The 72,089-nt window shown below is 33.7% G+C and overlaps 6 protein-coding genes across 6 annotated transcripts; 3 read left to right on the top strand and 3 right to left on the bottom strand.

Annotated features, from left to right (window-relative positions):
• The first annotated feature begins 14,225 nt into the window (after window positions 1–14,225).
• LOC108347224 (senescence associated gene 20) lies at window positions 14,226–15,214 on the top strand. The gene has a single exon (XM_017586387.2). It carries the CDS (start codon window positions 14,260–14,262, stop codon window positions 14,758–14,760), a length of 501 nt encoding a protein of 166 aa, XP_017441876.1. The 5' UTR covers window positions 14,226–14,259; the 3' UTR covers window positions 14,761–15,214.
• A 702-nt stretch (window positions 15,215–15,916) lies between these two features.
• LOC108347214 (uncharacterized) lies at window positions 15,917–18,830 on the bottom strand. Its single transcript, XM_017586377.2, has 3 exons — window positions 18,581–18,830; window positions 17,530–17,653; window positions 15,917–17,368 (listed from the first exon to the last, which is right to left on the bottom strand). The coding sequence occupies exons 2-3, from the start codon at window positions 17,596–17,598 to the stop codon at window positions 16,082–16,084; spliced, it is 1,356 nt and encodes a 451-aa protein (XP_017441866.1). The 5' UTR covers window positions 17,599–17,653; window positions 18,581–18,830; the 3' UTR covers window positions 15,917–16,081.
• Window positions 18,831–42,383: 23,553 nt separating this feature from the next.
• LOC128193899 (uncharacterized) lies at window positions 42,384–45,234 on the top strand. Its single transcript, XM_052868090.1, has 11 exons — window positions 42,384–42,416; window positions 42,502–42,857; window positions 42,945–43,128; window positions 43,216–43,341; window positions 43,441–43,928; window positions 44,022–44,103; window positions 44,189–44,278; window positions 44,363–44,485; window positions 44,574–44,702; window positions 44,768–44,836; window positions 45,133–45,234. Exons 1-11 carry the CDS (start codon window positions 42,384–42,386, stop codon window positions 45,232–45,234), a joined length of 1,782 nt encoding a protein of 593 aa, XP_052724050.1.
• Window positions 45,235–47,133: 1,899 nt separating this feature from the next.
• LOC108346584 (uncharacterized) lies at window positions 47,134–48,128 on the bottom strand. Its single transcript, XM_017585654.2, has 5 exons — window positions 47,870–48,128; window positions 47,648–47,784; window positions 47,450–47,551; window positions 47,287–47,352; window positions 47,134–47,196 (listed from the first exon to the last, which is right to left on the bottom strand). The coding sequence occupies exons 1-5, from the start codon at window positions 48,126–48,128 to the stop codon at window positions 47,134–47,136; spliced, it is 627 nt and encodes a 208-aa protein (XP_017441143.2).
• An 842-nt stretch (window positions 48,129–48,970) lies between these two features.
• On the top strand, window positions 48,971–51,384 carry LOC128193898 (protein FAR-RED IMPAIRED RESPONSE 1-like). The gene is made up of 2 exons (XM_052868089.1): window positions 48,971–51,124; window positions 51,217–51,384. The coding sequence occupies exons 1-2, from the start codon at window positions 48,971–48,973 to the stop codon at window positions 51,382–51,384; spliced, it is 2,322 nt and encodes a 773-aa protein (XP_052724049.1).
• Window positions 51,385–53,948: 2,564 nt separating this feature from the next.
• Window positions 53,949–55,138, bottom strand: LOC128193897 (uncharacterized). The gene is made up of 3 exons (XM_052868088.1): window positions 54,689–55,138; window positions 54,459–54,593; window positions 53,949–54,374 (listed from the first exon to the last, which is right to left on the bottom strand). Exons 1-3 carry the CDS (start codon window positions 55,136–55,138, stop codon window positions 53,949–53,951), a joined length of 1,011 nt encoding a protein of 336 aa, XP_052724048.1.
• Window positions 55,139–72,089: the final 16,951 nt, after the last annotated feature.

Here is a 72,089-nt window from a genome sequence, read left to right as displayed (position 1 = left end):
TATGAAGGAATGTCGTCTAATTCAGTGCCAATGAAGAAAGAGATAGAAGAATAAATTAGAAGCATTCGAGATATATTTATGAGTTTGTAGTTGAAATCTGAGTTTAAAACATATATATATATATATATATATATATATATATATATATATATATATATATATATATATATATATATATATATATATCAACTATGAATTATCAAGTGTGAGATTATGGGATGTTACCTTAAATGTAATGCTACAATATATCAATTATGAATTATCAAGTGTTAGATTATGGGATGTTACAAGTCATGTGTATAATGTGTTGAAAATAGATTTGTTTGTTATGAAAATGTTGTAAAAACAAGTTAGAAAACAATTTGGATTACTAGATGGGTGACTTTTAGATGGTTGAAACTGTGTTAGAGTTCGACTTTACAACTTTTCTCTTTCTTGCATCAAAACTACCCTCAAATATGGAGCTACAAATGATCAAGTCCTAGGAGTTCGCTTAGGTGTAACTCTAGGCTCATTCTTGACACTAGGATTGTCACCGTTCAGTATGATTTTCAGGTCACTACTTGAACGGATCACCTGCACTAAGATCAAGACTCTATCTCCGTCTACACACCCTATATCTATTCTACCTACTCTAATACTCATCTCAATCCTCATCCGTTCTTGTTTAATTATTAAAATATTCATAGTTTATTATATATATATATATATATATATATATATATATATATATTTCTTAGCATTTATTCTTACATTTTTTTCTATTGTTACACTCTTTCTTTTCTTTTCTAATTGTTTGGTTTACATTAAATCAATTCAAATCTTCAAGCTGTTTTATCTTTATCACGACTTTTGTGTACTTATGTTCAAATGTGGTATGTAAATAAAATATTTTTATATCTCAAATTTAATTATTTCTACTTTTTTAATATTTTTATTTATTATTTATTTATTTTTGCATTAGAATATTTAACTCTTAATTTAACTGTTAAATAACTTAAATAATTCATTACTAGATAATATAAAAATTTATGTTCTTTATCTCTTATACTTAATTTTTGTTTCATTTGAAACTCTTTTTAGTTTGTTAAAATAATTTTTATTATCTTTTAACAATTTGACTAATTTAGTATTTGAAAAGTTTTCTCAATTATCTAAAGTTTTTTTCATCTCATAATACATTTAATTATACATTAGTTTTCTTTTGTACGATTTAATTCAATGGTGTATCATGTGAGATCCGAGAGGTTTAGAAGAGTTTGGAAGAGATAGGTGTAAGCAAAGGATGAGACCGAGCGGTTTATATTAAAATAAGATTGATATATAAATGAAAAGTTTCAAAAAGTCTCGTTCCATTCTCTGCATAGAGCTTTACCTATCCAACTTCTTCTACTATCTTCTTTTCTCCTCCTTCTCTCTAAAATTCTTCAATCTCACTTCATCTATTTAATGATCAGACCGTGCCTAAGTAATTTGGGAGAAGAGAGCCTTTTGTTTCACCGATCAATGCAGTGGTTAGAGCTGGTAAGTTTCATTCCTTTAATTCTAGTGAATTTCTGACACGTGCAAGTAAGCCTTGCTGTTTGCATGTGTTCATCATCCTTCTCTTCTATTTTCTAACTTCATTTTTGGTACTTTGGATGATCTCTTCTCACCAATTAGTGAGCTATAGGAGTTCTTAGGATTTTCTGGAAGTGTGAGCAAATTCTGGAAGGGTAGAAGATTTTCCCATTCGGTTAAGAGGTAAGGGAAGCTAGTTAATTTAATTGTTTGGTTGGTGATGTATGAAAAAGTTGTTTGATGGTTTTGCATGTGGGTGAAATTGAATGTTTGGGTGATCGACATTGTTTGTTTGACATGTTAAATGTTGTGATTGTTGAGTTGTAGATTATATAGACCTTGGAGTGAATTCTAGGTTGGGAAAAATATTCAGTTTTGGTAAATTTTAGTGTGTATTTCATTCTGCAGAATTATGTAGAAATTCGGGCGCTCGTTGATGAATGCTCGGTCAGGTCAGGTAATCGGTCTTAGTGGTATTCAGTTTCGTAGTAGTATTCTGTCTTAGTGTTACTCGATTTAGTACTGACGTTCGATTTTAACACTATTCGTTTTCGACCTTGACAGTATTCGGTTTGGTATTAGCGTTCGTTCTTAGTCGTACTACGTGTTAGCGTTCATTCTTAGTCGTACTAGGTATTAGCGTTCGTTATTAGTCGTACTATGTATTAGCATTCGGTTTAGTAGTGCTAGGTTTCATATAAGTGTTAGGCTTTGTATTCACGATCAATCTTATCAGTGTTCGGTCTGAGTAGTGCTTGGTGTGTATTAACGTTCAGTTTCAGTAGTATTCGATCTTGTCATAACGTTCGTTTTCGTACTAGTATTCGGTTTATCTATAGGGTTCGGTCTTGTACTGACGTTCGGTCTTAACTGTGTTCGACCTTTTAGGGGACTTACCATTTAATAACCGTTCGGTAATGCTTTAGTGGTTGGGCTTTTATTAGTATTCGGTTTACGTTCTTAGTGTCCTACCTAAGTTAAAAGTGTTTGGTTGTTCTAGCGTTCGGCCTTCAACTACTTTAGGTTCTGGTTCGAGCATTGCTCGTTAAAGGACTGTTCGGTCACGTTCATGTGTTGTATGTGTTTTTTCGTTCGGTCTCATTAACTGGTTATGTTGAAATTTCTCGTTCGGTTGTACTCAGAGGTTGTGTTGTTATCTGTTCGGTTTCTTCTACAAAATGTTATTCGGTCTATTAAACGTTGATTTCATGGTTTGGTTCGGATTGATTATTAGAATTGTATTGATCTATCTGTATGAGAAATTGTATTGAAATTCAAATAAAGTATGAAGTTCCAATTGGTATGAAAGAGAATTCTTAGGAGGAATGTCTCAGTGATCGATATATGAAGGTGTTGGTATAGTATGAATATGGATAGTGAAATCTACGGTGTTCATCCTAACATTCTAATGATTACCAAGTCTCAAGTAGAGATGGGGAAGTCATGTCGTGAGAATAGCAGAAGGCCCTAGCCGAGGGGGAGTCCTACGGTGAGTGATAACGGGTTAACCTCGTGTGGCAACTGATGGTTTTCCAGTTACTACACCCACGAGTGCACGAACGGTCAAAGCTACATATTCATACTAGTCCGGACGGTCGGTTAAAGTGGTCGGTCAATATGTGTTATATGTTTTTCTTCGTGTTTAATTATTTTATCTGTTCGGTATGTTTGGATTGTATGTTTACATGACTATTAAATTATAGTAGCTTACCCTTCTTTCTGCCTTGTCATGTTGCCCATTCGGCATTTCTCCTTTGCAATGATCATCTGGTGGATGTGAGCAGAGGATGTTGAGTGTTCGCTGGAGCAGACACTAGATGGAGAGGACCCGACTGCTTAGTTTAGTACCGATTGGTCATGTGAAGTTTTGTAGCAACCGATCGGTTGTGTCTATAGTTTTGTTCTCTAGGCAGAATTCTGTAAAGTTTTAATTTTATGATTCTTTTTGGATAACTGTACTGTTAATACTTTATTAATTAGTAGATGACTATTCTATTTTATCATGTTATGTGATGACTCTATAATATAGTTATACTATATTTTTGGGATGTTACATATGAAACTATTTATAAGAGACACATTTGATTATTTTTATTTTATTTTAATATTTTTTTTGTTGCTTATTTTCATCATATAGAATACTACTTAGATATTTTTTATATAATTATTTTTTATTTTCTAACTTATTATCATTGTAATTTTATCACATTGTATAAAAAAAATTATTTACTATGAAAATTGTTTACTGTCATCCAACATGTAATGAAGTTCAAAAGATGATATGGTAAAATTCAATTATTGTTAGTTTAATTTTTTTATTTGTATGATTTCATTCAAGTAATCTATTATACTTTTTATTCGTGTGTGTGAAAAGAGGAATTATATTAGAATTTAAAGAATGGGAGTAAAGAGACAATTAATATCAATTGTATTTCATTAACACTTACAAATTTAATAAATGTTTTGGTTCTCATGAAAAAATTTATTTGGTATTTTAATTTGAAATGTATACCATTATAGATTTTTTTTTATGAATACTTGATATTGAAGAAATAAGGATACATCCTTTTAATATTGAATATTTGATAATATTATATATATATATATATATATTTTTTTTTTAAAATTATTTATATTATAATAATTAATTAATTGATATTGAAACCGTAAGAAAGTATGTATAAGTACAAACACGGATCAGACAAAAATTTCATACACATTTAGATTACGTACGAGAATTGAAATAAATTTTTTCTTTGAAAATAAGTATAAAATAGCAAAACTCGTCGTCATCCTATCCATTGTTATTCCTAATTTCAATCATTATAAAAAAAGAAAAGTGACAAAAACTCATCTCCATCTCATTAATTGTCATTCCTAATTTCGATCATTATAAAAATATGGTTTAATGTCTCAATAGGTCCCTATTTTCGTCCAGAATTTGAAATAGGTCCCTGTTATTTTTGAAGTCTTAATTAGATCATTATTTTTGTTAATTTGATGCAAATAAATCCTTTCCGTCAATTTCATAAAACGGCGTTAATAAGTGTGTGACGTGGCCTGTGTGAATGCAATTTTTTAATACTCAGAAATAAAGAATGAAGTAAATATAGTATAATCCATGCTGAAATTAATTAAAGAGAGGGAAAATATGGAAACTGGTAATGTTGTTTTTGCTGAAACATGCATCATCTCTGCAAGTGGGAAATCAAAATCAAATTGGGGGATTTTTCTATTCTAGGGCTCGTGTCGTCTTAGAGTAGGGAAAGAGTGGATGTTGTTCGAGTGGGATAGGAATCAGAAAGACGTTGTTGTTCGAGTGGATGCGCGAGTGTTGGTGGGTGAATTACCGGTGCATGTGCGTGTGGAAAAGGTTGAAGCACGAGGTGAGCTGTGGGACCTTGTGTCCTTGGAAGCGCGACGCTGAAGCAGGTGTTGAGTGGAGTGGAGGTTAATCTGAACGAAGGTAAGTTTTTGTGGTTTATTGTCTTGCTTTTTATAGTTGGGAAAGTATAATATTCGATTGTGGTCCCCTATGGTTTGGTCCGCGTTCTTGATTGCGTTTTGGTGGTCCCCCGTGTATGTTTAAAGTTATATGAGTCTTTGTGAGTGCGTTTTGTTATTGTTTTAATATATTATTTTTTGTCGTCATACTGTGTTGTGCGTGTAGATATATTGATATTGTGTTGTGCGTATAATGGGCGACGTTTTTGACTATGTTTTCCACCATGGGGGGAAGTTCATTACTGATGGTACCTTGAAGTATGAAGGAGAGACAACAACTTTGTCCTTTGACCCTGATGTCTGGAGTTATTTTGTGGTTGTTAGTATAGTGAAAAGTTTTGGATATGATAACTTTAAAGAATTATGGTACTGTGTAGGAGGGGGTTCAGTGTTGGAAAATAGGTTGGAAGAATTGAGGGATGACACTGGTGCCATGCATATGGCTAACTTAGGTAGGCTTAATGGTGAGGTTCATTTATACGTTATACATGTTGTTTCGGAGCCTGAAGTGATAAATATGGTTGAATATGTTACTAATGATCAAGGACAATTTCATGATGATGGTGAAGTACAAGAAGACGATGAAGAAGATGGTGACAATGTTCATGTAGATGGTGAAGTTGATGGTGACTTAGAAGAGGTGCAACAGGGTGAAGAACATGGTGATGCTGTTGAAGTAGAGGTTGAAGGTCATGGTGACGTAGAAGATTTCCATGAGGTTGAAGAAGATGTTAATTGTGTTGAAGGAGTTGTGGAGGACCAAGTTCATGTTTGTAGTTGGAGTACATCTACTGATGAACGTGATGAACATGAAAATAATGAGTGCTTAGAGGGACTTGTGGATGTGAGTGTTCAATGTGATGTAGATGGTGATATAGATGGTAATGTGGAAGTGGAAGTAGAAGTAGAAAGTCTTAAAGACAGTGATGATGTGAGTGTTGAAAGTGATGATCATGATGAGAGAGGTTTGTCAGATGAGGAGTGGAAATCTGAGGAATTACTTACTGCAACAGATAGTGATGATGAGGTTAATGACATTGAAGGTTATGGGAGGTTTAGTACTTTTTGTATGCCAAAAAGTATGGTGGACTTTACATGGGAAGTAGGGACTTTTTTTACAAAAAAAGCAAGATATTATAGATGCTTTAAAAGGGTATACGTTGAAAAATGGTAGGAATATAAAGTTTGTCAAAAATGACAAAAATAGATTGAGGATGAAGTGCTTTGGTGCAAAAAGAGAATGCCCATGGACCATATATTGTGCTTATATGGAGGTTGAGAAATCATGGCAACTGAGAACTAAAAATGACATTCACACATGTAGCAGGGAGTTCAATCTCAAGTTACTTAATGCCAAGTGGTTGAGCTTAAAGTTGGAGAAAACAATAAGGAAAAATCCCAAAATGAAGGGTGGAGATATTCGTGAAAAAGTTCAAAGGAAGTGGAACATAGGTATATCTAAGGGTATGGCTTATAGAGCCAAAGCTATTGCTTTTGAGCACATTGATGGGTCCTTTAAAGAACAATATAAGAGGATATATGATTATGCACATGAGTTGTTGGGAAGAAATCCCGGATCTACAGTTAAAGTGGTTGTTGAGAATAATGATGATAAGTTAATTTTCAAGAGATTTTATTGTTGTCTGAAGGCATGCAAAGACAGTTTTCTTTGTTGTAGGCCAATAATTGGACTAGATGGGGCCTTTTTGAAAGGGAAGTATGGTGGTGAGTTGTTAACGGTTGTTGGGAGAGATGGAAATGATCAAATGTTGCCCATTGTATATGCGGTGGTAGAAGGGGAAAACAAAGATTCATGGTCGTGGTTTTTGAATCTTTTGATTGATGATCTTGGTGGTCAAGAAGTATGTTCATCAATAACTTTTGTTTCAGACCAACAAAAGGTAACAGTGATATTTAATTTGGTTCTTTCTTACATTAATTCATTACTTATATATCATATTTAATCATATTTAATGTTGCCCACAGGGTCTACTACCAGCAATACAAGAGCTACTCCCCGGTGTTGATTAGAGGTTCTGTGTCAGACACTTATATTCAAACTTTAGGAAGAAATTTCCTGGTAAAAATCTAAAAAAACTGATGTGGAGGGCAGCTACTGCCACTCATCCACAAAATTGGGAGAGGGAAATGAGAAACATTAAAGATGTCAATGAAGACACATTCAAGCATTTGATGGCCATCCCTCCAAGGTTTATTTTTGAACTTTTTTATTACAACTATAACTCACTACTGCATATATAGGCACTATAAAAGTCTATATTTTATGGTGTAGATACTGGTCAAGGTCCAGATTCAGTCCAAGACCAAAATGTGACACATTGGTGAACAATATAAGTGAGGCATTTAACAGTGTATTGGTTCATACCTGGACTAAACCAATCGTAACAATGCTGGAAGAAATCAGGGTGTACATCATGCAAAGATGGGCAACAAACAAGACTAAGATACAGTCCTTTAGAGGAGCATTTTGTCCAAAAATCCAGAACAAATTTGAAAAGGAATCCCAATCAACCAAGAACTGGATTCCTAGGTAAACTTTCTTCTCTATTTCTGAATTGTATTCTACTTTTTTAAGTTGTATGTAAACTTTGTTCATCTTTCTTAAAATTTGTTCACAGCTGGTCAGGAAATAAATTGTTTAAAGTGAGACACGTCTCCCACATTGGAGACAAATATGTTGTAAACATAGACGACTTGTCATGCTCCTACAGGAGATGGAGCATCACGGGAATCCCATGTTGCCACTCCTTAGCCGCAATGAAGTTTCTGAATATTGATGGACAACAATTCATTCCAAGTTACTTTATGAAGTCCACCTATGAAGAAACATATGCATCAATCGTATTCCCCATCAACGACAACAACATGTGGGATCTACAACCATATCCGGATGTTATGCCTCCTTACAAAAAAGTTATGCCTGGAAGACCTAAAAGGAAAAGAAGAATGGAACAGTGGGAGATCAAAAAAGATGATTCTCGAATGAGCAAGGCTGGTTTGCGCAAGAGATGCAGCCTATGTAGGGAGCTTGGGCATAACAGGAGTCATTGCCCCAAAGCTACCCAACAACCTACTCCTTCATCACAACCTCTAATGCCATCATCCCAATTATCTGAAGTCTGTAATGACCAAGTAGCTGCACCGTAGAAGCTTTTGGATGTACTGTTTTAATGTAGTCTTTTAATATAATACTACACTTATGCAATACTACACTAAAATATACTGTTTTAATGTACTGTGTTGGATGGACTAAATCTTGTTTTGGGTGTCCATTTCAATTTTAAGTTCACCTAGTTCATGTTTTCCAGCTTGGTTCAGTATTATTACATATTCTGAATTCTGCATAATGGGCTGTTTGGAGGTGATATTCTGAGTTTTGCTATTACTGTTAACTTTCTCCACACAAACAACTATATTTTCATCATACAAACTTGTTTAAGTTTGCTGCTGTCAGAGTTTTGTATTGGATTCATGTGCTAAATTTTGAATAACAGTTTTATAAGTTTGCTCAGAGACTGATACAATACAAATGTTGTTCTAAGTGTTTTCTCATCAAATATGATGTTTTTTTTTCATGAATAATTTACACATTAAAGAGTTCTTTATACATTGAGGTCAAATACTAAGATGATAGAATATACTGATATATACTGAGTTCTTTATACCAATAATTTTAAAATATACTGATATACACTTATTACAAAAACAACAGAATATGCATCCAATCTTTGTATACAATTTTAAAATATACTGATATACACTTATTACACTGAAATTTTAAAACATGTTAAAATACTTTTAATATACCAAAGTTCAGCAGAAAAACAACACCAGAAAAACAGCACCAGAAAAAAAACAGAACCAGAAAAACTGCACCACAAAAACAGCAAAATTTGCAGGATATGCACTAGAAATATTTTAGGATTGAGGAAGTTCCAGAGTGGTAATAAGAGTTTTTTATTTTTGTTTCAGAGTTGATCATGCAACAAAAATTAAGAGCAGCCTAGAAGCACAGAAGTACTATGCTGCTACTGTTTCTATTCTGAATGATGTTCTTGCCAAGCTTGGTTAATGTGATTAGTTTCTTGCGTTTTCTTGTAATTTAAATATTTTCATTGTTTCCAGCCTGCAAAATATGATTTTCTTCATTTTGAATCAATAAGGTTTCCTCACTGCAACAATTAATTTCCCCCTGTCTTTGAGTTTCCAATAACAGATGAAGTGTAAAATTACAATAAGAAGAAAAAGGAAAATACAACATCATTTCATTCATTTTTGCTAGTACAATACATAGTTAATCCCGTTTTCATCACAAACTAAGTTTAACATCACCTACTGCATCCTATCACAAAGAAAATGCACAATACATTATGGATTTGTCATCCATATTGAAATTACAATAATATTAACCACACAAATACAACAAACAGCCCCTATCAACAACTTCATCCATTTTTCCACAACCTTAACAGAATTTTTCAAATCAATCACCATATTCGCTACCCCACCCATTTCTTCTGTCTTTGACAAACACTCATTCTTTCCTTCCCACTTCAGATTCGTATACCATCTTTCATTACCATCATCACAGCACCATTTGAAGAAATTGCAACCACCGTTTTCATGCCCGTTCTGTAAAAAAAAATTAAAACCCAATGAATACGACTTTGAAGTAAAACAAACAACAACTCATCCACGTTTCGGTTACCTTATACTTAAAGCACCCCCAAAATTGTCTCCCTCTGTTCTTAGTCGTTCCAGCTGTTTTGACCATTGTTTTCTCTCCACACAGACAAAGGGGTAACGCACCACGAAAAACGACCTTGGGCTCTCCATTCCGCCAGCCATTGGAAGTCGAAGAACAAGTTGAATGTGAATTCTACATTTGATTCTCCATTGCGCATCCACTCGAACAACATCCACTCTTTCCCAACTCTAAGACGACACGAGCCCTAGAATAGAAAAATCCCCCAATTTGATTTTGATTTCCCACTTGCAGAGATGATGCATGTTTCAGCAAAAACAACATTACCAGTTTCCATATTTGCCCTCTCTTTAATTAATTTCAGCATGGATTATACTATATTTACTTCATTCTTTATTTCTGAGTATTAAAAAATTGCATTCACACAGGCCACGTCACACACTCATTAACGTCGTTTTATGAAATTGACGGAAAGGTATTTATTTGCATCAAATTAACAAAAATAAGGATCTAATTAAGACTTCAAAAATAACAGGGACCTATTTCAAATTCTGGACGAAAATAGGGACCTATTGAGACATTAAACCTAAAAATATTAGAAGTGGACTTTAAGCATAACTCAACCCCACAAAACCGGCTTATAGGGTGAGTTGGTTTTATCTCTAGTCGATGTGGGACTTCCAACAACAAAAAAGTGACAAACATGACGAAATAAAAAATATATAATAATAATAATAATAATAATAATAATAATAATAAAACTTGGATCAAATTTATATAAAAAGTTAAACAATCAACATTTTTAAATGTGTTACATATTACTTTAACATTCTCATTTTTACTCACATTTAGAATTTGTTTTGACGCTCAACCCATTTGAAAGTTATACTATATTAAAAAAAAATTATATTTGTTCATTACAATTTAAAAGTAAAACTATATTAAAATTTAGAAATAAAATAAATTTAAATTTCACGTTAAAACGTAGAGACTAAAAACATATATTACCATTTAATCAAACACTTTTCATTTAGAAAAAATTGTATATAATCAAACATTGAAAGCACTACATCGATGTTCATCTACCATTGCTCCTTTCTCAGCTCATCCTCCCTCACGAACACGACAAAATTCAGAAATGTGAATTGGGACCAGCTGAAAAATCTGGAATTTGGCCAACATTTATAGTAATTAAGAACAACCAATATTATAATTATAATGACAATGACCTTCGTTTGTTTTCAAGTCAAAGAACCACGCACCTTATGCTCAAGCTGTCTTCTTAGGTTAGACTTTACAACCTACTAGGCAAACTTATTTACTCTTTATTCACTTTCATAAAATGTAATATGTAACATCTGAGGGACAAAATCAATGACTAAATAAATTAATAATGAAAAAAAATAACAATTGAACTTTTCATTAATTTATATATATATTTTTTTGAGTTTTTTTATACTATTCTTTTGTTGAGTCGTCAAAATACATTAATAAGTACTAATTTTGATATTTTAAAAATATATTAAAAACATTTTTAATATACCAATATCAGTATATTTTGAAAGTTGAAACATAAAAGCAATACTAAAAATTAATAAAAAATTTAAATTCTATTTGATAAATCTAACAAAATATCAGGATTTATATCTACATAAAGCATAAACAAAATATCTATATGAAAAGTTGTATATTTTTTTCTCTAATCTCTTAACTAAGAGATTAAAGAATAATGAAACTTTGGAAAATCTATTAAGTATACTTTTTCTCTTTAATCTATCAAGTAAGAGATTAAAGAATAATGGATAATCGCTCATTTAATAGAATTCCAATACAACTAAGGAATCATACATTATAGAGAGAATTAGTTAGATTTATTCATTTTATCAAATCTATAAAATGAGAGAGTAATCTATTATAAAAAAATACATATACTCCTTAATATACATTATAGTAATGTAACTTTAAGATTCTATTTTAATTTTCTATATATACCATTATAAAAAAACCATTGAATTCAAGCAAAATACATCCTTATCACAAGTTTCCTTACATAAAAGTGAAGCCAAATTGTTATAGTTTTTTTCTTTTGTCATATTTTATTTATCTAAGCTCGATTCCAACCCCAAAAGTTAAAATTTAATATCTCGAATATTCAGTCCAAAATGGCAAAAGGTTGAAGTATGAGTTTCAAGAATTGAAAAGTTAAGATGGATACAAATTGGGGTCGAGAAAATACGTGGTTTTTGAAGTTAAAATAGACAAAAAGGAAATTAATTAAATTTCTACCAATCATCATTAACACGTTTCTTTTCATTTGGATCCTGGAATAGTAGAATATACTGTCCTTGATTCGTGGAATACTAGCGACTTTCTGTTATTTTATATCTTGGTTTTTTGTCTTTAACTTTTAAATTGAATGACTGATTGAGTATTGTAAAAACTTTAGATATAATTCATTTTTCGGATGCAATTTAAATTGAAATTTTACTCAATAAAAGTTTACACTAAAATAACACAATTATGATATTAAAACTATTAAACTAAAAATGTTCCTCGTTAGTAAACTCAGACGTTGATTAATATCTACTTTAAGAATTAATAATCAATTTATGAAATTGTCCGTTTTAACAGCGAGTAATTTTTATTTTGATTTTGTGTTAAAAGGGTTTTATTGAATTAAAAAAATATTTACAAACTGTTAGTAAACTTTTCTTAACGTAACACTGTTAACTTATTAATTGATAAATTTGACATATATATGAAGAAAAACTTATTAACTCATTTATTTTAAAACAAATTATCCTATTTGTTGATACAAAAGTAATTAACCTCATTTAAGACAAGATTCTTATGGATTAGTTTTGTCCTTCTTTTGCCTCAGAATTTAGGGTTTAAAATGAATAATTTGGTTACTATAAATTGGTTCTCTATATTGAGTTAAAAATAAGTTAATTTAATATTATTTATATTTTATTATGACCAACAATGTTATAATCCAACTCAACTTCCTATGAGTTATTGGTTAGATGTTGATTGAGTCATTTAAGTATATTTTACTTTCTCAATTTATTCTATGTATGTATCGTAGCGTAATTAAATATATTGATTTGAACCATTTACTTGTAGTAGTAAAATTAATGTGTTGACATCTTTTACTAATATTAACCATAATTAGTAAGTAATATTATAAACACAGTAGATGAAAACCACAACATTAACTTATATAATTGAACAAATAAATAAATTGAAGATTCAAATTATTTAAATACTATTTAACAACATTATTCTAATATTAAGGAAAACAAAAAATTAAACTTATATACTAAAAGTAATAAACAATTAAAAAAAAGAATATTATTATCTACGGGTCAATTCATTTTGAAGTCATTTAAATGATGGATTAATCAAATTGATTAAACTTTACCTATATTTAAAAGGAAATTCTTCTTACTCATGATTTTGAATATTTTTAATTAAACTACTCCATAAAAGAGAAATCCAAGTTTATTTGTCGTTTGATTAAACTTGGGATACTTTCCTAAGAAAATTGGCAGTGCTGACAAAACGATAGAAAAACCTGCAAAAAAATTCCAACAGCATCAATCTAACATAGTACTTTTAGATTAATCCTAAAATATTCAAAGGTTTTCCCGAAGAAAATAACGAGGGTAAATTAGTCATTCTAGAAATACACCCTATAATTGCTTTGGCTCCATCGTACACCTACGTCTTTAAGTTCACATCGATATCTCCACATAATAACGTCATAGCCTAATGCCTTACAATAATTGTTGTATGTAAACTTTCATCTGACAAAATTTGACACTTCACACGTGCAGCATTAAATGCAATTCCACGACAAAATCCTCACCACCCAGTTCAACATTCCATAAAATAATCAATCTCCACCGTCGCATTTTGATTTCTATTTTTCATATATTAAATATATTAAATATAAAAAGATGCATAAATAAAATTAAAATATATTTTAATCAAGTAAAAAAATTTTTTACTAAGAATTCAATTGTAAATTTAGGATGACAAAAATAGACAGCCGGTATACTAAATCATATTTTAAATATGTAATAATATTGTATTTTAAATCGTCAAAATTTATAAATTAATCTAATTATCAGTTATATTACACTGATTTAATATATAAATTTAATAATTATTTTAATTTATTTAATTAATAATATTAATTAATTAATTAAAAGCATAAAATTATTTATATAATTAAAAATTTTAAAAATAATTAACGGATCAATTTCGACTCCCATTGCCACCCTTACGTAAATTAGGGTAGATAAAATTTTAATTAAGGAAGAAATCAATATTCTGTCCTTAAACTATAAGGTGATAATAATTAGACATTCATGTCCCTGTGTAAGGCTATAAATATGTGACTATCCATGAGCCACATTCCCATGCACAAAAGAAAAGCAAGCGAGTCTCGAATTAACCAGAAAATGAAGCACATAGCAAGCTCCATTGAAATCTCAGAGATGGAAGCTGAGAGGAACGAAAAGGAGGAAATGCAGAACAAGGAAACAGTGGAAAGACTCTACAAGGTCCTGTTAGGACAAGGGAAAATGGACACAGTGGCAAACATGCTAGCAAGTGACCTTGAGTGGTGGTTCCATGGCCCCCCACAGTGCCAACACATGATGAGGATCCTCACGGGGGAAACCGCCCTCAACAATGGCTTCCGCTTCGAGCCCAGAAGCCTCACCGCCATCGGCGACTGCGTCATCGCCGAAGGCTGGGAAGGAAAGGCCTACTGGGTTCACGTTTGGACCCTCAAGAACGGCCTCATCACACAGTTCAGAGAGTACTTTAACACATGGCTTGTCGTCAGAGACTTGAGGTCTCAAACATGGCAGAATAAGCTTCAAAACATCACATTGTGGCAAAGCCAACCCCGTGATCTCTATCGCCGATCCTTGCCGGGACTTGTCTTAGCCATTTAGCTATAACAGAAACAAAAGCTACCAACATATACTTCTATAGCAGAGAAAATTTACTGTATAAACTTAATCTTCACGTGTGCATAATTCAGATCAATCTCTACGTGACTTTGTTGATATTGATCAGAACTATGGAGATGTGATGGTGACAGACTATACAATGAATTTTCCGTAAGGTGAAATTTATGTGAGGTTTGTTAGTTTTATTTAATTAGTTTACTGAAACCTTCATGAATTTGATCAATAATGGAAAGTGTGTTGAAAAGGGTATGTTGCTGGTACTGTGGTATAGCTCTAAGTGTTGGTCAAAAGTTCAGGAATGTGAAGTTGTGAGCTAGCTTGGGGTTATAATCTTTGTAGGGTTGTGAACTTGTGGTCAACTCGACCACATTGAGTTTTCGTACATATTTGTACTGATTAATTGTTCAATAAAATGACAGTGAAGTTGAAACTGTAAGTATATGAGCTAGACATATGGCTATGTATATAGCTTCCTATTAGTGGAATTACTTTGGAGCTTGAAAGACCCCTAGATCAGAAATCTACAATAAGATAAGCAGTGCATTGATGTAGTATGTTACTTCAATTGGAATTGCTTTGAAACTTGGAAGACAAACTCAAAGTGGAAATGAACAAAAAGTGAAACAGAAGCTTTAATTGTAATGCAGTTAGCATACTGAAATTGGAAAGGTTTTTTTGGGGGATCAAAGTTCAAGTGGGAAAGCATTTTATGAGGAATTTGGTAATTATATGATCATGAAAATGGTAGTTCTAGAAAGTATAGAGAACTCTGAAAATAATGCTAAATACTTTTGTACCTAAACCACTAGTGAACTCCAAGTTGCATGTACTTCTTATCGTAATACGCGGTATGCTTCAACTTTCCCAGTTTGGATAATGATTGATTCATTTGTTAACCAAGCTGTAATATCAACCAGTTTGGACTTTGCATTTAGTATAGGAAATGTTAACAAGAGAACAGAGCTTTTGACAAGAAAAGCGATACTTTACTTTGAAAGTGGAACTATTGGAATCATTCAACAAGTCGCCTAATAAGGACCATCCTTAACAAGTTGCATCAGTGTTCACCCCACACTTAAAAGTTATCAGTTGTTGCTGTTCAAGTAATTTGCATTCACGTACATGAGACATTATGTACAGTTGCACAACTTGTTTTGAACAACAACGCTTGAAAATTATCAAACACAAGGTAACACCCTACCAATTGATTCGAAAAAGATGTTCAAATATTGCAAATGTACAAGTCTATTTTGAAATTAATGTGACTGCTAAAAGACTTTTATATAATTGAGGTTTTTCTTCTTTATGTTCTTTTGATGTCATTATCATCAACTTGAATTGTTAGAGGAATAGGCGCTTCCATAACATTTTTCTTTCTTTCTCTTGAAAACTCAATTTCTGAGAGACTTGAATAATCTTCTGACTTTTCAGTCTGCTTTTGGCAGAAAAAGTTGTCATCAACTATGTCATAGAATTCTTCAGTTCTTACTTCCTGTGCAAGGGAACACCAGCAACACAATAGCCACTGTATGCAATCTGTCACTGCTGGATTCCCACAACAAATTTTATTTGGTGGCAAGTTAAATCTTTCCCTCATCTGAATCCTCCAATAGCCACCATAGAGTAAACCAAACACACAAAGAAATATACCAATCAACCGCAGAACTATTCTCACAGGCTCATCATCAATATTGATGGTAGCCATGTTGAATATCCAAAAGGGAGCTACACAGAAGAGTAGAAAAGTTGCAACGTGAACAAACATGTTACCAAAATGAAGTCTCTGCATATTCCTTCCAAAGGCACAAAAACTACAAAAGAGAGTGAGACATGCCACAGAAAGATTGTCCCAAAGATCAAATAGTCCCCCTCTCCATTGAGGTGTGTACTCAGCAATACTATGCTCATTTCTTGATGTAAATGTATTACTAATAGGAATATTGTTCTGCGCATCTTCATCAGTTTCATACTCTTTTCCTAGAGGGCTGACAATGCAGTAAACTCCTGCAAGTGATGGAGCAGCAATTGCTATGGAGATGCATATACCAACCCCAACAACAGGCCTTTCGGATCTATTGAAACCCCAGTTAAGGCCCGAAAGGGCATATTGAGCAAAGCAATTAACATGAAGTAACAGAACTATCACCATCATATGCCTCCATTCATGAGGCTTGCAAGTGCCATTCTTGCAGTATGTTTTTCTTAGGATTATGATGTCATTTGGCTTCCACCTACAAAGAAGTACAAGATGGTGGAGCCTCTTTGGATGTTGGTAGAGACACATGAGAGTAAATAGTGCATTGAGAAATTGGTTGTTGACCTCAAACCATGAGTTTCTTTGTGACTGCTTAGTAAGGATTTTGTTCAGCATTCCTGTCATGACGAGAAACAGAATTGCTCCTGAAACAGCAACACAAACTGTCCATAAAAGAAGGGCCATGTTCAAAGGATTCTTAATCCATTTTTTGCAGCTTCTCCCGAGAGATGGCCAACAAATCTTCTTGGAAAAACAATAATTGAAAGGTTTCCTCAGCTTTTCATTGATGGATGAAGGCAAAAAATGAGAGCATTCATATCTTCCCTCAGTCTTCTGCATAGATGGAGAAGCTAAATTAGCACAGGGTGTGAGTCTATGCAGTTTAAAGATATTGGTAATAGACATTAACATTCTATGTTCATTATATGATGGTTTTCATCCTTCATATGTCTCCTTTGGGATGATGAAACTTGAAGAGCACTGTTTACATTTACCTCGAAATCATTGGTAATTCCAACTGATGCTGCATCTTGCAAGCTTCCTCGAATAGTAGCTTGACTCATTGAAGCCTAGATTATGAAATATTTTTATTTGAAGTTCCAACTACGATTTGATTATCTGCGCACATAAGAAGTTCATGTGGATGAACATTTATAAATACTACTTTCTAATGATTAATGAGAATGGAATCTTAAATCTTGACAAATAATAGAAAGTTAACATGTTAAACTATTCAGATTCTTACACTGAACAAGTTTTGAAGAAAGAAAGAAAGAAGTACCATCACATGACAGGTGTGAATGATATTTTGGTGTCCTGAACATTCAATTTTAATTTTGCTAAACTGGGGTTCGGTATCTCTTACTAACTCAAGAACCTAAAACATTTCTTAATCAAAAGGAAACAGATTTTTTAATACTGCGAAGTTGATTGTTGATCTCACAACCTAACTATAAATGTTTTAACAAGCATATACTTTTCACTGTTGGAACTTGGTAATGTTCAGGTAACACAACTTATGTGAGGAAATTAAAGGTGTATGTTAGAAGAAAGAAAATAGACAGTTAGTTAGTTGGTTGGTTGGGAGATTATAGTCTTTGTATTAGGGAGACTATAAATAAAGGGGAGTTCGTGGTTTGGGGATAGGAGAGTTTTTGTTGAGTTGTGTCAAAACAGAAATAATACGAGGTGTTTGCAGAGTTTTCTTGGTGTGTTGAGAGTGTGAATCGTGCGTGATCAGGTTTCTCTCATCAAGAAACCTAACAACTTACAACAAGAAAGACCATGACATGAATTAAAGTCATGAAATATTTGAAGATTCCCACTTTTGTCGATATTGTTAAGGTTCTAAAATTTTCTCCAAGTTAGAATTATCAACAAACTTGAATGGAAGTTTTGACACTTGCATAGAAATAACTGGGCTTTGTTTATATGAATGTAAGAATAAAAAGCTTCATACAGAAAATGAAAACTATAGTGAAAAAATGGGAAAAAGAATAAATTTTAAAGTGGCTATATTAAATATGAGGTAGGTGAAGGGGTTACCTGGAGGTGATGGTGTGGAAATCTTACCAGTCCAATGCAGAAAGGAAGCAGAAAGAAAGCAAAACACAGTGGGTAATGCGATGAACGTTGTAAAAATTTTGACTTTATTGCATAAGCGGGAATGTGGTTTAAACACTTTCAAAACACTACAGTTTCAATTCGACTTTAGTGCACAGGATTGTCAAAAAAGGAATACGCCGGACGTATCAGCCCGCCAGAATTCGACTTTAGTGCATAGGGATGTAAAAAAGGAATAAGTTTGACGGATCAGCTACTCAACTAAAAAGGATAGGTATCAAGAGTATTTTCAACTTAGGAGTACCAACCACTCCTAGTAATTCGACAGGGCAGTTCCATGAGTTAATCCAGCTAGTTTTACAATTTGGCTTCATTAAAAAGAAGGTTTAATTATTTGGAGACAATGATTTTTTTCAAATAACTTTCTTATTTATCTCTAATTTAAGTAATTAGGTTCTTTTGGTTAATTCAGTTTAAGGAGATGTCATTAGTTATGTACTAACACGGTAAATAGGGTGTCACCGTCAATTTTTGTTTTAATTGAATTTTTACATATTCCTTTAATTATTTTTATTTTTACTTTTTATGTTTTTTAAATTATTTAAAAAAATATTTTCAATTTAGTCTAATATTTTTAAAAATTAAATCATTTCGTCCCTCTCCAAATTTAAACAAAATATAATTTATATATAAATCTTTACAAATAAATTTAACAAAATTAAGTTTATTTATATTTATATGATTCAATATCTATTTTGGTCCTTCAGTTTGAAACGTCTGTTCAAAGTTGTCATCCTTTTCTTCAAACGTTCACTAATGTCCTATATTTTGCAAAAACGGTTCACGTTAAAAACTCTAACGGCAAACTTGTCCCCGTGGCGAAAACTGAATGACTTATACAATTCTTGATGACATGGCACAATGAGGTCATTTGAAGTGTTAATTTTGAGAATAAAAGTAAATAACATGGAAATGTTATATCAGAGGGTTAAAATCAATTGAGGGATTAAAGACGTGAAATTATATTTAGAGTAAAATCAATTGGCGATTTGGGGTTCAACAATCTGCTTCTTCCCCAATTTGTGAATTGGGCCAATTTGCGATTTAGGGTAACATCAACAATTTGGGGGTAAATGACGTGAACTAGGGTTTTCTTCTTCACCCAGGAACTAAGGAGCATCGCCAACACTAGCCACCGCGATGCAATTGAAGACGTCGTCGATACTGTTTTTGGCGTCATTGTTAGTGACACTTCCATCTCCTTCTTCTCCTTTGTGTCGTGTTCTCTCATTTCTTATTGTTCATCTTTGAAAATGGAGCTGCTGATATTGGTAAAATGGCATAAAGAATCCGGAAAATTAATATACATGAGATCATTAAGTCAAGTCCCATGTAAACTGTTGTATAAAAGCTGACATAATCACAAACAATATTTTCTGAGGCGTGTAGATTCACTGTCCTTAAGGACTTATCCGCGGTGTATTGCGCAAGTCCCCCAGGATACAACAGGAACTTCTCAGAATATCTCTAAGGATCTCAGAACTAGCAAGGATCTCTAAAAAGAGTATTAAATAAACCCAGAATAATTTTAGAAGTGGAAAAGAAGAAAGGAGAAGGAGAGAAGACTGCTTTTAGTGTTTTTGGAATGGGGGAAAAGCTCTCTATTTATAGAGTTAGGAAAGAATAAAATCAATAAAAGACAATAAAAGCCATTAAATATTTTACCGTTGGGGCACTTAATAAAATGAATTTAAATGTTATTGACAATTAAAGTTTTGAACGTTGCAATCCAATGTTTTTCTTTTGCAATAATCTAACATTATTACAACAATCCCCCACTTATTGCAAAAGAAAAAGATAAGAAACTTTTATTCTGGGTCTCATAGGATGTAATGCATCAGACCTGGTATAGCAAGCTATATGAACCAGTCTTAGATTGAAATACTTAACACACAGTGTAGTTGGTATAGCAAGCTATATGAACTAAAGACACTTGACGTGTGTTATAGGTTTATCAATCACAATACACCCCCATAATCCTTGTTGTTATCGCTGTGTTGCGCTTAATAGGCCATGCGCGTGCCCGATATTCATGAGTGCTCTAGAGATCATGCCAAGATCTCATGCAAGCGGCCCCACTCGACACTCATATAGGTGATTTCATCAAGTGTATGCTGCAAATCATACACCACCCGTAAGGGATATGAAAAATCATTAAAAGCTTTGTTTAAGCTAAAATTCTTTCACCACATAGAATTTTAACGACAAAGTTTAACCTCTCAATATTGCAGTCTCTAGCACTTTCACACACACCATAGGAAGGGACATAATTGATTAAAATCAATTTAGTGCTATCAGAACTAACAAGTGACTTGTTTTTACCCATATGAACCTTATTCATGGGATCTCCAATCACAAAGGTTGGGTTACCATCACTTATTTGTTTGCAAGTGGCTTAAGTCTCATTCCCCTCGATGTTTCTAATATCATTTGTCTTCCAAGAGGCTTTGTCAGAGGATCCGCTAGATTCCGTTCTGACTTCACATAATCAATGGAAATAGTTCCACTCTTTAGCAGCTGCTTCACCAAATTGTGTCTCAATTGGATATGTCTATTCTTTCCATTGTAATTCTTGTTTTTAGCTATAGCTATTGCCGATTGGCAATCACAATGTATAGATGCCGATTGGGTTGGTTTCATTCCTAGTGGAATGTTCGCTAAGAAGTTTTTCAACCACTCAGCCTCATTACCAGCCATCTCGAGAGCAACAAACTCAAATTACATTGTTGATTTTGCAATAATTGTTTGCCTGACTGATCTTCATGTAATCGCACCACTCCCAAGTGTGAATACGTAACCACTAGTGGATTTTGTCTCATCTGAATCAGATATCCAGTTAGCATCACTGTATCCTTCTAATACAGTGGGAGATCCACTATATTCAATGGCATAATCCATCGAACACCTTAAGTATCTCATAAGCTTGGAAAGTGCATCCCAATGTTCTTGATTTGGACATAAAGTGTACCTACTCAGTCTACCTACTGCATAAGCAATATCAGGTCTAGAAAAACTCACCAAGTGCAGTAAGCTCCCAATTATCTGGGCATACTGAGGCTGAGATAATGATTCTCCTTTATTTTTCATTAATTTAGAATTAGCATCATAAGGGGTATTCACTGGTGAGGTCATAAAACCTAAACTTCTTAAGAAGTTTCTCAATATATTGTTCTTGGGATAGTAATATATTATCTCCCTTCCTTATGATTCTAATACCTAAAATCACATTGACTTCACTCATGTCTTTCATTTCAAATTTTGATCCTAGAAACAATTTAGTTCTAGCTACAATCTCATTGCGTGTACCAAAATTTAACATTTCATCTACATACAAACATATAATGACATAGTCACAATTTTCAAATTTAGAATACTATCAATATCATTAGGTGAAAAGCCAAAATTTATTTTTTCAAGTAATTAAGTAAAATTACCTACACCCCCATAATTTTAAAATATTTAAGATTGGTAAACGAGAAAATATCTGGTTGTGATTTTCTCTTTGTAGGTAAAATATACGAAAATTTACTCAAGTACCTCATCTTCTTCGTCCTCATCCGTGATCTTTACAAATGCGATCAGAAGTCATCGTTGTTGCAAGCACCTTGGCAACCTCTGGAAGTTATGGGTTTCGCAAATACCGGCTGAGTTCTGAAAACAAAGTTTTGATCCTCCGGGATTGAGTTGTTGATGTGCCAGCCCTAAGTCCTTAAGATTGTTGTATAAAAGCTGACATAATCACAAACAATATTTCCTCAGGCGTGTAGATTCACTGTCCTTAAGAACTTATCTGCGGTGTATTGTGCAAGTCCCCCAGGATACAACAGGAACTTCTCAGAATATCTCTGAGGATCTCAGAACTAGCAAGGATCTCTAAAAAGAGTATAAAATAAACCCAAAATAATTTTAGAAGTGGAAAAGAAGAAAGGAGAAGGAGAGAAGACTGCTTTTGGTGTTTTTGGAATGGGGGAAAAGCTCTCTATTTATAGAGTTAGGAAAGAATAAAATCAATAAAAGACAATAAAAACCATTAAATATTTTACCGTTGGGGCACTTAATAAAATGAATTTAAAAGTTATTGGCAATTAAAGTTTTGAACGTTGCAATCCAACGTTTTTCTTTTACAATAATCTAACATTATTACAACATAAACTCCTCTGTCAAAATGAAAAATCACAAACAAAGAAAAATTTTTAAAACAAAATTGAATGTATAGGTCAGGAAGGAAAAAAAGAGATAAAAATGTATTGATGGCAAAGTGTAATGTGTATGGGTTGGGAGTTGTACTTTTGGAACTTTTAACAGGAAAGAGAGTTATATTCAAGTGGAATTAGTGGCCTATACAGCTATCCATTATGTGAATTTGAAGGGAAAGATAGACCAACCATGGCTGACATTGTGGTCAATTTAGAAAAGGCTTTAGCTATTTGTGATACAATTTCCAGTGGCTCTATCTCTGTTCTTTCAGAATGATAAAAGTTCAGTCACATGAAAGGGGACAAAAATATTCAAAATTATGTTAATTCTTATTCATTTTTCTCAATTTCATATTTTCATTCATTCTTTCCAATATAGTTTGATTAATGCATATTAATTGCTTTTTTATTACACGACAATAATTTTGTAATATAAATGAACCACCCACCAAACGACCTTTGAATTCACTTATTTGCCTCTACTTTTCTTATATACCCTTTATCTTCTATATCTCTAGTGCTTGGTCTCACATTTTGGTCTTTTTCATTTATCACACTACAAATTCAACTCTGATTTTGTCTTTTCCTACTCCTCCCTGATCAACTTATTTCCATTTTGGAATCTACAGGACTCAACTTTCTTAAAAGATGAAGTCAAGTTTAAGCTCAATCAACTTATTTCCATTTCGTTCAACCTCAATTTCCTCTTTCTTCAACCTCAATCACACAACTTGCATAGAAAACCCTAAAATCCTAAATCAGAAAACTCTTAATGTGCAAAAACCCAAATCGCAACATCACTCCACCATATTCGTTTTTTACACCTCGAAATAACCCTGTCCTTCATCGCGAGCAACACCTGCAAATACGGGTTATCCCACCTCCCCTCGAACCACCACCATGTGAAGAATGCGGAAATCCTTTGCCCCATGTCTTCGAACAAGAAGAACAACTTTGTGAAGAAGTCATTCCTAACTCTAACCCATTTCGTCACTATACCACGAATCACCAGCAACCCTAACCCTTTGCTTTTAAATTTGGGAACAATAACTTACTCACTATAGCACGAATCACTTTGCTCACAGGATGAATCAACAATTGATTTTAACACGTCAACCATAATTGTACAAGTCATTAACTTTTTGTCAACTGGGTAGCTCTGCCATTAGCCTTTTTAACGCCGTAATAAAAAAGGACTAACATGAACCTTTTTTGCAAAATATAGGATGTTAGTGAACTTTTGAAAAAAAGGAGAACAACTTTGAATAGACCCTACAAACCGAGGGACCAAAAGAGGTATTAAACTTATTTATATTTAGTTAATTATATAAATATTAATTATGTTCTTTAAAAAATAATGACATTATTTTCATGAAATTTTCTCCAAGTTTTTATTTTAAGAAAATGAAATTCCATGTCATTAATTTGTTCATTGATGTGAAAATGAAATTTCATGTTATTGATGTGAAATTTCACTTTTTTTTAAAATAAAATTTGGAGAAAATTTTCGTAAAAATAATAATTAAAAATAGTTTCTTCTTCCATGATCTTCCACATTAATTAAAATTTTCACGAAATTTTCTTCAATTTTTTATTTTAAGAAAATGATATTTCTTCTCATTAGTTAACATTTATACAATTAACTAAATATAAATATAAATAAACTTAATCTTGTTGAAAATATTAAATAAAAATATTAATTTTAATAAAAATATTTGTAAAAATTTATATTTACAAATCAAATTTTGTTTGAATTTGAGAAGAACAAAATTGTTTAATTTAAAAAAAAGGAATAAATTAAAAAAAAAATAAAAATTCAAGGACTAAATTGATACAAAATAAAAATACAATAACCAAATTGACACTAATGCAATGACACGTGGTCTCACACTGACATATGACATTATCATTGCTACATCATACTATTATTGTCATGTGACACAATATCAGCTTTGACACGTGACAACTTCTTTAACGATGTTAGTACGAAACTAATGGCAAAGACCTAAATGCTCCAATTTTTAAAAAATAAAACTCAATTGAGACAAAAAAAAAAATAAGAAACCTATTTGAGGAAAAGTTATCAGAAATAGAAACTTTCTTAATGATTAACCTAAAAAGAATTTAAACCCATACTACGACATTTTCTATTAACACATATATCCCAGTTAAAGTTTGATACAACTCGATCAAAATCTAATACGTTCGGCCAAACTCTAAATCAGTCCAGACGACAACTCATTTTCATTCCTAATTCAAAGGTGTTAATGGACACTAATGTCATAACATTTCACTGTGTAACCAAGCATATATATGAGAATGCATACTTTGATTTTATTTTTTTTCAAAATAATATCTTTTTTAAAATAACAACCTTTTAAATAGACCTACTAAAACGTTATTTTTTAAAATAGATCTGTTCATTGTAATAGTCGAGAATTTGACTCTCTGATAAACAATTTAGAAAAATAATGTTTCAGTGAATTTATTTGAAATTTCCTTTTAATGATATTTTGAAAAAAAAAATATATTTACTTAGGCTTCTATTAGGCAAAGATGAACTTATACAGAAAAAAAAATGTTTTTTAATTAAATAAAAAGTATTTGTTTATTTTAGTTAAATAATTTCTCTTCCCCTTATTTTTATTTTTTATTTTTCTTTTCTCTCTATCAACGAGAGTATTATAAAAATGAACTCAATTGCATAAACTGGTTAAAGATGCTTATATAAAGAAAAAAAAAATGTAAAGAAAATTAAGAAAAAAATGAACATAAAAAATATCGACATTTATATCACAGGTCAGAAAATAAATGTTAAAATGAAACAAAAATTTAAATTGGGAATTATCAAATTAAGTTTAGAATCTTGACATTACAATGTGTATTGAATAGTAACATTCAATAACAATAAAATAAATTTCTCAAATATATCATACGTAATGCTAGAATGTAATATTTTAAAAACAAATAAATAATATAACGTAATCATAAGTCTAAATGAACCTCTCTTTTTTTATATTTGACTTTGTAAAACCTTTACTTGAAAATAATAGAATGGTTAAAATATAGTACATGCTTAGGTAACTGGCAAATGAAGAAGTGAAACAATGAAATATAAAGCTTTTCTTTTATTTTTTTATTAATCTAAATTTATATGAATTTTCAATTTTTAAATAATTGGTGGAAGAAAAGTAAAAGGAAAGAAACATATTAGAACGCTAAGTCAGGTGCTAGGTGATACTGAGTATTAAGAGATAACAAGTTGTAAAAGAAGAATAGAAATGTGATGTGATCGTAGGCCTCTCCAAGTTTCTTTCTCTACCCTCATATAAATAAACTTTCCATTTTGTCCTGTTTGGACTCAGCAATCAGAAAATTAAAATGACTTTTTGATTGTGTAATCTAAAAGTTTCAGATTATGCAATATGAAGTCACAGAGGATTTTTAAATTGCACAATTTAAAAGTTAAATAATTTTTAAATTGTATAATTTAGAGACCAAAAATGATTTTAAATAGTGAAATTCGAGAGTTATTTCTTTTAGAAAAAATGATTTTCAAATTACACGAAAATAATTTGGCTTCTAATTGCACAATCCATAAGTCACTTTTAACTTCTGAATTCTTCAATACAAAAGTCTTTTTTAAGGGAAAAATGGCTTTCAGAATACACATCTGAAAGTTAATTTTGACTTTCGAATAGCCCAATGAAAAAAAAACTTCTGAATTCAGTAATATAATCCGGAAAAGGCAAAACGAGAAATATTTTATATGGAGGTACAGAAAGAAACTGTCAGGCCCAATTATCTGGATCAAGGAAGAAACTGTCATGTGGGTGTTGCTTCCTCCACCACCACCCTTACTCCCTCCACCTCCCCAATTTATTTGATTTCTAAAACTATCCTTATGTTAAAATTTATTTACTTTTACCATTTAGGATTTTTAATATATTTTAAAACCCTAATTTTACCTCACTTATTCACTCACACTCCACCCCCACCACCACATCTCTTAGATTCTCTCTTCTCTTTCCATATCCATTTTGAGTTTTTATTCTTCCTTCTCTCCCTTTTCCATTCATTATTCTCTTCTCTTCCTTTTCCGTTCATTGCTTCCATTTCCGTTCATTCTCTTTTCATTTTAAATTCTCTCTTCTCAACACCGAATCAAAACTCTAACACCCTTCTAATGAATGTCTCTCTATTCTCCTCTCCCTTCCTTTCATCTCCACAAACAATCAAGCCAACGCCCTTCTCATTTTGTGTTCCTAGAACACTCTAGGGTTACTCCCTCACACCTCCACTTAAACACTAAAATTCCTCCTCTTCTCTTCAACTCCAGAAACATAAACTTCCTTTGTTTTCTTTTTCCTAATTCTCAAAATCCTGTAAACCTCCCCTCCTCTCACGGCTCACCTTCTCCCATCTTTTCTTTTCACAACCGTAACCAATAATCCTATTTTGTCTCTCCCCTTTCTATTCCTACTACATATTTATTTCTTTAATACTAAACTCTTCCACACTTATACATTTCTCTTTACTCCTTCCCCTCAACTCATCAACCCCAACGTAAAATATTTCCCTGCATGCTACTTCCATAATGAAACCTACCCCTAAGCGTTCTTTTTAATCAAATCTATATATTCAAATTATATTACGGTTTTAAAAAAAATTAAGAAAATATATATGAAATAAATATATATATTCGAATTATAAATTAAAAAAATAAAATAGAAAAGAAAAAAAAATCAGAATCGGAAGTGTGAGATATGTGTTAAACGGATATCCACTTCCATCCACGCTCCTCCTCTACACTCCTTAACATCAAGAATCAACACCAATGAAAGCAATAAACGGAAAAGAAAGAGAAGAGAAGAATGAACAAAAAAGGGAAAGAAGGAAGAACAAAAACTCAAAACGGAAATGGAAAGAGAAGAGAGAATCCACGAGAGATGTGGTGGTGCGTGAGTGAATAAGTGAGGTAAAATTAGGGTTTTAAAATATATTAAAAAATCCTAAGTGGTAAAAGTAAATAAATTTTAACAAAAGGATAGTTTTGAAAATCAAATAAATTGGAGAGGTGGAGGGAGAAGGGGTGGTGGTGGAGGGAGCAACACCCCTATGAGGTTTGTAAGTTAGATCCAAGATGTTAACCAGCTGGGCCTCTATCTTACATTGCAATATGGGGCTTTCTTTCTGCATCTCTAAGTTTTCTTCATGCACCTCCAAACTTTTCTAAATGCCTAAAAACATTTCTTTTCTATATTTATCCAACCTATCTACTGTTAATCTCACACATTCTCCGTTCTTCTAACATAATGTCGCACCATCTCACCCACAAAGAAGTGTTTTTGCTCTCCATCCTCTCATTCCTCACTACCACAACTCACGCACACGTTCAACCTTCAGGCAACCACTCGAAGCTTTATATTCATTTACATTTCTTTGTAAATATTTAACATAGTTGAAATTCATAGATGAACGTATAATTGAGGACCTAGGGTTACGGGTTCGGGGATATAGGATTGAATACTGGATTTGGAAATCCCATTAAAGAGTTTATCAAATTTCGATATTCGATTAAAGAGTGCTGGATTTTGGTTGATTACCGGATTGTGTGTTCTTGTTTAAAGTTTAATTTTTTTAATTTTTTTTATAGAGTAATGGTATCATGACACACTTTTACATTCATTTGATACAGACTATAAAGGTAAAATGGTCATAAAAATATAAACTTTTGTATTATTTAAAGAAAGAAGAGAGTAAAAAGTGAATAAAGATAATGTCAAATGAATATAAAAAATTTAGGCGCCTCAAAGAATCATTACTTTTCTTATAATTCTTATTTAATTGTTATTTTAATTATTTTTCATATATTTCTTTTATAATGGTCTTTTTAATGGATATGGTTTTAAGGTTTGCGTTTACCGATTAGGATTTAGAGTTTATATATATATATATATATATATATATATATATATATATATATATATATATATATATATATATTAGTTTTTTAATTACTTTTAATTATTATTTTAGTTTTTCTTTAAATTTTATTTAAATTTACTTTTAATTGGTTATGATTTTATTATTTTTTAATTTGATTTATTTTCTTTAATTAGTTATTATTTTCTTTCATTATTGGTTTTAATTCTTTTTTGAATTTTTTTGTTATAAAAATAACAAGAACACAAGGTACCTCTATATATCGGGGAGAGATAGTTCTGTACAAGGTAAAGTCAGAAGGAGACATTTCTTGGTAAAATGGGTCGTCTTGGAGAACTTGCATCACTATCCTAATCTTGATGAGCACAAGGATGATGTTATTGAGGAGCAATAGGATGTTGTTGACCAACACGAGGATGTTGTTCAAGAAGAATATGAAGTGGTAGATTTTCTAGAGGTCCACATGATATATCATCGTTGACAAGCTATGTCGATCATGTTGTACTTGTCCTATAGGACCGGGTTAGTAACGCCAGTTAATATATATATATATATATATATATATATATATATATATATATATATATATATATATATATATATATTAATTTTGATATTTGATGAGTTGTTCCAACTTTATATGCAATTGTTTTGTCCAAGACCAATGAGAGATAAGGTTGGTTTCCCATGAAAAAAGATCAAACAAATTTGGAACATATCATTTAACTATTCAATTTTTTTTTATGAATTCCAATTTGATGTCTCTATGTGATATTTCTTATGATTACGCCGATAAGGGGTTGATATTGGAATTATTTGAGAGATGGCATAAAAAGACAAACATTTTTCATGTTCCTGCTATTGAGATGACCGTCACACTAGATGACATGTTCACGCTGCAACATCTGACTATAGTGGAACAATTATGTTCGAATGAAGTCCTTGAAGTGACTTTGGAAACTTTCATGGACTTATTGGGCATAGACCGCATGAGGGCTACATTTAAGCTGAGGTAATGTCATGGTCCCTAATTAAGATTGAGCTATTTAAGTGACCTATATAATGACTATTATGAGAACCAACAATAGGAGTAATATTTTGACGACATGACCAACAAACTAAGATGACATTATATTAATTAATAATAACATAGCCAATGTTTGGTATAATCATCATTTTATCCATATTAGCTTATAACTAATGGATCAAATTGTTATGAAAGAAAAAGGTAAGACATAATAAATAAAGTGTAAAGTATAACAACATGTACACCTAATTATGAGTCAACTAGTAAATACTTCCTTAGTTGTTTTAGTCAATCATAGCTTCGCACTAATCTTGCGTGTTCATCATGTCACTGACTAAGTTCTTTAAGCAAATAATTTCGGTAAAGGGTCATGAATCTTCACCCATCCCCAACAAAGCAGCGACAATCTATACCCACAATGACCAACAACAACGACATCAACAACATCGACAATGTAAGGGTGACAAATTGGATGGAACTAATCTAACATGGGTATTTACCTTTGTTGCACAAATCCAAATCTTTCATTAAATTTAACCTTAGATTGCATTTATTGTTTTGCTGAAGAACTATCATGTATAGAGTGCAAGACCTCTACATGCTAAAAATATGAGGGTTCACGCTTCGTAAATCTTCGAGATCGATGAACTTTTATGTTTTGTGCAATCTTTGTTTTAACTTTATGGATTGGAGGTACAATTGATGTCATAGCAGAACAAACAATTTCAAGTAACTTTTGTTTGATTGTCACGTTTGTTTGCAATGTAAACTTCTTTGAAACAATTGAGCACTAGATCAAGTTCCTTTTTTAATGCTTATGTTTACATGCGATTCATTTGATGAAATATTTGAAAAGCTCAATCTAGTCCACATAACATGAATTTCGAACAGAGGAATCACCCTAGAGTAATATCGTGTGTAATTTATAAGCATATGGTAGACCATATATTTTTCGATGCTTCCATGATCTCATGTCTCAATAGAATTGACTAACATTTTGCAATTGGCTTGCATATTTTTCTGAATGTGGAAATGACATAGGAGATGATAACATTAAGGGAATATATATATATATATATATATATATATATATATATATATATGGGGTTTCATAACTTATGTAACCTCTTAAAGTGTACCAAATTTTAGTTCAAAAAAAATTCCTATTTATAAAGAAAGATATACTTTAAACACAGAAATATTTTAATAATTTTTAATTTTAAAATTCGGTTAAGGGCTTTAAGGGATTTCGAAATACAATTAATTGTTTCACTAGATTTTGAAATCTGGTCTAACAAATAATCGGATTTTCAAATATGGTGAATCCTATTTCTCTAAATCTGTAACCCTATACTCTCTAACCCCAATTTCTACATTCATCTACATTATACTTAAACATTTACAAACAAATACAAGCTAGAAATGTAAATGAATGTCTTCAAGGATGTTGAACATTGAAGAAAAGGGGAGAAAAAGAACCATGGTGATGTAGTGGTGGGATGGAGACGAAAGCAAGAAGGAGGAGGAAGGGGGTGTGACTAGGTTAAAAAATGTGTGAGATTAAAAATGGATAAATAGAGTAATTATAAGAAAAAAAAAGTTTATGTTAATCCGAAATATAATTTAGATATATACAAAAGTTTAGAGAGGTGTAAAAAAAACTTAGAAATACATAAAGAAACTCTCAAACTCATTTGAGTTGAATCCATAATAATGAGTGAGATGAATGACCAACTAGTAATATATATAAGAATATACTTGTGTAGTCTTCCCATACTCAAACATAATTTTAAAAAAATTGATGAAAAGAAAAGTATATACAAGTTGTACCAACTAAATTCATTTTGACATGATCAACCCTTAGTATCTCAAAAATGGAATATTGATGAAAAATCTTGATTCACTCTTTTTTAAATTTTATAATTGTATTTAATCATATAAATGTTTTGTAAAATTTTAATTAATTAATTCATATTTTTAGTTAATTAAATTAAAATAATTTTTTATATAAATTAAAATTTTATTTACAAATATTAATGATTTAAATTCTTATATTATTAAATATATATTTCTTTCAAATAATATAATAAAAAATTAGTATTTTAAAATATTTTTATTTTTATTTTTTAAATAGTAAGCTGACAAAAAAAAAAAAGGAAGCACCCACCCAAGTTACTGGGAGGTTCACGAGCCAAGGCTCACTTTTGTCATCCTCCTCTTCACTCACTTTATTTTTCTCAAAATCAAATTCTTTCAATTATGGATTATTTTCTCTCACTATTCTAGGATTTTTTTCATTATATTTAGATATTATTATTTATAAATATTATCCTATATTAACAAATGTCGTCATCCTCATATGATATTAATATGTTGATTTTTTGGACATAGTTATCTCAATAAATTGGAATTCGGTTTTAGTTTTCATATAAGAAACAAGAAGTAGATTTTAATAAAATAGATTGAAAAAAAATAATGAAAGTTTTGTAATTTTTTTAATTAAGTAAATTGATCAACGACCCATGGACTCAGTTTTTTTTAACTCACTAATAGATGAGTAATGTTCAGTTGGTCAACTAAATAGCCAAAATGTTTGTTGAACTGATCAGGTCCGTAAGTTTAGACAACTATAAAAAATAGGGTGAGATCTACATTTTATATCATATTACCTTAAATCATTAAAATTTAAAATTTTTATTAAGTTTAGCTTTATCTATTTTTAAATAAAATAATTTTTATTTTAAAATTTGAAATTTAAAAGTATACATCATAAAACATTATAATAGTAAATCGTCTTTATCAGAAATGACATTCTCAGTTTCTAATCCTAACTTTTCTTTCTTCTACATCACAAAATATAATTACTACAAATGAAGATAAAGGAGGAACAATAATTACTATATAAAAGATTTCTTATGTTTATTGAAAGTTATTTAGGAAAATGCTGTGGATTATGCTTCTTATGAAATAATCTTCACTCATAATAAAATTGGTTATATTATTTTAGAGAAACGGTAATTTGACTATTTTTTATTTTTCATTTCTTTTATTTTTGTTCAATTGAATATTAGACGTAACATATTTCTTTAAGATACGTGCATAATATTTAATTAATTTAAATACGAAAATAAAACAAATAAATGAAGAAAAGAGTATGGAATTGAACTCGGGAACAAATATCTATATTTTAAAATAAAAATACCAAAGGCATGGATTAAAAGAATAAAAAAAATCCCAATTTATATATATTTAACCCTAAATATTAAACAATATTATAGTGTGTTACTAGCCCTCTTCCATTATTATGTATCACTACTTTTGAGTATAAAGTAGATGCACTTGTCAGTAAAACAATTATGTTGCCAGCTATTTTAAATTTTTATCTAGTTCTTAAATTACCAAACGAATATTTTTTTAGTTTTAGATATATTTTAGTCTTCCTTCTTAAGAAAATCTTAATTTTTAGTCTTCCAAAACTAACAGCGTTAAAAATCAGCTGATGTGGCTAACGTCTGACCACGTGTTTACAACTTTCCTTCCTAACTCTTGGCACATTGGTATTTTTTAATGCAAAGTGAGAATATTGGTTTATTAGGTTGATTGACTTCAAAGTGTGACCTTTTCTTCTTCGAAAAGTTGATTGGTAAAATGTACCTCCTTCATCCTGCAACGCACCGTTCTTGCGGCTAGATTTCCACCACTGCAATCGCCAGCGATGATTTTCATCAACGTTGTCGCTCACAACCGAAATCGCCACAACGCCACTGTTCCCCCGCCGCATCGCTGCTGGGATTGTCCTCTGTTGTCATCGCACAACCTGCAATCAGGAAACAACGAACCCCATGGCAACCATTAACGTCGCCCAAGCACCTCTGCAAAATCGCGTCTCTTGCGGTTCAGATCCAGCGCGCCTTCGAAGCAGAGAGAACCCCCAAATCAAGTTCGTCCATAACCTTCGTCGCGCCACCAGGCGCCGCTGTCACTGGAGTACCGTGAGTTTGTCTCCTTCGCCTCCATCCTCGTGTCTCAAACCTTGTGAAACAAAAACCAGAACAATGACCGGGACACCAGGTGAAACTAGTTCACGCCGCTGTCAATCTACTCCCATAAGCAAACCAGAATCGCAAATTCGAATTGTGAAGCAATCTACTAGGAAGCCCACCATCATCGTCAATGCCGAGGGCTAATGAAACACCCCCTCCGTGCTCGCTTAACCAAGAAGGGCGATAGACTCATCGGCCAAATCGCCAAGCACCGTCAATCTGCTCCCATAATATTCAAAGTTTGCTTCAAGTTTGATTGGTTTATTTAGATAAACCAAAACTAAATAATTACCTTCTTCATCAAACATGCAATCACACGTGCCAAGAGTTAGGAAGGAAAGCTGTCAACACATGTGGTCAAACGTTAGCCACATCAGCTGGTTTTTAACACTGTTAGTTTTGGAGGACCAAAAATTAAGGTTTATTTAAGGAGGAGGACTAAAATGTACCTTACTTTGAAAGAGGGACTAAAAATAAATTCACTTGATAGTTTAGGGACTAAAAACATATTTAACCCTTTTATCTATAGGAAGTTATTAATTTTTCAAAATAATTCTCTTAAAAGTCATAGTCATGATGCTTATTAATTAATGACTTAAATGCTTACTTCGTCCTCATGTTAAGAGCTGAATTTCTCTTTAGTACCCGGTTTTAAAAATGAAGACATTGAGTCCCTATGTTATGAAAAGTGTATGAATAAGGTCATGTCCGTTAAGTTGACAACAACGACATTAAGTCCATGCTAATGCGGCCATACTTTTTCTCTTCTCTCTTCTGCTGTCCAACTTTTTCTCTCTCTTGTTCAACTTTTTCTTTGATAATTTGTTGAACTTGTTCTTTCTTTGTGGACCTTATTCATATACTTTTCATAACATAAGGACCCAATGTCTTCATTTTTAAAATTAATATTTTAAAAATTCATCTCTTAACCTGGGTACGAAGTAAACATTTAAGCCTTAATTAATTGATGGTGTAATTAAAAAATTAATATTTTTTTGGAAGAATCAATATTAATATATATACTAACAGTTGATGTCTTATTAGACAAAAGTTAGATTAACCATGAAAATCTTAATAATTTTTGTTTCTTAGCAAACGATGACAATCATTTAATGTAAGTTTTTATTACAATAAAAATGAGTGACCGACAGTGTTATGAATTATTAGTAAAAGCATGTTTGGAAATCTATGTCTTGTTGCGGTTTCACTTTTTGGCTCTTTTTGAAAGGATTTCAATTAGTCTGATTTTGATTTGTCGTTGTAATAACTCTAGCTTTTTTCTGTACGATCACTTACCCCTTTTAACAACTATTTTGGCTTATGATTAAAAAAAAAGTGAAATATGACAGTAGTATATATTCCTTCAAAACATGACTTCATGGGAAGACAAGTTTGAGTTCTTCTAAGAAAATGACATACTTCAATATACAAATTAACTTTTATCTACACAATATTAGCTTATGAGTTTATCTTATCATAATTATTTAACTCAAATTTTATTAAAACTGATAATAATAAAAGTAATAAAATAGTTTATATTATACTACTTTATTTTTAAAAACCTGATACAATATTAAACTCTCTCTCTCTCTCTCTCTCTCTCTCTCTCTCTCTATATATATATATATATATATATATAAATATATAGCTTGTAACGTGTCAAATAGAAGAATGTTGTACATTTAAATTGTTCACGCAAAAACGTAATTTGGTTTTACTGAGGGAAACAAAGTGACTGAGAAAGGTACATGTGTGGAAGAAGTAACCTTGCTAAAGAACAAAAAAACTGATAAGAATGATTGAAATATTGTGAAGCTAAATGAGAGGAGTTGCCTATGCCATGCAGATACGTGTACCTATGATAACTACTTAATCAAGTTTATCTCCAAACATACGTAGCTAAGCAAATGCTTCGTCAATTTCTCTTTCTCGTAGTCTCCATAACTGACTTTTCTTATGTCCTCATCCCTAAGCATATTTATGTCATCTTTAACTCAGTCTTTTTCTTGCTTTTCTTTTTCCTTTGACAAAACCTGCTTTTCTATCGCTAATTTTCCTTAATCCAACCCTTTAGTCAATCAGTTGGGCAATTTGGAGGGTAGTTAATTCATAGGATTTATGATGTGCTTCCGTTGTCACGAGGATGTGATTGTGTTAAATGTTTTTCCAAAGCATAAAAAAACAGTTAATGGTGTTTTCTTGGATATCTCACATTGTTTTATAAGGTAAATTACACTAGGTAAATGTGTTTTTATAAGACATAAAATCTATTTTTTAACATGATATTATAATTAAAGTCTATCATATCAAAGTTTATTTGTTTGTTGAATTTATTGTTTCATCCGTTATCCAGCATTATATGTATGTTTTAGTGTGAATGATATAAGTGTAAATTCCAAATTAAAGTCGGTTTGAACAAAATTGTGATTATTCAGTTTATTGTTTTATTTACTATTAATATTAAGAGTATGTTGACACTTTGAATACCATGAGATGAGATTATCAACAAGAAACACATATTAATTAGATGTGGAGTGTCTAGTGTCAAGACATCTACCCTAATCAGCATTAGTGTAAGAAATAAGTTTCTAAGTAAAGGTCAGATAGAGGTGCAAACAATACTGTAAGGTGCCCTGAACATACTGCAAAATGCGTTTCAATGCTAGCATGTGCTTAGTACAAGGGGCATGCATGTGAAGATGACCTTCTAAACAACGTATGAAATGTTAGGACGAGTGAAAGTGAGATACTATAGGGTGTCAACAAGACTCTAGTACGTAGTGTGATTCTCATACGGTATGTTAGAGGATGTACTGAGCTTTTGCTTAGTATCAACCAAAGTAGTAGAAGGATTGCAAGAGGCCATATTGACACGTGTAATGATGTCACTGACATATATATATATATATATATATATATATATATATATATATATATATATATATGCTTTAATTGCGAAACATGCCACATACATGTCTTGTCACAACAATCCTAAGAAAATAATTCAAAGGACCCAAGATCCTTTATAGCAAATTCAAAGGTAAGGAGTGCCACAATAGATTTGTGAAGGTCATTGATGGAAGTGCACTCGAGGAGAAGACGGATTACGGTGGTAGAATGTGGAAGAAGCAACTCCTTGTGGCTTCTTGAGGCTTTTCGAAGGAATAGACGCAGTGAAAAGACCTAACCTTGAAGAAATGATCTAGATTGAGAGCGAAATCAATGTTGAAGAGCGAAATCAATGTTGAAGAGCGAAACGATGAGTGGATCTTAGGAAAACCCTAGGTTCTAAACTTCTTCGGTGGATGAACGAGAATCGGTGGAAGGAGACGTTTAGCCGGTAGATATGAAGTGTTAAGATATGGACTTTAAGCCTAAGTCAACCCCACAAAATCGGCTTGAAGGTGAGGTTTATATATGTGTGTGTATATATATATATATATATATATATATATATATATATATATATATATATATATATATATTATAAATTGGTCGAATCTCTAGTCGATGTGAGACTTCCAACACACCCCCCTCACGCTGAGGTATATACATCTCGAGCGTGAGACTAGACATTAATGAGTAGTCCGATAACGACCCGATACCGGGTGGAACAACATGCCCTACAAACAACAAATATCACTTGGATAGACTCTAATCCGACTTTGATATCATGTTAAGAAGTAGACTTTAAGCCTAACTCAACCCTACAAAACTGGATTATAAGGTGAGGTTTGCACCCACTTATATATTATAAATTGACCTTATATCTAGTTGATGTGGAACTTCCAACATAAAGAATGAACGGTGAAAAAGGAAAGGAAACTATGAAACGAACCAAAATCGATGACGCTAGGAGATTGAAAGGCTTGAGAAGAGTTTGGCTTGGTTAATATGGTTAGTACGAGAAGGATTCGAGATGTTGTGATTCAGTGATGTGAATAACAACGATGAAGGCTGTTTGAGTGATGAGGCGACAAGAATCAAGAGGCAAGTGAATGAGCTAGGTTTTGGTGTTCGAAACTTCTCGAGGAGTAGAGAGAATGAAGATGTGGTTCGATGATGACGAGGTCTTGAAAGATAACGCAAATGAGGATGTGACCGATGAAGCTACGCGTGCCACAATGTTGAAGCAGATTGGAGGAAAAAAAAGCTTCGTGAAGGAGAGAAAAACTCATGGCTAGAGCTGTCAAAATGGGGCCAACTCGGCCCACCACGGGTTTGAGCCAGGTTGGGTTTGAAAAAATTGTATTTTTTTTATGCGAGTCAGATTTCAATCCGGCTCATTTAAACTCGGCTCATGCGGGTTGAACCCGTGGTGGGTCGGGTTGGCCCACCAACCCACCTACCTAATTTTATTCTATTAAAATTTAATTTAAAGTTTATAAAAAAATATTTATTATTTTGTTTTTGTTTGAAAAAATTATTTAAGTTCCTTATTTTCAAAATTAATTAAACACTCATATTGGGGGTGAAATTTGGGAGTGAAATTTGTTTAGATTTGAATGATAGAAATTTTACATTTTTTTTATTTAAAAAAAATTGTAATTAAGTAAGCCAGTGAACCAACCCGTTTACCCACCAACCCGTGGTGGGTCGGACCGGGTTCGAATTTTTCTGGCTCGCTAATAAATGAGCCGGGTTGGGTTGGCTCACTAAGTGATCAACCCGTGATGGGCCAGGCCGGGTCGGGTCGGGTGACCCGTTTTGACAGCTCTACTCATGACAAAAGTGGAAAATGAGAGAATGAGAGTGTGAGTGGAAAATTACTAGAGAAAGATTCCTAAGATTCTATAGCCTTTACTTTGAAGGAGGAGTTGAATATGAATTTCAAAAATTCAATTCTCATTTATCTCAAAAATAAAATACAATAATAAAGCTGGATATTTATAATAATTCATACAAGCTAAAAAAACTCATATAACATAAAAAAACACAAGTAACCCTGAAGAAGGTTTGTTAGACAATATATCATTATTTCCTCCCTCTTGAAATTTTGGATTTTATCACTTATTTTACATACTTTTTTTTTTTGTAAAATTAAGCTAAGCTTAAAATGTTTTTTAATTTGTATTATGTGAACTATTATTGATTGAAAATAACAATAGAACTTGGAAGAGATTGTGAGTGATATTGTTCTTTACCAATGTATTCCAGTTTTGATCTTCGGATTTGTTTATATAGAAAAAGTATATTTGTTGATAATAACTTGAATTTATTAATCTATAGAACAAAAAGTTATGCACATATTTCAGGAAAAGTTTTAAAAATTTCGACCTCAATCAAATCTCCACATAGCTTCCACCTCAGCCTTTTGAAATATAGACAGGGTCTAACTGACATCCAGAGGCATGTATATTTTGGACATGATGTTTAATATAAAAATAAGCATAATATATAAGAAAAAAAATCAATTAATGAAGAAATAATTTATATACATATATATAATTTAAAAACAAACATCAATAAGTTTTTATAACCTTAAATCAGGGAGGAGGAAAAAGAAAATTATCTTTAAATTTAATCATTAATTCATTCATTTATTTGCAGTGTAGAGATTTACACAAACACAAAATAACATGACACAAAAATTTAAACGTATTATCAAGATTGCATGATTGGCACTCTTCGTAGTAATGAATTTTATAATCAATTTTAAAAGGCATGGTTATACTATGTAAACTATTTTTCTGTTTGATGAAAAGACGAAAGAATTTTGTTTTGAAGTAGTTTGATTTTATACTATTTTTTTATTCAAAATTGGTTATGATAATTATTAATTTAGTTTGTTTTGAATATATTATTATTTTTCTTTTATTCTTAAAATGTTATATAAATAGTTTACGTTACCATTTAAGTTTATCTAAAAATCTAGGGATAAAGATACAAAAATATATTTGAAGAAAAACCCTAAAAGAATTATGAGTACATAAATTTCTTTGACAATTTATAAAAAACTCATAATTTTAATTTTTACACTATATATTTCAGTTAATTGTTTTGAAATTGTTAATTTTTTTTTTATAGTATGAATGTTGGTAAAGGGTGTATCTTTTTGTAAGTATTGGTTTAAGTGATGAAATGGGAAAATTATTAAATGAGCCAATAAGTGTTAGACACATGTGGTATGAGCGTGCTAAAAGCATAAACATATCTTACTGAACACCTCAACACTGAGAGTACTGTCATGGCAGTTTCTTATACAGAAATTGGCAATAATACAAAAGAAAGGCCACCATCTTGCCCATTCTCATCACAGTGTGGTGGTAATTGTTGTTATGTTCATAAGAGGTAATACATTTTTAATTAAGGTGTGACAGTGATAATGGAAGAAAAATACAAAACTATCAAAACCTAGCTATTCAATCTTAAAAGGGTGCATGTATGGACCTAAAACAAATTATTAAAGGAGTAATGTCTGAGCTGTTCAGAATGTTACTGTTCTGTCACTTCCAACATCCTCAATATTCTTTGAAGGAAAAAGTGAGTGTTTATCATGATTTTGATTATCTCCTTCAAACAAGAGACTTTCTTTTTGAAACCTAAGAGAAAAAATTTATATATCAATCCACACCAATTTATGAGATGTTGTTCTAGATTAATTATAATAGTTTGAGTTCAAATTTTACACAACTGGTTTAAATTCTTTTTGTATTAAAGATAATGATCTTATTCTCCTTGAACAATATTTTTTATTTTTTTTGTTATGAAGTAGTGTGCTTTATAAAAAAATTTGTAAGACTTAATTCTAATTTTATCTTTAAAAAACATTTTGCAAAAAGGAAGGCAGAAATTATAAAATTGTAAAACTTCATTTTAATTTTATCTTTAAAAAACATTTTGGAGAAAGGAAGGAAGAAAAAAAAAAGGATGATTTGAAGTGCTTTAAGTCTTGATTTCTAAACAATGTGAAACTATTATATGTGATAAAAATAGTATTATATATATATATATATATATATATATATATATATATATATATAAGTTTTTTAAATTTTAAAAAAAAAACACGTAATTTTAATATATACACAATAAAATAACCAAATTAAAGATTTTTTTTTAATTTGAAGAATAAAACTATATATTTTCTTAAATTTCAAGAGACAAAAAAGTATAGTTAAACTTTATTCTTTAATCTCAAACAATAAAATATAGAAAATGAGAAATTAAAATGATTTTTTAACAAAAATAGATCATGGTTCTAAAATTTAAAGAATAAAAGCATATAGACATTTAAACGAAATAAAGAAAAAATAGTACAGCATGTGATTGTGGAGGTACATGGGAAAAATAGTTAATTAGTGATTTCCATTTATATTAATGAATAATGTAGCATTATAAGATATTATTGTTTGGTTCCACTATTGAGTGACATGCCCATTAAGCAGTGTCCAATGGCACATTACCCACTTATTTGATTGTCTTGGTGAACACCTCACAAGCCACTATGGTTAGGTTGTGACAGAGTTTATTAAGAATTATGTTTTAGAATGTGATGTCATGTGTGCCTTACAAAATTGACATATCTGAGATAGATAATATAATTTTAAATTGAAAACTGTTATATTATATTTTATCTCATTAATTGTAATTAACTTTTTTAGTTTCCATTGTCTTCTTCTACTCACATCCCTGTCAGTGTTCCCATGGAGTGGAATGCCAGATCAATGGGATCATTAAAAAAGTACCTCATGCTTGGTTGGACCATAACACTATTATAACTCCACGGTTATGCCAACCTTATGTACTTTAATAATGTTCATAACATTTTGGAAAATGATACTCAGACAACGTTTTTTGACAACATTTCGACACAGGATACGTGTCAGCGTTTGAGTGGTTGAGGGTTTTGCATGAAAAAGCTGCTGCGTTCTGAGAAAGTCAGATGAAACCTGCTGCAACGCTGACGTGGCACGGGCAGGGGCAGATGGGGTGTGCGTTTCAAATTTGAATTTTATTTCCTCAATGCGAAGCGGGCGCGAACAACCAAAACGCGACTTCTGTGACCTAGACAGAGAAGCGAGAGAGTTGGAGAAAGGAGGGATCACGAGAAAGAGAGACAGACCGAGTCCGCGCCGGAGTCCCGCCGTCCACTGTTGAAGGCCGTCTCGGAGAGATCCAACGCCTCCAGCCCGTTCCGTTTGACGGCGCCGCAGCTCCTTCGTCGAGCGCTCGACGCGAACACGGCAGCCTGTGTCGTCCGTTCCGGCCCTGCGACCAAGGGAGGCGTTGAAGGTATCGCTTCGTCCCAGGTGGTGCCGTCCCTGTCCCGGAGTGCCGCCGGACGTTCGCCGGAGTCTCGCCGGAGTGTGGGCTGTCACACATTTGTCCAAAAAGAGGGGTTTTCCGCCACGCGTCGTCTTCACTGAAGGTTGGTTTGCTTTTTGATTTTTCAGTGGAATACATGGATCATGTTGTTATTGGATTGGATTTGGTGTTCTTCTGTTGGATTTTTTATACAACTGTTCTGGTTAATCTTACACTGTTGCTGTAATTGTGTTCGATTCGTAGTCATGGATTGCAATAACGAAGAAGGTTACAAGAATGTAAGTAAATTTAACAATACGAAAAGTTTAACCTTTCTTTCAAAACAGGGTATAATGGTTTTAATTGTTTGAAAATGAATTGTAGTTGCGGTTGCGGGCATGGAGTGACACAAAACCGATAGTGGACCTTAATTCCATACTAGGCGACAGTCATAGGACACGGATCGAAATGACTCCGTTCAAGTGGTGTGTTTATATGAACGGTCCAATTGACTTCTGCAGTCCTTTGTTGAAGGAAATGGTTAGACGTTGGGTTAGCCGCAACTCATCTTTTGTTTTGAAGCAAACAATGGTACCATTTACAGTAGGCGATGTTTGCATGGGTTTAGGATTGGGTGTTGGGGGTTTAGATGTAAATTTTGATGATGACTTTGATGCTGTTGTTTGTCATGAATTTTCGTCAAAGTCATTGACTGTAAAAGATGTCATAAATAGGATAAAGTTGTTAATAGAAAATAATGAGACGGATGTTGATTGTGTATGTCGTTTGTATATTTTAGTTTGTTTTATTGTTTTCTACTTTCCTAGACATTCAAAGGCAGTTAGTAACATGCCTTTTAGAGTATTAGATAACATTGATAATTTGTACCAATATAATTGGGCAAAAGCTGTGCACACATTTGTCCTAAATAGTTTAGGAAATGCTTCAAGGAAGATAAGGCAAGGTCACATGAGGGACCTCGGTCTTAGTGGGAATGTTGCCGTGCTGCAGGTAAGAAATTCAATATTTTATTACGTTTGATGTGGGCATAATTTGTTTATTATATGATTAATGATTTGGTGAATAATTTTTTGTTAGCTATGGGCGGTCGAACGTTTGGGTTTAGCGGACGGTGCACATGACATTGTCTTCCCGCGAATAATGAATTGGCGTTCGGTTAAGTTAAGGTGTAACAAAATAGAGGAAATCTTTAAACGGAAAGAGGTAAGTTAGGTGTTATTTTAATTGACAATTTTTTGATATGTAGTACATGAATTGTGTATTTTTGTTATTAAATGATTACTTACATAAGGATGTTCATAGATATGTTGGGAGTGGTTTTTGCGGGACGAGGACCGTCAAAACCCAATGATTTGTGCGGCCCTTCATTTGGAAGAAGGGTCAATAGCGGAAGATGATGGAGATCACTTAGGATTAAGTTGGGAACAAGTGCTGATGAAGAAAATTGAAGACAACCAAAGAAAAATGGTTGCAATGGATAAAGATTTGAGAAGTTTGGCTACATTGGTCGGTGTTGGGAAGGAAGATTATGAGAAAGGGAACGATGGTAAAGAAGAGGGTGGTGATGTTCATGGTCATGGTGGGGCAGGGGAATGTTTTCAAACATTCACGTATAGTGATGTGGGTGGTTGTTGCTCAGGACTGAAGGATGACGTTGAGGACGTAATGGATATTGGACCTGTTGTAAGCACTGTGCCACTACATGATGACACTGATGATGATGATAATTTATTGAATGTAGATCGAACACAGTTGTACAACATGGTGATTCCGTTTAAACTTCCTTGGAGGTAATGAATTTCTCACTTTGACAATTCTTAAATTCCATTTATTAATAGTGTGATGATGAAACATGTTGACTTATGTCATATTTTTGTTTGAAGGGTTGTTTCTGAAATTTCCGGTCAAACATTTGGAACCGAAGACTGTTATTCTTTTGGACCTAGGATGCAGGTTGGCAACACGGTAATAATGAAATTTGATGTGTGAATTTATGATTTATTTTATGTGATTTGAATTGTATAGTATTAAGAAGTTGTTGGTTCTGTAGGGGATTTTGTTTGCCACATCAGTGTTCATGTTCTTTGAAAGAAGGACCACTGGAGTAGTTAAAAGGATCTGTTTTAGTCCATTATATGCGGTAGGTTAAAATATTAGTTGTTTTATGCTCCTAATAATCTATTAACATGACAAATGAAAAGCTAACCGTGTGACTTCCTTGCAGACCCATGTTTTAATTGAGTCAAGAAAGAGAAAGAGTATTCGGAAAGTTTGGACATTGAATGACTACTCTCACTACTTCCCGTCTAATATCATCGGATTTGATGACATTGTTAATGCCGAATTTGTTAGTGCAATTACATTTCATTTAAGTTATTTGGAGAGTATGTTTTTGGTTAGGAGTAGTTGATGGTGTGATATTATTTTTGTTGTAGTTGTTTGTCCCAATTATCCATGATGGCCATTGGTGGTGCTACGCTGTGAAGATTCCATCATTGGAAATGTTTGCACTGGACTCTTTTGGGCACAAAAGAAAGGAACGACAAAAGATTGACAATGTCATTGTATGTATAGTAATTGATGTTTACTTTGTGATTCCAAATTTATAAGGGAAGTTTGTTGTTTCCAGGCACATAATCTTGCATTGCTTTTTGGACATTTGTTCAATTGTGCGGAAGAGAACAAACCATCATTGGAGGTACAACACTTGCATACTCCAATCCAACCAAACAAGTATGTTTGTAATTTTCATTTATTGAAGTATAATATTTTATTGTATAATTCATATGTTAAATATGATAGTGACGTTGTTGGACTTGTTTTGATGTAGTTTTGATTGTGGAGTAATTGTTTTGAAAGTTATGGAGTTGTGGGATGGCATTGACAAATATGAAAGAAAGACAATGCCCAGTAAGCTGTCTATATGTCTATGTTGTGCGTGGTTGATAAAAAACTTGCATTGGATTAATGTTTTGTGCATTATTGTGTTGGCAGGAAGAACTACAACAATTTAGGGAGAATTATGTATGTCAATGGATTTTGGATGTGGACAACGTCCGGAGGAATGAAGTCTTGGAAGATTTAGGCATGTTGTAGAATGCAGGGGATTAATGATGTTTGAACAGTTGTTGATACATTTTAATTTATGTATTGGTTGCACATCCAATCTGAAATTTGTAAATTTTGAGAAGGAAATTTATTTGGTAGCTAAAATTAAGTGATTTGAACTTATTTGACTTTGACGTGCAAAACGTTTTATCCAGGTACGTATTGGTCCTGTGTGTCCAAAGAATTATGGCAAAGTAAGGACTTATTTTGACTTTCGTAACAGTTGTGGTCCTGCAGCTGGACCGTGACCAATTGAGGTTGGTGTGGGACGCTTTTGTTAATAAAATGACTAATCATTGTATCGAAGTGAATGACAAACACAAGCAATGAGGGAGAATGTTAGCGCCTGCCCAGTTCAAAGGGAGGAGCAGGATGAACGAACGAGAAGGGGGGGACAAACACAGTTGAGCGAGCGGATGGAGGACGAGCGTCCTGAGCGAGTGGAGGTAAGAAGGAGTGCAGACGAGCGTCCTGAGCGACGAGCGAGGACGAGCGTCCTCACCGAGTGGAGGTAAGAAGGAGTGCGGACGAGCGTCCTGAGCGACCACCGAGGACGAGCGTCCTGTGCGATTGGAGGTAAGAAGGACTGCGGACGAGCGTCCTCAGGGACGACCGAGGACGAGCGTCTTGAGCGAGTGGAGGTAGAAAGAAGGGCTGAACGAGCGTCCTCAGCGACGACCGAGGACGAGTGTCCTGATGGGAGTGGACGCAAGAAGGGCTGAACGAGCGGAGCGACACGACATTAGGCACCCGTAAATGAATGTGCTGTACGCAGTTGACCTTTCTGTGCAAAAAGTTATATCTAAGTCCCCACTTCTGTACCCTGTGGTACCCGTTGTGGTGGTCCAGTATAAGCGTTACCAATTGATCTTCCAATGGCACGAATTTGTTAATAAATTAAGAAAGAATTGTTTCCAACTTGAAGACAAACAGAACGAATGATATGTGAGCACATCAGGCACCCGTAAATGACTGTGGTCTACGCAGTTGACCTTTCTGTGCAAAAACTTATACGTAAGTCCCCACTTATTTACCCTGTGGTACCCGTTCTGGTGGTGCAGTATAAGCGTTACCAATTGAGCTTCCAGTGCCACGAATTTGTTAATAAATTAAGAAATAATTGTTTCCAAATTCAAGACAAACAGAACGAATGATATGTGAGCACATTAGGCACCCACTTATTTACCCATTCATGACTGTGGTCTACGAAGTTGGCATGTCTGTGCTTAAAGTGAAACTTAAGTACCCACTAATTTACCCATTCATACCAGTGGAGATGATTAAAAAATGTTTTCCAAAATACGTACAAGTCGAACACATTAGCCAAACTTTAATTAAAACAGCATGACGGAAAACAGAATGTGCGTAAATGTTTAACAAGAAAACGTTCGCATCAGGGACTAACAAGTTTCCTTAGTATGTCGTCTATTTCGTTTGATGAAGTGGGGTTTTGTGGGATGATTAGGACGGACGACTTGGTTGTTGGGTATGTTGTCCTTGCATACAGGCCTTCTAGATATGAATTCAGCTCAATTTGTTTGACATGAACGATGTCGGATGGATCCAATAGCAAATGCTGAAAGCAAAGCAAGGGTAGGTAAGGTGGGTGACAATGATGTCGAACGTAAATTATGGTTATTCATTTCTTTCATTTGTGAATAGGTAACCTTCATTGATATTGAAATAAGTGCATACAGTACGTTACAAAACATAACTAATATTTATGTTAATTAATGGTTCAAATACAAACATAAAGTCAATTTGTAAACGCTCATCAATCTTCCATGGTGGTTGTTGTTTTATTATTAGAGCGAGAAGAACCAGCCTTTTCAGATGGACCAACATCTTTGTCTTTGTTGTTGTTTTCGGCACATGGGTTGGGTCGAATCACAGGTCTTGATGAAGGTTAAGTAGTTCCTCAGTTGGAGGACCTATGTCAGCTTTGAAGACCTACACATTGGTTAAAATCAATTTAACAATACGACGGCCGTACGTAAACAACAAAATAATTAAGATTAACTTATGAGTTGACCATATTACCTTAACAATGTTCCGGACTGTTATATTCAAATAGTAAATCCTGCCAAAAGGACTCAATGCACCTACCTGTGCGTAAAGACATGTATAACATTTTAAAACAAGGAATAAGTTGACGTGGTCCATGATTCTTAAAGGTTATAATTAGAAGTTGTAGTAGGTTTACACTTTGCAATAATAACACAGCACCAACTCCTATATCGGGCCCAAACTCTGGATGCAGAAGGACTTTGTTGTGAACCGAAGCAGACAATGAGGTACTTTGATCCTGTTAGGAAGGAAAACCAAAGAAGTTAACATACCACGCTTTTAACAAAGTTAACAATGTAGACAGTGTGGTAGTTCAATCATGTTAGTGATAGACCTTGACAACAATTTTCATGTCACCCAATCCATTTGGGTTGCACTCTTTAACAATGCATGCTACAAACGGAAGGACATGCATTGACTTAACGCGTTCTAGCTGGGTGACGTTGTTAATGTTGCCATCTTCTACAAGTCCTGCAAACAATATCATACCATTCTTATTCAAAACATTAAACATTTAAACTATATAACCGTCTCCACTGATTATGAAAAAGTTGACCATGGTGTTTAATGAACTTCTCAGCCCATATCCAAGGATTAGATTTGAAATCTCGATCAAATGTTGCCTTTGCAATGTCATTAACAAATTCCTGTGTTGACTTAGGTTCATCTGTTTGCCTGTTTAGCATGGCCGCTTGTACATTTGCAGTAGGTCCTGGTATCAACGTTGCAGTTGAGTTGCACTTTTTTAAGAATGCTTTGAGATCACTGTCGTCTATATCGAGTCCCTCCCATGGCTCCATTCTTTCAAACTGCATCGTTGAAAACGAATTAGGTTATGCATGGCCCAAGGGGAAAACAATAAACTTGTAGTTAAAGGATCACCAACTGTACCTGACGTCGAAACTACTTTGAAGAGGTATGCCAATAGGAAATCGAAAGCTGTATTATATAGAGGAATATAATATTATAATATTGACTTAAATGGCCATAATTACACTTCAAACTTTTTTCACTGAACTGACGTAGGGAAAAGTTAACAATTGAATAATGATATAATAATATTATATTCCTATTTTGAAATGACGTTTGTCCAGCTAAAACCCTTAATTGGCTTGTCATGCAATTAATGTGTAGGCGTTCCAGCGGATGGAGTTTCCCGCCCATCCACGAACTTCCATTTAATGCAGTATAAAGCGAAATAAACCCGGGCTTTTGTCATTCAAGAATTACAGTCTATGGCCGAAAGCAACAGCTTCCGTGTATGAAGTTGGTAAGACATTGAAGAGCATTTAATCCCCAGGAGCTTGGCCGTTGGACCTTGGTGGGATATTGAAGGCCATTTATTGAAGCGGTTGTGAAAGGACGTTCCTTCTCTTAGTAAGTTAATGTTTTACTGATTTCAAATGTTATGCCTTGTATTAAACAGTTATGTTATGGTTGATTGAACAAAGAAAAATATTGGCTTTTGTTGTTACAATATTGTTTGAAAGTTACAAATACAACAAATTTGTCGTTATCAGAAAGTGTGGGCATGAACATTAGTGGTGCCGGAATATGAAATATGTTTTTCTGAAGTTTTAATGATTGATTTCATTAACCTTTGACGTCCATGTGATGTTGGACTAGGCGTTGCTTTTGAATGTGTTTGTCACGTATTATGGCGTGTGAAGAAGTACCTTGTGCGGTGAACAACGACTCCAATCAGAATGTGGACGATATTGTCCCTAAAATTCATATGTGGTTTGATACAATTGAAGAGGTTAAAAGTTTTTACACTGACTATGCTGTGAGGAGTGGTTTTGGTGTTCGGATAAGGACTTCTAGGAGAAATAAGAACAACGACTTAATCTTCGTTAAATTAGTTTGCTCTAGGGAAGGGAAGTACCTAACTTCCATTGCTCCAGAATGGAAAACCCAGCCAACTCAGAAAAACCAATGTCCAGCTGGAATAAGTGTTGTTATGAAAGAAGGAAGATGGCAGGTCAGAACAGTTGTTATTGAACACAGCCATGACATGTGTCCAAATAACTCCAACCTTATACGTGGTAATCGAAGAATTAATATGCATGCGAAGCACACCCTTAATATGAATGATAATTCTGGTGTTCGCATTAACAAAAGTTTCATATCTTTGGTCAATGAGGCCGGTGGGTTTGAAAATATGCAATTCGTGGAACGTGATGCCCGTAATTACATTGGACAGCAGAGAAGAGCTCTTTGTAAGGAAGGTGATGGCCAAACACTTTTAAGATATTTTTCAAGAATGAGAGAATTAAACAATGATTTTTTCTATGATATGGAAATGGACGACGACAACCGAATAAGCAGTGTCTTTTGGGCCGATGCACGAAGTCGCGCAACATGTGTAGATTTTGGTGATGTTGTGTCGTTTGACACAACCTACCTAACAAACAAATATGATATGCCATTTGCACAATTTGTTGGTGTTAATCATCATGGTCATTCAATATTACTGGGCTGTGCTTTGATTTCTGCAGAGGACACTAGGACATTCACATGGTTATTTTCAACTTGGCTTAGATGTATGTCAAACAAGGCTCCTGAAGGTATCGTCACTGATCAATGCAAGGCAATGTCCAATGCCATAAATCTTGTGTTTCCAAACACAAAACACCGTTGGTGCTTGTGGCACATAATGAAAAAAATACCTGAGAAGTTGCAAGGCTACAAATGCTATAAAGCAATCAAAAGTGAACTTAAGAGGCTTGTGTATGACACAGTCAGTTATGAAGAATTTGAGTTAGGCTGGGCAAATTTGATGTCATGTCAAGGGTTAGAGAATAATGATTGGCTAAATTCATTGTATGCAGATAGACAACGATGGGTTCCTTGTTATATGAAACATCAATTTTGGGCGGGAATGTCAACGACCCAACGAAGTGAGGGCATGAATGCATTCTTTGATGGATTCATAAATTCAAGTACAACACTTCAACAATTTGTGCACCAGTACGATAACGCCCTGCGACAAAAAGCGCAAAAAGAACTTGAGGCCGATTTTTCTTCAATGAATACGACTCTACCATGCGGATCTCAATCTCTTATTGAAAGACAATACCAAACCGAGTACACACAGGCCAAATTTGTGGAAGTTCAAAACGAATTTCGGTCACGCATGAACTGCTTCATTAAAAACATCACAAAAGAAGGTACAATAACTAGGTACACTGTTAAAGAAGACGTCATATGGGAGGGTGAGTGTCGTTCAAAATTTCATGTAGTAGTGTTTGATCCTGTGACAACCTACAGTCACTGCAGTTGCCAACTATTTGAGTTTAGGGGAATCTTGTGTAGACATTCGTTATTGGTCCTAGGGCAGGAAGATGTGCGTAATGTACCAACAAAATATGTTTTGCGTAGGTGGAGCAAAAACGTCCGTAGAAGACATACTCTCATTAAAGCATCTTACACCAACAACATTGAAGACAGTAAGATGCAAAGGTACCAAGCTTTGTGTAAGCGTTTCTATGACATCGCAGAGGTTGCTTGTGATTCTGAGACTGCATCTGATAACTTGCTGTCGGATTTAAACTGTATAGCCAAAACTTTGGGTGTATGTACATCAACGACATTGTCGATGGTGAATGACGCCTCTCACATGGATGGACGTCTGCATGGTAATGAAGACGTTCGACCTAGTTCTGAAATTGACGGCATACTTGTGCGCAGTCCTGTAGCTGTCAAACGCAAAGGCCGACCCAGGACAAAAAGGTTGCAATCAACAGTTGAAAAAATTACAAAAAAGAAAAAGTCCCATGCTACTAAAACCAAACATGCAAGGAATTCCAATGTGAGTAACAGACACACATTTCGTTTGTTTGGATGTACTTTCTTAGTAATCAACTTCATTGATTTAAACCTTAACTACTACTGTTATATCAGGATACAAGTAACCAAGACATAACGGACGTCCACAATGTTCAGGAACTTCCAAATGAGGATATGTTTCAATCTCAAGTCACCCAATCAGAATTCATGTCTTTATTGACATCCGGAGAATACATCGTTCACAATGATGAGTTTTCACCAAATACTTATACACACCTTTAACCCATGCACTGTGGGTATAAACTTATTTTTTGGGGTATGTGTGGTGTTGAATATTATGTGTGTCCTTACATTGAAATAAATAACATTAATATAGTAATTGGTTACATTTATTTTTCATGAATATGGTTACTGAGGAATGTTTAATACCGAAACGTGTGTTGAATACCGAACGCTGTCCACATGAATTCGCATAACGCTAAGCATGGACAGCGAACGTCCTCCAAAACGAACGTCAACGAACGAACGTCAACGAACGAGCGTCAACGAACAACCGTCAACGAACCACCGCTAAATCACTACCCACTCTTCAGTTCAACCTTCCACTTACGCGGACCACTACAAAACGTGCGTTAACGAAATATTCTTATTCCGACAACGTTCGTTGTCAATGTTAATAGCGTTCGTTCTTAATGTGGTTTTTATTCCTCTGTTATCCATTTAATGTACCCCAACCACGTTATTTAATGTACCCCAACCACCACGTCATAAACTATAACGACTCATTTATTATGAAATAAATGGTTGTTGAAACGGTTCAACACATTTACTGCTTCGTGGAACGGACTGAAATTGCACATCTCCCAATGCCATTCAACGTTCTTGTAACCAACCAATTAATTCACTCTACCAATTCATTGGACACGTCTAACGGTGCACTGTTCTGACTTTTCGTGAAACCTCTTCATTGTGTATATATATTTGTGGTTTAGGGTTCGGTAAATGGAAACAGGCAAACATATTGGTTTTGCTATTTCAAGTTATGGCTGCCTCAACCTCCGCTCTAACATTACGAGTGTTGTGGAAATTTGGATCCATCCACTTTTCTCATTCGGTAAGCATGTTCTTCTTAATTAATTTCTTCTCATGAAAGTGACCTTATACTTGGATAAAACTTGTGCAGGACATTGGGTACGTTGATAGGCACTTTGCTGCGGCCTTTCAAAATGAATTAGGACCGACATGGTCCTTGCTCGACAACAATGGTCACACGCATGTGGTGACTTATAACATGGATACCGTCAATCCAAGAATAACTAATGGTTGGGGTCAAATGAGAAACATATACCCTGAAAGATTGAACGATTCCCACATAAGCTTCCACTATGTGGGTAATAATAATTTCCATATCACCATATATTTCGGTGCTTGCTCCCAAGAGCGTAGGGAATCCTTCATTTATGATGGTACCAATTATCCTGATACGTCATTGTTTTCGGTGAAGTTGACAAAATCACAAGCACGGGGAAGTCATTTGGTACGTCGTCACTATTTTTTTTTTTGTAACATATAGTTGTCATAAATTGGACAATGTGATTTACTTCATTTTTGTTACTGCCACAGGACTTGCAAATTGCATTTGGGAATCTTATCCGGAGCAAAGGCTTGACACAGGTTATGCTCCTTGGACAGAAGGACGGCGTCATGTGTAGTGTTTTGGTGTCTGTCACTCGCAATTCCACAAAGTTTGGCAAAGGATGGAAGGAATTTTGCACGGAATATGGGTTGAAGGAGGGAGACGTGCTAGTCTTTGAGGTTAACAATCTTGGAAATGACATTTTAGTTGAAGTTTATATTAATGGATGTCCCTGTACTGTGATACATCCAATCTCAGTGTAAACCATAATGTACATTACGAATTCATGTTACTGTTTTTGAATTTTTATGATCTAATGAAAATGCAATTATTACTTATTTCTGTCAACCACGTTGGTCTTCATACAATTGATGTACTTCAACTTCAATAATTTTGACTTAACTTCATTTGTTAAGGTAAAAAATAATAAATTAATTAATTCATTAAAACCATTGCAAAAAAACATTTGTTGTCAAAATGATCACTAATATTTCCCATTTACTGAATAAGATAGTCATAAATATTGAGAAGTAAATAAGGTACTATAATTTTCTTAACGATTTACACATGAAAACTGTTAGGGCCTGGCGAGTTTACGAGAGAAGAAGATATAGGAGGGGGAGAGAAGGGGACCGGACGGTAGAGGACAGTGGCCGAACGTTTCAAAGCGAGCGGAGCAAGGACGAGCGTCCTGAGCGACCGGAGCATGGACGAGCGTCCTGAGCGAGCGCAGTAAGGACGACCGTCCTGAGCGACCGGATCAAGGACGAACGTCCTGAGCGAGCGCAGCATGGACGACCCTCCTGAGCGAGCGGAGCATGGACGACCGTCCTGAGCGAGCCTACCAAGGACGAGCGTCCTGACCAACTGGAGGTAACAGGAAAGGTATGACGAGCGTCCTCACCGAGAACCGACGACGAGCGTCCTCAGCGACTCCAAGCAGCAAGGGCGGAACGACCGGAAGGAGGACGAGCGTCCTGGACAAGTGACAGTACGATTAGCGGGAAACTCGGGGGACGCTCCTCAGGATATTATAGTAGTAAATATAGTACCAATGTTAATAAAGGACGAACCTAGGGTTTACGGCACGTTTTTGATAGGCATAATTACCAATGTTTTCAAAATTAAAACAACTATTTCAACATGATTCCAAACATGATAACATTATCTAAAACTGAAATTCGTAATGTAATACAATTTACTCAGGTACTCATTTATTTCTTCTAACACCTGCAGTATAAGGACTTCTTTTGACGACACTCTTAACCCGTATTCGGGGTTGCGCTTTCATACGATCATACATTCCGCTTTGTTGCATTTTAAATCCACGTTCAGCCACAGGGGTTTGCTGGTCATGCTGAACCGGTGTACTTTGACAACCATGTTCACGTCCCCACACCGGTTCTTCCACAAATTCTTCATTCTTATCTTCATTTTTTGCTTGAACCAACTTTCTTAAATCGTTAATACTACTTTGCATGTCCGCGATTACCCGTGTTTGTTCTTCTACAACAAAAAGTAATTTTTCCTTATCTCCTCTGTTTTGCTTCTTAAATGGAATACCAAATTTCTCACAAGCGTCTTTCACCATACCATAACAAAGCTCCTCTTTGGACACACCAACATCAATAACAACCTGCAATGTCATTAACAATTTTTGTTTCATAATAACACAAATCATAAATAACTTTGCACCTTCCTGTAATCAACAACTACTCACCGATCCCTTTGCCAAAGCACTTTTCATAAACTTATCCCCAATATTGATATCAATCCAGTTCAACAACCTTGGGAATTTTGTTACCCGTGTACTGTAAATGGACTTCGATGTCACAAAATGGTGACAAAACCATACCTGCAAATGTTAAATCCATCAACTAAGACAATAAAAATTATTCAAACAATAAACAATGATTGTCTTTCACTAACAATTACATAACAAACACGTACCTGCAACAGGTAAGCACATCCTTGAACATGAATATGGCTTTTGGTTGTTTCATTCTTCATTGTTGTTGAAGCAGCACACACACTTTCAACAAAGTACTGAAAAACTAAACTGCCCCAATTGTACCTAGGCACACTCCCAAACTCCGAAACAAGGTCAAATATGATTGGGAATACTACTCCACTTCGATTCGGAACCAAGAACTCTGATATGCCTACCAATATATACAAACTGCAAAAATGTTCTATTGGAAAATTTTGATGTTCCTCTAACAAAAACTCATATACCATCCTGACATCCACTTTCCCCTCAGGGAAGTACTCCCTACAAACACTACGATGCCCAACTTTATTTAAATCTATCGCTTCACCAACAACAGGCAACCCTAACGACAGACACACATCAAATTCGGTAAACTTAATAACTTTGCCCCCAAAATAAAACCCACTCATGCTATCTACCCATTCACCACACAACTTAGATAACAAATTCCTACCTATCTTAATAGAACTTGGCAAGTATAACAACCAACCAAAAACACTCTTCTCAATGTATCCCTTTTGCTCAATAGTCAACCGTTCGTTCAGAACACCTATCATCTTGCTTCTGCAGTAGTGTCTGAACACTAACTGCATAGGAAGTCATGCTTACTAATTATATACAGTCAAACAACATATGTATGCAAATCAAATACAATCCTACGTACCTTCTTCGTTCTATCACTTCCTTTGTCACTTTGTTCACCACGTTCTTCCTCCATCACACTACAGCAACACAAAAACTTAAATTACATTACACCAACACAATGAACTAAAACAATAAATTGGAAATCATAACAAACATTGTCAGCATATGTTAAAACACAACAAAATATAATTCTCATTTATGAATGCGTATAATTCGTGCCACATAAAACAACATTTTCAAACAATCATGCTACAGGAACAGAACTGGGTACCTGGGTGACAGTTTATGCTCACAATGGCCAACAACTTCCACATTGAATGATTTGTGGGGTGGCTTGTTTGTTTTCCCACATTTCACCTACTTCTAAGCAATCTGGGAACACTCAGGATAACATTTTTTTAACATATTCGTGCCACACAAAACAACATTTTTAAACACTCATGGTACAGGAACAGGACTGGTACCTCAGGCAAAATAAGTGGGTACCTGGGTTCCAGTTTTTGCACACCAAGGCCAACTACGTCCATCACTCTCATTTTGGGGAGGCTTGTTTGTTGTACCTCATTTCAGCTACTTCTAAGTAATTTCGGAACAACTTCTTAACATTTTATTAACAAATTCGTCTCCCATAAAAATACATTCTCTAGGACCCTTGCTTCACCAACATTACTGCTACCAAACCCGAATGAAGTGGGTCATTGGGTTCAGGTTTTTTGACACCAAGGCCAACTAGGACCATGACTACGAATCGAACACAATTACAGCAACAGTGTAAGATTAACCAGAACAGTTGTATAAAAAATCCAACAGAAGAACACCAAATCCAATCCAATAACAACATGATCCATGTATTCCACTGAAAAATCAAAAAGCAAACCAACCTTCAGTGAAGACGACGCGTGGCGGAAAACCCCTCTTTTTGGACAAATGTGTGACAGCCCACACTCCGGCGAGACTCCGGCGAACGTCCGGCGGCACTCCGGGACAGGGACGGCACCACCTGGGACGAAGCGATACCTTCAACGCCTCCCTTGGTCGCAGGGCCGGAACGGACGACACAGGCTGCCGTGTTCGCGTCGAGCGCTCGACGAAGGAGCTGCGGCGCCGTCAAACGGAACGGGCTGGAGGCGTTGGATCTCTCCGAGACGGCCTTCAACAGTGGACGGCGGGACTCCGGCGCGGACTCGGTCTGTCTCTCTTTCTCGTGATCCCTCCTTTCTCCAACTCTCTCGCTTCTCTGTCTAGGTCACAGAAGTCGCGTTTTGGTTGTTCGCGCCCGCTTCGCATTGAGGAAATAAAATTCAAATTTGAAACGCACACCCCATCTGCCCCTGCCCGTGCCACGTCAGCGTTGCAGCAGGTTTCATCTGACTTTCTCAGAACGCAACAACTTTTTCATGCAAAACCCTCAACCACTCAAACGCTGACACGTGTCCTGTGTCGAAATGTTGTCAAAAAACGTTGTCTGAGTATCATTTTCCTAACATTTTTATTAACAACACTTTTAAACTCTTTCTACAACACCACTCTTTCTATAATACTTTCTAAATCTCAAGGATTAAATATTTTTAATATTTTCAAGAAATTATATGTATATAAATTATCTCTTTCTAGTACTATATATATTCTATGTAAAAAGTGATGATGTATCTTACAAGAAAGAATTCAACAGAAGATGTAAATATGCCAATAAATATGAGGATAAGAAATTTAAATTAAAAAAAAAATGTGATTTATGCTAAATATTCCTTTAATTATTTATTTTTTATTAACGATAAAGAAAACGGTTTTCTTTGTAACCCTTGAATTATTATTTTCTCCGCAAAAGCAGCCTTAACTAATTTACAATACTTTAATCCATAAGTAATAATTATTGTGAAGTATTTTTGTATCTCTATATATATAACATGACTAGAAATATAGTTAATGAGGTGGTAAATATATAGTTAGTTCGAATTAACTTTAGAGTAATTTTAGAAATATATTTTAAGTAAGGGAGTAGATGTTGGTGGTACCCTCTTTTTCTCTCTCTCTTTATAATATGTTAAGAAAGATTAGTAAGATTTATACATAGAAAATTTTCTAGATTGTTGGTTGTGTAAGTGCACCGATTACACTATAGCAAGTGATAAATATCATTATATTCCAAGGGACTTGTGCAACACATGACAATTCTTCTTTTCATAACTGAATTAGATATCAAAGTGTACAAAAAACATAAGAAATTCTTTTTGGTATTTTTATCAAACAGTTGGTGTGCAAGAAATTTAATATAGAGTATTTTATAATTTATTAAGACTAGATTTCATCCACTTCATTCTCATGTATTTATAAACATCTCAATTCCATCCACTATGTGTTCAATTTCAGTTCTAAGTTCAAGTCATATTTTCCAATACATCAAGAACAAAAAATTAAGCCATGGGTGGCTAGTCCAAAGCAAGCCACTAGTACAAATACAACGTACAACGTCGAATATTTTGGATATTTCACATCGAATTTGAGGTTGACGTCATATTGGGAGACGTTAAATTGACGTCGAATTTTGTCAATATACGACGTTAATCTTTTTTTTTGTTTTTTTAATTAATTGTGATCCTTTTTTACAATTCTACGAGAGACCTGAAAAGCAAAAAAGTAACAAATTCCAGATTTTGGTATTTTATAAACCATGAACTATGAACATGTAGTGTAGTATCAACAACAAACAACAATAACCAACAACAAACACGTTCAATCAATCAACAACAAACAAGTTCAACCAAACAACAACAACAAACAAGTTGAACAAATAAGTTCTTCAAAACGAAAACGGAAAATAACCTTCAGAAGGTGGGTTCGTCGGAATAAAGTGTCGTCACCAATGAGATAGAAAGTAGAATGCGCCTATGAAGGACAATAACACGAAAATAATCGGTCAAAACAAACGAAAATCATACATAAAGTAGTTAATTAACATGCATTTATATCAAATGAAAAGAAAAGTAACAAATTCCAGATTTTGGTATTTTATAAACCATGAACTATGAACATGTAGTGTAGTATCAACAACAAACAACAATAACCAACAACAAACACGTTCAATTAAACAACAACAAACAAGTTCAACCAAACAACAACAACAAACAAGTTGAACAAATAAGTTCTTCAAAACGAAAACGGAAAATAACCTTGAGAAGGTGGGTTCGTCGGAATAAAGTGTCGTCACCAATGAGATAGAAAGTAGAATGCGCCTATGAAGGACAATAACACGAAAATAATCGGTCAAAACAAACGAAAATCATACATAAAGTAGTTAATTAACATGCATTTATATCAAATGAAAAGAAAGATTACATGTGATGGTCGTCAAACTTCATTCGAGAAAAGTTTGAGAAGAGAAGAGGGTCTCGCACGCTAAGGTAAAGTGAATGAATTTTCAATCTCCCGCTCAAATTTTTATTGAATTCACTAACATTTTGACGTCTAACGCTGGGATATTTTTAGAAAAGCTGACAAAATAGTATTTCTTGAGGCGTGTAGAGTCACTGTCCTTAAGGACTTATCCGCGGTATGATCCGCAAGTCCCCCAGGATACAACAGGAACTTCTCACAATGTTTAGGGATCTTAGAACTAGCAAGGAACTCTAAACAGAGTATAAGAATAACCCAGAATATTTTTAGAAGAGAGAAAGAGCTAAAGAATGAAATTCAGAAAAGAGAAGAATGAGAAAGACTGAATTTGGTGTGTCTTGGAATGGAGGAGGAGCTCCCTATTTATAGAGCTAGAAAGAATCAAGAAAATAAAAGAAATTAAAAAACCATAAATGATTTAATTAAAACAAATTTGCACGTTGAAAGAAAATGAACGTTGCCACCCAACGTTCCAAACATTAAAGCTCACAATTTAATGTTTTTAAACCACACATTAACTTTTGCAATAATATAATATTAATATATTATAACAATCCCCCACATATTGCAAAAGAAGTTGAAAGAAAATAGTCTTTGACTCAAATAGTTCAAACACTCAAAGAAAAATAAGAAACTTTTATTCTGGGTATCATAGGATGTAATGCATCAGAGCTGGTATAGCAAGCTATATGAACCAGTCTTAGATTTAGAAACTTAACACACAATGTAGTTGGTATAGCAAGCTATATGAACCAAAGACATTTGACGTATGTTAGAGGTTTATCAATCACAATACACCCCCACAATCCTTGTTGTTATCGTTGTGTTGCGCTTACTAGGCCATGCGCGTGCCCGATATTCATGAGTGCTTTAGAGATCATGCCAAGATCTCATGCAAGCGGCCCTACTTGACACTCATATAGGTGATTTCATCAAGTGTATGCTGCAAATCATACACCACCCATAAGGGATATGAAAATCATTAAAACTTTGTTTAAGACAAAATTCTATCACCGTATAGAATTTTAATGACAAAGTTTAACCTCTCAATAATGCAGTCTCTAGAACTTTCACACACACACCATAGGAATGGACATAATTGATTAAAATCAATTTAGTGCTATCAGAACTAACACGTGACTTATTTTTACCCATATGAACCTTATTCATGGGATCTCCAATCACAATGGTTGGGTTACCATCACTTGTTTGTTTGGAAGCGGCTTAAGTCCTATTCCCCTCGATGTTTCTAATATCATTTGTCTTCCCATGGGTTTTGTCAGAGGATCTGCTAGATTCCGTTCTGACTTCACATAATCAATGGAAATAGTTCCACTCTTTAGCAGCTGCTTCACCAAATTGTGTCTCAATTGAATATGTCTATTCTTTCCATTGTAATTTTTGTTTTTAGCTATAGCTATTGCTGATTGGCAATCATAGTGTATTGACACAGATGGGGTTGGTTTCATTCCTAGTGGAATGATTGCTAAGAAGTTTTTCAACCACTCAGCCTCACTACCAGCCATCTCAAGAGCAACAAACTCATATTCCATTGTTGATCTTGCAATAATTGTTTGTCTAGCTGATCTCCGTGTAATCGTACCACCCCCAAGTGTGAATACATAACCACTAGTGGATTTTGTCTCATCTGAATCAGAGATCCAGTTAGCATCAGTGTATCCTTCTAGTACAGCGGGAAATCCACTATATTCAATGGCATAATCCATTGAACCTCTTAAGTATCTCATAAGCCTAGCAAGTGCATCCTAATGTTCTTGATTTGGACATTGAGTGTAGTTACTTAGTCTACCTACTGCATAAGCAATATCAGGTCTAGAAAAACTCATCAAGTGTAGTAAGCTCCCAATTATCTGGGCATACTGAGACTGAGATAATGATTCTCCTCTATTTTTCATTAATTTAGAGTTAGCATCATAAGGGGTACTCACTGGTTTTAAGTCATAAAACCCAAACTTCTTAAGAAGTTTCTCTATGTATTGTTCTTGAGATAGTAATATACTATCTCCCTTCCTTATGATTCTAATACCTAAAATCACATGATGTCTTTCATTTCAAATTTTGATCCTAGAAACAATTTAGTTCTAGCGACAATCTCATTGCATGTACCAAAGATTAACATGTCATTCACATACAAGCATATAATGACACAATCACCATTTTCAAACTTAGAGTACACACATTTATCAGCATCATTAGGTGAAAACCCATCACAAAGCAACACATTATCAAGTTTTTCATGCCATTGTTTTGGTGCTTGTTTCAACCCATATAAGGATTTTAAGAGTTTGCATACTTTATCCTCTTGACCAAGTACAACACACCCTTCAAGTTGAGTCATATAAATTTCCTCCTCTAAATCACCATTCAAAAAGGCTGTTTTAACATCCATCTGATGTATCGCTAGTTTATGGATAGCTGCTAGGGCTAACAACACTCGAATAGAGGAAATCCTAGTCACTGGAGCAAAAGTATCAAAGTAATCTATGTTGGGTTTTTGAGTAAAACCTTTTGCTACTAATCTTGCCTTATATTTCTCTATGGATCCATCAGGGTGATACTTTTTCTTAAAGATCCACTTACAACCAATGGGTTTTGCTCCTTTAGGCAAATCTACTAAAGTCCAAGTATTGTTTTTCTGAATTGATTCAATTTCAGTCCTAATGGCCTTATCCCACTGTTTTGCCTCAGGAGCACTAGTAGCTTCTATAAAGCTTATTGGATCATTATCAACAAGATAAGTATAAATTTCATCTCCAAAGGAAGTTTCCTTTCTCTGCCTTTTGCTTCTTCTCAAATCCTCATTTATGGTATTACTATTATCATTATCATCAACAGGTTGAGACATCTCACTAACCTTTAAGGGAAACATGTGTTCAAAAAATTCAGCATTTTTCGTCTCCATTATAGAATTTCTCTCAAGTATGTTACTTTTAACAACTAGAAACCTATAGGAAGCACTATGTTCAGCATAACCTAAGAACATATAATCAGAGGTTTTAGATCCTATTTTCCTTTTCTTAGGATCAGGTAACATCACCTTGGCTAAGCACCCCCACACCCCTAAATATTTAAGGTTAGGTTGGTAACCTTTCGACAACTCATAAGGAGTTTTACCGGTTTTCTTATGGGGTATTCTATTTTGTAAAAAACATGTAGTAAGCAAGTCTTCTCCCCAAAGGTTATCAGGTGCACCAGAACTAACAAGCATAACATTCATCATTTCCTTAAGGGTTCTATTTTTCCTCTCAACTACTCCATTAGACTCAGGTGAATATGTTGGGGTCACTTCATGGATAATTCCTTCTTTAACACAATAGTCATTAAAAAGCACATACTCACCACCTCTGTGTGATCTAATCCTTTTAATTTTCTTATTCAACTGATTTTCTACTTCTGCCTTATAGGTTAAAAATACATCAAAGGCTTCTTTATGTTTGATTAAGTAAACTTTGGTATATCTAGAATAATCATCTATAAACTCTGGTGCTACCAAGCATATCTGTGCAAACAGAAGTGCTTTTACCTCTTACACTAGTGTAGGGGATGGAGAAGAACACGTCTACCTCGGTGATTCCAGGACCACTCCTGTTCTGGGAAAAGGAAAAGTTCTTCTCAAACTCACATCTAGAAAGACTCTCGCCTTGAGTGATGTGCTACATGTGCCATCAATCAGAGTTAATTTAATCTCTGTAGCACTATTGGGAAAGGTGGGGGTTAAAGTGTCATTTGAGTCTGACAAGATCATCATGAATAAAAATTATGTATTCGTGGGGAAGGGATATTGTGATCAAGGACTCTTCATTCTAAATGTTTCTGAAAATATTAATGAATCAAGTTCTTCTGCTTATATTGTTGACTCGTATGATATATGACATGCTAGATTAGGACATGTGAATTCCTCGTATGTTTTGAAATTAAAACGACTAGGATTGATTAATATGCATGATAAACAGAGTAGAAAATGTGATATATGTGTAGAATCTAAATTAACAAAGAAAACATGTTTTTCTGTAGAACGCCAAACTGAGCTATTAGGGTTAATTCATACTGATCTAGCTGATATGAAACAAACTAAGTCCTTAAGATTGTTAGAAAAGCTGACCAAATAGTATTTCCTGAGGCGTGTAGAGTCACTGTCCTTAAGGACTTATCCGCGGTGTGATGTGCAAGTCCCCCAAGATACAACAGGAACTTCTCACAATGTCTGAGGATCTCAGAACTAGCAAGGAACTCTAAACAGAGTATAAGAATAACCCAAAATATTTTTAGAAGAGAGAAAGAGCTAAAGAATGAAATTCAGAAAAGAGAAGAATGAGAAAGACTGAATTTGGTGTGTCTTGGAATGGAGGAGGAACTCCCTATTTATAGAGCTAGAAAGAATCAAGAAAATAAAAGAAATTAAAAAACCATAAATGATTTAATTAAAACAAATTTGCACGTTGAAAGAAAATGAACGTTGCCACCCAACGTTCCAAACATTAAAGCTCACAATTTAATGTTTTTAAACCACACATTAACTTTTGCAATAATATAATATTAATATATTATAACATATTCGACGTTTTATATCATTTTACGTCGAATTACAATTCTAAACGACATCTAATAATTGCATTTATTTACAAAACTGCCACCGATCCTTTTTTAACGTTGGCTATTCAGTGGTTGGACATTCAACGCGTGACGTTATACAATGTTTTTGCACTAGTGAGCATTAAGGATAAAAGTCAAATACTAATATTGAAATGAAAAAACATATGTATTAACATCACAAAATACACAAGATTCAGTTTATTACATCTAATCTCAACAAATAGGAAAAGTCATCCATGGTGGAGAACTTAGGGTTCTACAAAATTGAAGAGATAAGGAAGAAATTGAAACCATATAGATATGCACAGTCTTTCCCAAGGTTCTTTGTAGATGCTCCATACTAGAAACATAATTATGAGCCAACCAAATAAAAAATTCTAAGTTTTTTTGTCAGTAGTACAGATAAACTAATTGAATTTCTTAATCTATAGGTAAAGAGTTGATATATATAAAAGAAAAAAAAATTACTATCTTAGATCTCAAAATAACATAATAGTCCTTCAATTTAGAAAACAAAATAAGAACGGATTTCAAAATAAAAATATATTTATAGAATAGAGACAATTTTGATTTAAGTAAAAAAATAAAATAAAATCTCATGATCATATTCACATTATCACTTATATCATTTTTTATGTGTGGTTTTTAAGTTTTTTTTTTATAAATGAATTAAAAAAATTTGTCTCATTTATCTTTATTCAACACTGTGACATATTAACATGTGTTTCTACCACATCCGAGTTGAGACTTAAGATAGTTTAAATATTCTTTCTTCTTTCTATCTTTTGAGAACAAAACTGTGACAAAGTTTGAAGCCTCCAACATACAATACCTTAGATGTATAATGATTGACCTTAACAATGTCACTCGATGAACTTGTGATCGAAAAAACATGTAATCAACCTGCTAATGAAAAAAATGTAATTAATTATGTAATAACTTAAAGTGTTTGTCTCTTTAAACATCAAGCACAAGTAATTGTTGAAAGTTTTACATATATTAAATATAAGGTCAATTTACAATAGATGATTAAGTGCAAACTTCATCTTTCAAACTGATTTTGTAAGATTGAGGAAGGTTTAAAATTCACTTCTTAACATGGTATCAAAATCATGAGTTAGAGTTTATATTAGAGAAATTTGTTTATTGTTGAATCTACTTTTCAACCCTTTATTAGACCAATTAACGTCTAATCTCATGTTCAATATATATGTATCTCAACGTGAGAAATGTGTTAGAAATCTCACATCAACTAAAAATAAAATTAATTTACAATATATAAGTGGATATAAACTTCACTTTAGTAGTCAATTTTGTAGGGATGAATTAAAATTAAAGTCTACTTTTAATTTTAAAATTGATAACTCAATATAAGAAATGATAATGGGAAAAACAATTTGCTATTAGGTGATTGATTGCAAAGCAAATTTCTATTATGCAATTAGATACTTTGGGAAAGGATTTATATTATTCTTGTCATAATTTTTCTTTCACATCATTTATCTTTTTGTCTTAACGTTTTACACATTGTGATCTTTTTTTAATGCTATCATAAAAAAGCAATTTCTCTTTAGACACCGCGTAGATACCATACAAAAGTTCAATCTATAGTACCCAGTACAATAGTTATTTCGCTTTCAAACATGATTGGTGCAACAATAATGCAAACAATTAATTAAACATTTTGTTTAATACTATGAACTCTTAATTTTCAGGCATATAACGTGCTTTTGAACTTATTACCACTTGGGGATTTTCATTTTTCCTTAATTTTGTTGTTCTTGTTCTTCAAAATTTCCACACTTACGATAGTTTCTCACGAAACCAAAGTGACACAGATCCCTGCTGAGCGTCAAGCAGCATATAGTTGTGGACAAGAAAGATTTACGGGTAAATGACGAAATGCACTCCTAAAACTTGTGTCACACTATTATTTTTAGATTATGAAAGTAGTATAATTATTAAAATTTCTTTAGTATAGAAAAAGAAAAGTTAAAATCCTAACTAATCTTTAATATGTAAATTAGAGTTTTAATTATTTAGTAATTCATTTTACAAATTTTACTGTTTGATAAACTTCTTTATTTTACATTTTCTCTAAAACTATGAGATTATTTTACACATTTTCTTTTGTAGGAGAACATAAGATAACAAAGTTTAGAAATATTTCACTTAATCATATGTTTTTTAGTTTGTTTTTAATGATAATATAAAGTTTTTTTTTTTTTGTTTTTTAGTGTAAGTTTGCGTCCATGGGGTATGTGATTACATATATTCGAGCTGAATTGACTAATGTCTACTTGTCTAGGTATATGTATAGTGATATATTTTATTTGTAAATCAGGTTCTTTAGTAGCATGATATGTTTTTCTTAACTTTTCCTAGCCTTTTCGATCATTTCTTAGAGGAACAAATGATTTGAGGTAAAGACACCTATCTTAATTCTATTCGTACATAATTTTTTTTTTTAATTTTACAAGCTTGCTTGGGGTCCTAATTGTGAGTGTCATATGAAATGCTAAATGGAGTTTGAGAATTTCATTGAATTTGGAATTTTGATAATTTTAAACACTGAAAATTTTCATCTTCATTTGTTGAATTATAAGAAGTAGAGAAGTGAAATTGGTGTTGGTATGTTGTCTTATAAAACTTTAAAATGCAATTTATTTACATAACTCGCTTAATAGGTATCATAATCATAGACAATATTGAAAAAAACCAAAGATTTCACTCAATAGATTAAAATTTTGTTCAAGACAGCCATTCCGATGGTATATGAAAAATAATTGCTAAAAAAGGTTTAGTTGATTAAAATTTTACTTAGAGAATTTGGTTTTGAAAAAAATTGGTCCTCAATGGCCACATTTTGCTAATTGAATTACTATAAAAACTAATGTTGTATTAACGGGTGAAACAGAATGTCCACATAGATCTCGCTAGGATAGGTTCCAACCAGGCTCTGATACCCATATTAGAAGTGGTTTTAAGCATAACTCAACTCCACAAAACTGACTTGTAAGGTGAGGTTTGCACCTCACTTATATATTATAATTTGGCCTTATCTCTAATTGATACGAGACTTCCAATAAATTTTATTAACTTTAAAATCACTTAGACGAAGACTTTAGTTGTTCGAAGTCGATAAATTATATATTTTTAATTATAAATTATTTACCTTCTAAAAAAATTATTTGGAGAACAAATGAAAACCCAAGAGTGTTTCATTATTAAAAAAACAAAATCAACTTGAGTATAAACATAACTTAATAATTTAATTTAAAGTATGTTAGGAAAAAGTGATGGTTATAATCTTCATACTAAGACAAAATTGGGATATCATGTATGCTTTATGTCTCATCCACAAAGTATATACATAAAAAAAATACGTAAAAGATGATCAATAACAATGGTAATTAATTGTTTAATATTTATGTCTATTATCTACATAAATATAAATTTTTCTAAATTTCAGAATTAATGTTCCACTCTCACAACATTGTATGTGAGAGGTTTTTAACCCAAACCCATATTCTACAATAGCAACAAAAAAATAGCAACGTGATAGTAAAGCAAAGTGTAATAGTAAAGCAAAGTGAATTATTTTTAACCCAAACCCATATTCCACCTAACCGTAATAGTAAAGCAAAATGAATTGGTGTACGTAAATTTATATTTCCTATAAATGTAAGAAGAAGAATATCCAACACAATAGCAAGATAAAGTGAACTAGTGTACGAAAATTTATATCTCTTATAAATACAAGAAGAAGAAAAAAAAACTTAGGACTTAGTTTTAGGACACAATCTTATCAAATGTTGCAAAAATATTTAAATGATTTCAATAAGATTTGAATTCTAACCTGAAGTTTAATTAGGCATCACTTAACCACTTAAATATATTAGTTATACTTACAATGTTAAGATTATATTTTTCTTTTATATAATTCCAAGTGGAAGAAAAGTAAATTGCATTTATAATTTGATATTGAATGGATTAGATAGAATGTTTAGTTAGCACTTAATCCAATTAAGAATGTCTTAATTATTGTGACGATCCTAAATACTTTTCAAATCTCATTTTATAGCTCCTACATTTATATTCTTTTTAATTTGTATTTCTAGAAGTCATTAACTCTATTTCTCCAATTCTTAGGTTCATCAATCATAATATCATTATGCAAATTTTGAATTCTTCAATCAAATTTCTTTAAATTATTAATCAAGTTTTACGAAATCTTTTTCTACTGGTTTAAGGGCTAAATTGCATGCTAGACCATGAATTTGTGTTGATTTGAAATGACATTTAAGGGTTAAATTTCTCATTATCCTAAGGTGAAGATTCGAAATCCAATTTTTGTTAGAAGAAATGACATTTAATTAACCTTGTTAGGAATAACATACTCTCTCCTCCTTTGTATCAAGACAAATCATAACATTTTGTACGGTTTAATATACTATTATTATAAGAAAAACATGTATTATAGACGGTCAAAATTTGTCGAAACTGTTAAAATTTCGTTGGTATTTAGTTTTTTCTGACAGATTAGCGACATAATTTTATATTTGTCGGTAATTACCGACAAAAAATCCATCAACAAATCCGTCGGTAAATACCGCGATCCGATTCATCTTCTTCTTCTCTCCCATTCTTCTTCTTTCTTAGTTTTTATTTTTATTTTTTATCATTGTCATTTATTCTTAATTGTTTATGTAAGAACCGGTATTTTAAGAAGGGTGGGGACATGGTTGCATTATTAGAATGCAATTATTGGGATGCATGATTGGGGGGTGCAATTATAGGAATGGGAGAAAGAGGGGGGTATCTACTCTCTGCTACCATGGCCGTGTGTTCCTCTTCCAATTCAAGCTGTTGTGTCCTTATGTGGGTTTCTCATGAGCTACACCTCTCCAAGCTGGATCTCCTTCACATGCTGCTGGAATGGAGTTGCTGCTATAGCCGTGTGCTTCTCCTTCATTCACGGTTGCAGCTGTTGATGTGCTAGACTTTTCTTCTGTGCTTCCAAACTATAAATTCTCGTCTAGGCCGTGAAGCTTACTTCACGCTGCTGCTGGATGCTTTCGGAGGTCCTCTTCTTTATTCCAAAACATTGTGCTTTGGTGTATGCTTGCCACAAGGGAAGAGCAACCCAGAGGAAGGAAATCCTCTCTTCCATTTTCAACCGTCCAAGAGCACCCAAGGGAAGCAGTACCAACTTTAGAAGAGCTGAGAGGAGGATCTGGGTTGGGCTTCTTGTGAGAATGGAGTTGTTGCAGCAAGATCTGAGAGAAGAAGTGGAGAACTGTTGAAAGTTGCAAGGAGATCGGGATCTGCACGTCTGGGGGAAGATAAATCCCAAATTTTACAAAGGAAGTCTTCAAGAAGTAAGGGGAGTTTGATTTATTTCCTTAATTTTTGAGATATGTTGTGGTTGCTGTAAATCTGGGTAAAAAATTGGGAAGGAGATGAAGAGGGAGGTTTTCTGGGTTTCTGGACTCTGGTGCGTTTCTGCAGAATTTCTGCAGAACGCGCGTACGTCCAATTTTGTGAATCAAAATTGGACGTTCGTCCCAACAGTGCTCGACCAATTTTCAGCGTTCGGTCTTGTACTCTCTGATAGCGAGCGTTAACGTTCGTCCTGCTCTAGTAATATTAGCGTTCGGTCTTGATCATGTATAAGTGATAATAGCGTTCGGTGCTGGTGTAATAGTGGTTATAAACATTCGTCCTCAATTGGTATTCTTGGATAGTAATCTGGAGCGTTAGGCATTCGTGTATTAGTCAGAATAAGCGTTCGTTCTTAACTTGGTATTCTCGGGTAGCGTTGTCGAGCGTTCGGTATTATTATGTGTGATTAGTAATTTATAGCGTTCGATCTGGATCAGGTATTCTGAGGTTTAGATTATAAGCATTCGGTCCCGATGATGTTAGATATTTGAACGCTCGTCCAAACAGTGATGAATTTAATATGCTGTCCAAATGTTTAACGTTCGGCCTAGGGAACTGATCTTAGCGTTCGGCTTAGTAGTGTTGAATCCAACATGGTGTTCGTTCTTAAGCGTTCGGCCGAATGGTATTAAATCTATGGTGCTCGGTTTAGCGTTCGGCCTGTTGAGTCTTTTAGCGTTCGTCCAATTAGCATAGTGGCGTTCGTCCAATTAACATAGTGGCGTTCGTCCTTAGGTAAACTTAGTACTATATTTTATACGCTCGTCCAAATAGTATTCAAATATAGAATTAATGACTTTAGGCGTTCGTCATTAATGATGGCGAACGTTCGTTCTCAAGTTGGTATTCTTAGGTTGGATATTGAACGTTTGATATTGGTGAATTAGTGATTTAAATCGTTCGTCCATAATTAAGTATTCTCATGAAGAAATCTGTAACGTTCGCTCTTGATGATCCTTGTTCTCAGATAGTGAACGTCAAAAGGTTGTAGTGAGAGTTCGGTCTTATGTTCCTTGTTCCCAGATAGCGAACGTCCACCGGTTGTAGCGAGCGTTAGGTCTTGAAATGCATTGCTCCTAGATAGCTAACGTTCATAGGAAGTAGCGGACGTCCGATCTCAAAGATGTTTGCCCTCTGATAGTGTTCGTCATAGGCAGTGTTCGGTGAGATTTGATGTTTGAACGTTCGTTCTAATAGGGTTGATATGGCGTTCGGTTTTGGGCGTTCGGCATAGTGTTTGATCACAGCGTTCGTTCAAAGAGTGTTCGGTCAATACGGAGTTGTCTTTTAGCGTTCGACCTATAGGGCATGGATTCCTAGCGTTCGTCCAAATAGTGATCAGTCAAATAGGATGCAACCAAATGGTGTTCAGAAAATATGTTCGGCAAATAGCGTTCGGTCTATAGCGTCCGTCCAAATAAGTGCTCGGCCTTGATCTTTAGCGTCCGTTCAAATAAGTGTTCGGCTTGGTATGGAAAATAACGTCCGTTCAGTAGCGTTCGTCTAACATAAATAGGGTTCGATTCCATGGTTATCTTTGCTCTTATCTTAAGTCTACAATGTGTTTTGTATATATATATTGAGGTAAATTATGTGAAAAGTATGTGAATGCATGAGATATGATAAAATTACTGTGATGAATGTATTTTATTATATTATGCATCTGATCATGAAATGAGTATTATGGGGAGATTTTTGTAAAAGTGTAATGTGAGTTGAGGAATATGAGAATGGTATGAATCTCATGGGGAGATTCTGTAATATTATGGTAATAGTAGTGTATATGTTGATGTTGAGGGTCCCGTAGTTGGAGGTTATCCTGATACTCTAATAATCATCCAGTCTCATGTAGAGAATGATGAATTATGTGGTGAGAGGAGAGGAGGTCCTGGTCTATGTGCCGGTTTTGGACATAGTGAGGGGACTAACCTTGTGAATGGTATGAAGTATTTTGGAAGTGTATTTGTAAGAAAAAGTAAAGGTAATCACAAGTGCATAACCTCCCGTGATCGCTCATCAACGTATCATCCGGATGAGTGTCTAGTAGGAATTGTGGTATGATGGTATATGAGGATGTCTGACATAAATTTTATATGATGTTTTTATCAAAGCAATTATGCATGTTTTATAATTGTTGTGTTGCATGTTAGCTCACCCTTACTTGTTTGTTTGTGCCGGAAAATTCATATTTTTGCGATGATCGTATAACGTTTTGTTATACGTGAGCAGATGAAGGGATGTCGCGTGATCCGGTGCAAGGGCAGGAAGAGATGGAAGAGTGTATTAGAAGGATTCAATGTTATCTTTACTGTTATGTTTGAGCTGTAAACTTTGTATAGATTTGAGCTTGAGGTTCGGGGTGTTACCGTAATTGCATTATTGGAATATTTTAAATTTTGATTTTTTTTAAGGGTGAAATTTTTGGGATGTTACAGTTTATCAGTTTCTCAATTCGTAGGTTCCTCAACTTAGGTATCCTAATTGTTTTAGAAACTCTAAAATTTGGAAAAAAATCTCAATTGCAACCACCGCAACACTTCTAAGCAACCTCAGAATCATCACAAACCACGAACTTCATCGCCAGTCACCATTGTCCGCCAACCCTCATGAGCAACCTGTGAAAAACGTAGAAACGAGAATGCATAAATTGCAGCAACCAAACTCCCAAATCGTGAACTTCCTTAAGTTCATTCATCTCCGCACCATTGACGAAGCCAACCTACAAACAAAACAAACCAACCCCAAATCATACAAACCCAAAATCAAGGAAACAGAGGTCGTGAAACCTTCGCATCGCATCTGCATTAGTAGCGAGAGACAATGAACTTGCAACCACACTAGCGAGAGGCATGCAACACTGCTTCGAGTAGCTCTGGTGATCTGAGCTAAGGTGGAAGAAGTGTGGGAAGGTGAAAGTTGCCTCACGTGAGAGAAAATAAAATGCAAATCTCACACAAAAGAGAGAATAAAATAATGTGGCTTGAGGAGAGAGAAAAAAGGGTTGAAAATTTGGCGCTCTATATACCGACGAATTTCTCAACAAATTTTGTCCATCGGTAATTATCGATAGATTTACTAACGAATATTTTTATCAATAAACGAAATACACATTATCGACGAATTTATTGATAAATTTTTTTGTTGTAACACATCTGTCAATAAAATCTATCAATAATTAAAATTTTAAAATATGTCAATAAAATTTGTCAATAATTTTACTAACAATTTTATTTCTATCAGGTTAAATTCTGTCTATAATTTCAT

Source organism: Vigna angularis, chromosome 9, assembly GCF_016808095.1.
Source record: "Vigna angularis cultivar LongXiaoDou No.4 chromosome 9, ASM1680809v1, whole genome shotgun sequence".
In the NCBI taxonomy this organism is placed as follows: Eukaryota; Viridiplantae; Streptophyta; class Magnoliopsida; order Fabales; family Fabaceae; genus Vigna; species Vigna angularis.
The sequence above is the reverse complement of the archived record's forward strand: the minus strand, read 5'-3'. Positions and strand labels throughout refer to the sequence as shown.

Coding starts and splice junctions, on each gene's coding strand:
- LOC128193898 (XM_052868089.1), top strand. CDS start 48,971: ATGGCGTGTGAAGAAGTACCTTGTGCGGTGAACAACGACTCCAATCAG. Junction 51,125..51,216: donor AACATGCAAGGAATTCCAAT/GTGAGTAACAGA, acceptor CTGTTATATCAG/GATACAAGTAACCAAGACAT.
- LOC128193897 (XM_052868088.1), bottom strand. CDS start 55,138: ATGAGTGGGTTTTATTTTGGGGGCAAAGTTATTAAGTTTACCGAATTT. Junction 54,594..54,688: donor GATGTGCTTACCTGTTGCAG/GTACGTGTTTGT, acceptor TAACATTTGCAG/GTATGGTTTTGTCACCATTT. Junction 54,375..54,458: donor GTGCTTTGGCAAAGGGATCG/GTGAGTAGTTGT, acceptor ATGACATTGCAG/GTTGTTATTGATGTTGGTGT.
- LOC108347224 (XM_017586387.2), top strand. CDS start 14,260: ATGAAGCACATAGCAAGCTCCATTGAAATCTCAGAGATGGAAGCTGAG.
- LOC108347214 (XM_017586377.2), bottom strand. CDS start 17,598: ATGAGTCAAGCTACTATTCGAGGAAGCTTGCAAGATGCAGCATCAGTT. Junction 17,369..17,529: donor GAATTACCAATGATTTCGAG/GTAAATGTAAAC, acceptor CCATCTATGCAG/AAGACTGAGGGAAGATATGA.
- LOC128193899 (XM_052868090.1), top strand. CDS start 42,384: ATGGATTGCAATAACGAAGAAGGTTACAAGAAT. Junction 42,417..42,501: donor ACGAAGAAGGTTACAAGAAT/GTAAGTAAATTT, acceptor AATGAATTGTAG/TTGCGGTTGCGGGCATGGAG. Junction 43,129..43,215: donor GGAATGTTGCCGTGCTGCAG/GTAAGAAATTCA, acceptor ATTTTTTGTTAG/CTATGGGCGGTCGAACGTTT.
- LOC108346584 (XM_017585654.2), bottom strand. CDS start 48,128: ATGCAGTTTGAAAGAATGGAGCCATGGGAGGGACTCGATATAGACGAC. Junction 47,552..47,647: donor ACATGAAAATTGTTGTCAAG/GTCTATCACTAA, acceptor CCTTCCTAACAG/GATCAAAGTACCTCATTGTC. Junction 47,197..47,286: donor CAGTCCGGAACATTGTTAAG/GTAATATGGTCA, acceptor ACCAATGTGTAG/GTCTTCAAAGCTGACATAGG.